The following is a 72089-nucleotide window of genomic DNA, read 5'->3' on the forward strand; positions in this document are numbered from 1 at the left end:
GTCTGTGAGCTTGGGATGAAAATATGTGCATTTTCTAAGCTGAGAAGAGATGGTTGTCCCAGAGGGATTGCGCAATTTATGGGAGGAACAAGTGACTGTCTCCCAGGATTGCACAATTTCTAGGCTGAGCAGCTATCCTGGGTCAGACCTCGCAATTTTCTCAACAAAGCCTGTCTGATTGTATTGCACAATTTCTTGGAGGAACAGGTGACTGTCTCCCAGGATTGCACAATTTCTACTAGCCATTGGACTAGCTATCTTAGAGGGATTGCACAATTTCTGGGAGAAGTAGGTGATTGCTACCCAAAATTGCACAATTTCTAGGCTAAGTAGTTGTCCTGGGATGAATTGCACAAATTTTTAGAGGAAGACTGTCAGGAATAATTATGCAATTCTAGAGGCCAGTTGGGTTTGCACAATTTCTAGAAGGAAGGTTGGTTCCCCTCCAGAATTGCGCAATTCCTAGAGGGAGTTGCTCAACCAACAACTGACATTAAGTTTGGAAAGCGGTTGTGAAGGGGGTGGAGCAAACTTGCATGCACAGGATGACAAGACTCTATGAAACAACTGAATCTGATGTGCTTGACAGTGCAAGACATGCTGTTGAGGATGGTCGGTAGGGAGGATCCAAAACGAAGGTAAGGAAAATTTTTGGAGGGTGGTTGTATCCGCTACAACACTTGGCGACACACTAGTAGAACTCCAACTCTCTGAATGGACCTTGTTCATGAAAAGCAAGTGTAACACCTCTAGAAGTATTTTTCAGTTTTCTGGTCTTCTTGGTTTCCACACTTGAATGATTGTAATATGTAGCATCTGCCAAGCCCTTGGTCGGTCAACACACATTCAAAGCCAAGCCAACACAGTTGTTTCAATTGGGGATGAGGGGTATATTAGTGCACAAGCAGTATAGTCGTCAGAGTTTTAGTTTCATCTCTCATGTTGCTCAGCTGCCAACAGGCCTGGACGGTACCTCGGCAGAGTTACGCAGGAACACAAGCATCACTCCACTTCCAACGAGCCTGGTCAGTACCTCAGTGAAGTTACTTTCATCACCTCTCTACGCAAGAAGCCTTTCTCTTCTTTCACCTTATTCATTTTCATTTTTTTCAAGATTTTTCACTTTTTCATTTTCATAACTATGTAGAGCACTCATTCATTTCAGAGGTGAAAGAGGGATCTCGACTTATAGAGAGTAAAAGAGGTTTTTCCTTCAGAGAAGTAGTTTATATATACATCTGACATTCTTTTTAAGGTTTTCCCCCTCACCTTACTCTACTTGACTGCGATGCTAAGGGTTAACCCAAAAACAACCGACTAGAGTATGTGACACTAGTTAGCACGCAAGCGTTGTGTTTTCACCAAGGTTCACTTCTAACAATACGTATTTTCCATTGATGTATCATGGACTGAAGACAACAAGTTCTTACATAAGAGAGTAGAAAATAGATAACCAAATGTTGATATATGTACAAGTCCTCTTGTACTTTACCCAGCTTGTTTCACGAATCAGACATAGTCCATGCGAAACTAACCTACGACATAAACAAGAAAACAAACCAAAAAGCAAGGCAAGAAGCAGAAGAAAATTTGAAAGCAAAGTGATTAAGCAAACAAACAGAAAAAGAAAGAAGCAAACATGTATGCAAGCAAACAACTAAAAAATAAAACACTACTCCTACTCCTAAGCTAACAATGCATGGGTTGTCTCACGTGAAGTGATACTTCCAATGCAGCCACCGATGCATTGATTGACCCATGTCAGTGAAGGCATGGTTCGCAAACAACATAGCTATGTGAACCAACAGATGTGAAAGATACAACAATGAAGACAAACACACTTCGAGCTTACAAGCTGTTGGATTGTTGGGGCCTGACCCAGGTTCGAAGGTGATTTAGCTAAACAAATCCCGGTACTACTGGCCCTTTCAGCAACAGTCTGCGGAGCGTGGACTAAGGTCTCACCCGAAGTAGTATGGGAGGGTGCTAGAACCAGGTTTCCACACCCTAGAGATGTCTAATGTTTTCAAGTGGTCCGTGGTTTGACTCTGCGCGCACGTCGCTACACGCACTTACCCATACCTCGCAGCCTAAGATGTTGCCTTTGCACAACCCTACTCGGGGGCCGAATAGTGTCATTACCCAAGTCCTTAATAGTAGCCCAATATTAGTTGATTAACTTAGCTTATTTGTACACTTTCAGTTACACTTAACAATATTCACAATTCATACAAGTGCGCGTAGTAAATAAACAATATAATTTCAAATGAGATCAAACATGTAATAACTCAGTACAGATGCACATAATTGGTAAAAAATCCTTTCTTTGTTAATCTTTTCTCTGGTTATAGACTCGAATCCGCCTTGTGCACTCAGCTGCAGAGCCTCTTCCTACTACTACGACCCAAGATACACTTAAACACTTGCTCTGTACTTCTATTTCATACTTCGCTCTTACTTCCTCCCTATCTTTTACACTTAGAGCTTCGTTCTATTTATATAATCCCATGGTCCGTGGACCATGGGTAGGCTGACATTACATTCAAACTTAGGGTGGATAGCCCTATGACTCTACAATACCTTTCGTGCCTGCAATTCACGAAGCTTTACAATAATATCACTCAAAACTTGGGCTTTGAGCACCCAACCCTGTTGTGGGGGGATTCCATGTCGAACAGGATCCCAAAACAAATATCATGACTCGCCCTTGAATCACTCTATCAGTGAGACAATCTTGGTGTGAAGTCCCTCCAATTGGTCTCGAACAGTCTTGATGTCCGCAGCGCACCGAGCTGCTGCCTGTTGGACCTACTACATCTATTCCTTTGAGACCTCTGTGTCCGTTGTGCTGCCCTACATTTGTGCATGCATCCCTTGAATGTGTGTGAGCTTCCCTTCAATATTTGTCGTGATTGTGAAGGCTTCATCAATCCATGGTGTGCTGCTTCCACCTACCCCTTTAATGCCTTGGCTTGCTGCATCCTCCCAAGCCGCTGAGTGAGGACTATTGTTTGCACAGTTCCTCTGATACTGTTGTACTATTGCTAGAGTTCTCGTGCCTCTATCTCCAAGCACCGGATGTTGGGATCCTCCTGCAAAGTCGTGAGGACCTCAAGTTCCTATTCCAACATGTCGGTACAGTCGCGCACTACACCTCCAATTTCTTCCAACCCTGCTGCAATAGTGTTGGCGCACTATTCTATGATTTTCGGGGGAGTGGAAGGCTACGCCTTCAACCACAGCTAGGCTATCTGCAGATTCAGCTCCAGCTGCACCTTTGTCATCTCTTCCCTGGCCTCACAGACTCTAGTCACCAAACTATGGATCTGCACTTCTACCAGTAGATATGCTGCGATGGCTAGCTCCGAGACACATCGACAAGCATCATCTACCATGTGCGCTAAATGTTGATTCTGCGACACTAACTCGTTGCGCTACAAGTTGAGCTATTCTATGTTTATTTTCTGCTCGCTAAGAACCTGGATCGTACAACTCTCCGTGGCCCCCAGCTCTACTGTTATCCCATCTTGTAACTGATATAGTGTTTCCCGGGGAAGGGCAGCCACGTTAAGGCCAATGTCCTTCATCATGCTAAGTGACAACCGATCTATCAAATTGCATGACACTAGAGCTCCCTCTGGTAACACTATTATGTTTGCCATCCTTGCGTGCAACATTTGCTCTGTTGCTAATGTTCCTACTATGACATGTGTTGATAGGGTACCTTCCTAAGGGGGTTGTACCTGTAACTCCTACAGTTGCACCCTGAGGGCCCCCAACACAGTCTGGTGCTCCTATATAAAATCTTGAAGCGCTTCACTGGTGACATCGCAGACCATTTCGCTGATGTCATGGAGATCACCTTCAGTTAAGGTGATCGGGTCAATGGCCAACGAGACCTTGACCTTCTTCCTTGGGCCCGATCTCTCTACGATGCAAGGTTGCTTTAACTGTGTAGATGTGGTCCCTGGGTCCGTGCTCCCTTCTACTATTTCTGTTTCCTCTGCCTCCTGCCCTGAGGACATTGCTGGCCATCATCTACCTGTGCTGTTGCTACCTTTGCTACCTATATTGTTGCTACTAATTCTGTGGCCTTCTTCTGCTCCATGACTTTCTGTGTCGCTTCTCGCACTGCCCTTACCTCAGCTGCTGCTTTTTCATTCTTCCTTTTCTCTTCTAATTGAGTGATGCACAACTTAGCAATGTCCTTTTTCTTTTGGGTTGCTGCCTTCTCTAGTTCTTCCAGGTCTGGAGTGCGCCATTCAGGAGGCCATGTCTCCAAGACAATAAAAATCGCGTAGTTAGTGGCTACAAATGGTAGCTTCGCCCACTGCTTTGTTGGATCCTTTTGTGGCCTAATATAGATGTTGTGCATATCATCTTTTAAGTCTGCAAAAATCTACAGACTATTGTGCACCGTAGGTGACAGGCACGGCCTCCTATTGATCCACATCCGGATGCTTTCCTCCATGAGCACCCAGAAAATTTTGATGTCACAAATCCATTTCACATCCTTGGTGGCCCAGAGCGAAGCGTACTTTGCGGCCTCTAGTAACTCTCTGTCAATGTTGGGGAATTGACTGTCCTCCGGCAGTTCTCCCGCTACTAGCAATATGGATAATAGCAACCACGCATAGTGGAAGGTCTTACCCTGCTCCTAGGCTTCGCGACAGTTTATCAAAAATTCCTCGCAGAGGAATTCGGCCCAATTGAACTGGACCCCCTCCGCGCACTACTCGGCCAGCACGACCACTAGCGTTGGTACCTCATTGGTGTGGCATTTTCTCATAATTTTACCGACCAGGAGTTGAGTTGCTATGCACACCCCCTTGTCCTTGATGTTGGAGATGACGTAGCCCCTATTCTTCTTCTCTAGCTTATATTTCGCCTTCATGGCTTCTGCAAGAGCCAAATTGCTACCTTTTTCGGCTATAGTCACAGGGTCCTTTCCTTTACAAGGGAGCCGAGAAATTCGGTGCATAAGGTTTTTCGTGATGGGAATAGGCTCCTCCAACCATAGATACCCATCATGAACCAGGAAGAGCAGCTTCCTGATGACGAAAATGGTGATGGGTGTGCCATGGAAGTGTGGAATCCATAACAAGTGCAGCAACCTGGCCTTTTCCACATTGCACAACCTTTTCCACAGCTCTAACATTATCACCACCCCCTCGGTGTTCTACTTCATTAAGTTCTCAGTCTCTAGGTGCAGGAACTTCTCACTGTCAGCGAGGTCCCAATCTTCAAATTTCATGGTTGGTACACAGCCTAGGTGCGTTCCTTCAAATACAATGCCGTCGGGGAGGAGTGGGGTCTGGAGTGAGCTTTTCATTTCGTCCAGGTTCTTCGGCACTTTGGTTTTCCCTTTCCGTGAAGGGACATACACTGGCAGTTTTGTTGCAGAGCACAACGGTTGGATATCCTCCTCCACTTATTCTTCTTCTTTCATTGTGGCGATCAGGGCCTATGAGTCCTCTTCTTCCTCATTTGTTTCTATTGTGACTGCTTTCCCCTTCTCTTCCATGGATAGTTTGTTGTGTCTTGGATTCCTCAGGGGCATGCGTACTGGACCCATTGCCTGTTTATCCTTCTTGGGCCTCGATGTTCGCGATGATTTGGGGATTTTTGTGGCAATCCTGACTCCTTCTGGAGCATCCTCTATCATTTGGGTCTGCACGGCCTCACTAGCGGTTACCTCTTCAATTCCCAACCCATCCTTAGTGGCAGTCATCATCTCTAGGCTGTATTCTATTGCTTGTGAACTTAGGGGCTCAATTATCACTCAACTCTCAATGCTCCGTGCTCTACTCAAGCGCTCAATTCTCAAATGACCAAGTGTTATTCGCTGGCCAGCCCTTTGAGTTTTATAGCACCTTTCGAATTTGAATTTGACTGTTCCCCCAAAGTTCGGGCCATTAATTCTATCTTGGCAACAGATTTTCCAAAATCTTGCCCATAACTCGCGTCTTAATTGCATGCCACCCGCTCCATTTGGCTTCAAATCAAACATCCCATCATGAATAGTGACACCAACGATCACTTCCCAGCCAAATCATGCAGCAGTGCAGCCCTCCGTGCGCAGTCACGAACCTTGTGACATTCTGATTCTGCACGCATCTCCCATATCGTGCGACTCCCAGGCAGAATATTTTATAGTCCCACGCTCCCTTGCAATTGGTTGGAGCACTGAGAATGTTATTCCTATGGCTAGCCAGGTGGTCACACCACCCTTGCGAGGCTCCATCCCATCCTCTATCATAGTTTTTGGAGAATCCCCATATTCCATTGTGGTGATTGGCATCACGCACTTTACTACTTGCAATGCACTATCTTGGTCACTTCGTTTGGTGATATGCGGTCCAAGCCATGGCAACAGACTAACCAGTTCACAGTGATAGTCCTCCAACTTGTTAGTACACTCAAATGCACCTTGCCTTACCATTCCTGGATTTTCAACGAGAAATGCTTCCTTTATTTCATCTTCCAGCTTCTTGACCTCTACGTCCATCAAAGTGCTTTTCTTCCTTAGCCATACCCAGTCTTTTTCAAGTTCGTGAATTCTAAAGTTTCCCCATCAGATTTCTTCCTCAAGTCTTATATGTTCTGTTTTGCATAGCTGTGTGATTTCTTCATTCTGATTTGTGTGGACCGTCGTATCTACGGGTGTTGTTGGCTTTGCATGCTCCACAGGGACTACATCCTCTGCTTCATACTTTAGCTTTGGAAATGCTTGCATGATCATAGTTTTGCTCATGGCCCTATAAGCCCATACAACCGTTGGTACGCGTAGGTCCCAGTCGGTGCATCTCACATGGTGGACCCTGTTCAAGACTTCACTCACCTAGTCAAAGGCTTCCCCGTGTATGGTTTTTGACATGCTAGTTTGTATCATCCTTCGTTGTTTGCGCACTTGTCCTACCTGCTTCTGCTTGTTGTCCCTGTTTCCTATCGTGAGAGCAGTGTGCGTTCATGCGAGCTGCGTACCATATGCCTGTACCCATCTGGAAAGGTGGGCACGTAGGCTGTTTTGTCCACCTTACTTGGCTTCCGTTCTCATCTAATGCTTCCCAAATCGTAAGCGCATAATCTTTCTGAATTCATGCCAATCTCCGAAACTCTACTAGTGTGTACCCCACAACTTTGTAGGCATAACGCGTAGTACCCATTTTAGAGCATCAAACCACTATTGTTCTGGAACTTCTCTTTCAAATTTTTTGAGGAATACATCCATGAATCCTTGTACTTCCCATAAAGCTTTTACCACGAACCAAAATTAGTCCAGATCTTCGTTCCTTACTCCTCTGAATACCGACAATTTTATTGCGCTCGCCATATTGAACTGTGGTGGTGGTGGAGGTGGTGTGGGCGAAGATGGAGGTGATGATGGTGAAACCAGTGGTGGTGTAGGTGGGGGTGGTAGGTGCGGAATTCGCTGCCTTATCAAACTGATTGCGCTCCTCAGAGAAACTTTTGCGAGCTCTTCCTCACTTTCCCGCCGAGGCGAAATCAAGGGGCTACTTTCTATCTTTGTGCTACCTTCGTTTCTATAGATCCTCCCACTTCGCATAGCCCCAAACATCAATTTATTTGCATAACCCACTTTTCGCACAACAGCATCTTAATCCAATTGTTCAAAGATTTAATTTACTTACCTCGTAGTCCTTTAAGGAAGCGTCATTCCGCCTCACTGTAGTTGACTGTTGTGTTTGTTAATGTCTAAATGCAGAGTGTTGTTGCAGTCAAATTTTGAAGGTCTTCCTCAACTCCAAATTGAGCTTATGATAGCTCATTGGAAAGATTTTTGTGTCTAGTTATAATTTCACTCATCAATCAAGTCATTTGGCCAACCAAGCTAGGAAAAATCTTGATTTTACCAAGGTCACTCCAAAGGTGCAGCAATTCTCCTGAGGCAACTAACATAGTGGCGACTCCACTGGGGAACGTAGTTTTATGTTCCTCAACAAAATGTAATCAAGTTCAGATCTGATTGTTGATGGTGAACAATCATCAGACACAGCAAGGCTGAAATCATTCACCTGGCGACTCCAAATCATTTTTGAGATCAAATCCAAGGACTCCACTTGAGGATGAATCCGACCAACAGAAACATGAAGGGACAATATGGAAAGATCAGGTATTCAAGTTGGAATTTCATCTAGGACATTATGTTCTTTATTATAAACTATTTCTTCTCTTTTCCCGAGAATGTCAAGAAGGCTTTACGAAGTATATTGTATTCGAGGAAAGATCCTAGATCTGCATTTGATTCTTTCCCTTTGAAGATAGTGGATACAAAATATGCGCATGCCTTTGATCTTGATCAAGACCCGTCTTCTGAATCTTGTGATGACCATCTTCAAACTAATGAGCCTAAAGAGACCAAGACTGATTCTACAGCTTCTGTACATACCCCACTACCTTGTAAAATTCCAGATCGATACAAGACTCTGATTTTACCTCCTATATCCCATGCTTTCCCTAAAAATCATTACCTGTATCTACCAAGATTTGATGGTGAATGTGACAACATCACTGCTGAGAGACATGTACTAAGTTTTGAGTCTTTTCTTGACCTTTTTGAAGTTGATGAAGAGGATGTCAATATTAGGCTTTTTTCTCTTTCTTTGCAAGGCAAAGTCAAGAGTTGGTTCAAAACCCTGCCCAATGCGAGCATTTCAGATTTCTAGCAGTTCGTCAAAGTTTTTCTCGATAGGTGGGTGGTTAGAAAGAACCCTTTCTTGATTCTAGAAGAATATAACCAGCTGAAAAGATTGCCAGGGGAGACAATACAATAGTTTTCTTCCAGGTTTAATCAAGTCTATTTTTCGATGTCGGTTAATATAAGACCTCCTCCTGGATCCACTCTCTTACACTACCTGGAAGCCTTTGATCCAGAAATGGAGTTTCAGCTAAGAGAAAGGAACCTTGAAACACTTGAGGAGATGCAAAACAGTGCAGTAGATGTACAAACTAATTTGTTGATCAGAAGGACAAAGTTGAAGGAAGAAGAGATGAAGAACATAGATCCAGAGGAATCGACATCTTTAGAGGTAAAGCTCGACATTTTGGTAAGTGCAGTGGAAGAGATGATGCAAAATATCACCACAAGGAATGAGTATGATGTTCAAGACCATGGCTCGCTGATTGAAGAGGAACAAGTTGCTGATCCAAAACATTTTCTTTATTATCTCAGTTGTCATAGACTTGATAATTGTTTTATAGATCATCTTGGAGAAGAGATATCTGTTGATATGACATGTATGCTTGATGATGTGTTTTATACTGATGATTTGCCTCAATTTGATCAGTATGATGATGATTATGTTCTCCAAACAGAAGCTAGTCTTGCAGACAAATCAGCAACTGGTTTGTGGAAGGAGGAAGTTCACTTTTAGCAGTTTGAGTATAGTGATCAGCCATTGCATATCAGCTATGGAAGTGAGGAGGAAAGTGCATCAAATTTTGAAGTAAGTGAAGGATCTTTTCCTTTTGGTTTTACTTCATTTCAATTCATCAGAGACAACTTTCATGCAATTAGAAATCAACCGTCAATAATTTTTGATCTGAACCATCTTGAGGGCAATGAAATCCTTGTTCAAGACTTCTCAGATCTAGATTTGTAGCCCCCAAATGCCATTGATTGTCAAGTCGTAGATGAAGACTTGGAAGCTGGAACATATGATCAAATAATGCAAGATGATTCCGTACCATTCTGTTTAGAATCATTTCAGTTTTTGAATGGAAATTTGCATAGTATATCTTCACTAAAGGATGAACAACTTATAGAAAATCATGCCATCTCATTGGAACCAATTGAAAATGGGCTGAACAGTCTTTTCAAGTTTTTCACGATCCAATAACTGATGTGTTGGATGATGTCTGCAGTCAAAGTCATTCTCCATTATCTAACTGTGAGATTGAAACAAGTATTGATACAAACTTGATCTAGCAACCGGTTTCTTTGTCATTATCAACAGGAGTCTCATCACAAAGCTCAGATGAAAGTTTGCATTCATGGTATGAGGAGAAGAAAAGTAATCCATTGGATGAGCTAAGCCCCAGTGCACATGAATTTCAAGATCCTTATGCAGTATTTTTGGAGTCAGATAGAGAATCCATATTATTCAATTTGGGAAAATTTGGATCTGTTTACAAGTTTTCATGGGAGTTGCATTTCAGTAGTTCTCTCTTGTTGTTCATAAGCAAGCACTTGTGGAGAATGCAAACAACAACTAGAATGCTTACTTGGTTGCATTGGTTGTTTCACTTCACTTGATCAGGTGATGACTGGAACAGTTAGAGTAGGTTTTATTGAATAAGCTCCATTATGAGCATATTTTCCAATTTGTCAGTTGTATTTTAGTATTGAGTCAGTTTCAAGTCAGTTTGTGTCATCAAGTTGTTAGTTTTTAGTCATCCATTTTAGTTTGCGTTTTTGACTCCTTGCCCAATGGATAAGGCTACTTGGTCTACGGTGTTCTTGGCACCTCAAAGGAGCTACCATCCCTATTGGAGCCAATGTTAGTGTCAGTCTTTGAAGCCTTCCACCAGTGATCAAACATGCTCTTACAAAGTGGTCTTAGGGTGTCAAGGTCAAATTTTGTCATTTCAGTGAGTCTTCAAGTAAAATTTGGTCATTAGGTATTAGGTTTAGGATTTGTTTTCACTTCTTTCAAAATTGTCCAAATGTCAGTCCATGTCACCATTCAGCTGAGTGTACCATCATGCAGAGAGTTTTCATCATCATTTCAGGTTCCAATGGGTCATTTTTACACCTTGTTCGTGCTTGAGTTGTACTTGGGTAAGGCCCATTTCCCTCTCCTAGGGTTTTGAAGGTAATTTTTCTTGGATGGCTAGATGATCAAAAAAACTTGTGTCCTAATGTTCATACACCTTCCCCTATCCTTAATATACCTTCTTAAACACTTCCCATCACTCATATCCCTCAAATTCATCATTTTCCCACAAACCCTAGCTTCTTGCTCCAATTTGACAATTTTCTAGGCTAACCCTGTGTTTTTCCCTTTCGGACCCCTTCCCCTCACTCAATCTTTGAAATTCCACTTTCCCCTATTTCCTAACATCTCTGCCTACTTCCCAAAATTTCCTCAATAATTTAGAAGCCCCTTATCCCCTTCATTTCCCTTCATTTCTACAATCCCCTATTCCAAACATCGGGGTAGGCTTTACTCAAATGATTTTTCTGAGAAATAGAAGATGAATTTGACAAAAGTGAGAGAGGTTTTTGTCCATAATAGGCCAAGGAATAAAAACCTCCTTCACTTTTTACACAGGTTTCATGGTTTTAGAGAAATGTCAAAACTATAGTTGCCTCAGGAGAATTGCTGCACCTCTAGAGTGACCTTGGAAAAATCAAGATTTCTCCTAGCTTGGTTGTCCAAATGACTTGGTTGATGAGTGAAATGATAACTAGACACAACAATATTTCCAATGAGCTATCATGAGCTCAATTTGGAGTTGAGGAAGACCTTCAAAAGGTGACTGCAACAACACTCTGCATTTAGGCAGCTTCATTTTGCACATTTTGACCAGTCTTGGGAGATTTCACTTTTGATAGAAAAATTGAACATCAAATTGCGAAATTCAAGATATTTTGGAAATTAGACTCAATAATATTTCCAACGAGCTATCCTACACCCAGTTTTGACACCGGGAAGGTCTCCAAAAGTGGTCTGCAAAAAGGCGTTGCGCATCAGAGCCAAACTTCCTTAAGAAAAATACACTGGCGCTGTGCATTGGGCTGTGAAGCTTCAAAACCCCTAAAAATGATCTTCAATCACTGTAATTGAATCATGTCACCTCCTATCAAGTAATTAGAGCCTCTTTTCAGTTGAAACTAGGGTTTACATGAATTTTTGGTGGTTTATACCTCTCTAAATTCTAAACCCTAATTTGTCTCTAAGTAACCATATACATTTCAAACCACAGTTATTTTCATTCTCCTAATTTCATCTTCCTCCTAATTCCATCATCCCTAAGTCCCCTTCCCCATTCTCCCAAAACCCTAATCTCTTACATACAAAACTATAGCCCTTTATAAACCCTAAAACTTCCACACATTGAACCCTAGCCTATATACAAATCCTACTCACTCCCCACCTCACACTCACATCATAGCCTTGTCACACCCTCACTGTTCTTTCTTTTATAAATCTCTTCATACTCATCTCAGTCATCACAAGGGAAACGGCTATAAAGTATGGAGAAGGCTAAGTGGGTCATCAATTACCTAGAGCAGGAGAATAAGCAGTTAGAGGGTAAACAAAGCCAAATGGAGTTAGAGATGCTAAAAACTCAAAGGCAAAGCAACAAAGAGCATCTGGTTCCCTTGACCCTAGTTGAACAAGAAGTGGTAAATGATAGAGAGATATGGCTTGAAAGGGTAAATATCCACCTTGAGGGCCTTCTGAAGAAATCAAACAGAGACAATAAGATGCTAAGGCATATGGCCCACCACTATTTGACCCGGAATAGAATATGCAACAAGAGGATCAAGCACCTTAAGGCAAGATTAAGGAGGGATTTAAAAGGAAAAAAGAAGAATGAAAAGCTCAAAATTTTTTCTGATGTGACTTTAGCCCAACAAAGTAACCCATGAAGTAGATTTGAGCCAAAATTGGGATATTTTGAAACAATTTTGTCAATTTCAAATTTTTGAATTAGGCAACACAGGAAATCCAGCTAAGGCGCTGCGCATTAAATGGGTCCATCCTCTTGAAAAATGGCTTATATATTTGGATTCAACATCAAAAAATAAGCAAACCCAGAAATTTTCATCAATTTTGGAGGAGATCTTGGCCACCAAAAGGGGAAAAAAACACCCAAAAAAATGCCCTCTCTGCCACTTTTTGGACAGACAGGAACTAGTCTTGGGAGAATCCACTTTTGAAAGGGAAAATGACCTCCAAATCAGAAAATTAAAAGTGTTCCAGAAACTAGACAGGCGGAGCTTTCCAAGGAGCTATCTTGGGCCTGATTTGGCGAAGTGGAAGGCCTCCAAATTTATCCTTGAAGTGGCGCTATGCATCAGGCTCAAGGCGCTGCGCATCAAGAAAAATTTTGCCAATTTTGCTCAAAAACTCAGAATTTCGCCTAGTTTTCTACCAGTTTAACTTTGTCTTCTCTCATGGTAAAATTCATGATGTAATATTATGTAAATTGATGTACTATGATGTAAAAATGATGCAAAATGACTTAAGGAGGTAGATACATTAGTTATGGGTGGTTTTGAGCTAAATGAATTAGTTTCCATAGTTTTAGAGGCAAGTTGTTCCACTACCTATTTTTCAATTCCTAGTTTAGATCTTGTTGAAATAGCTCCTTGACTCATGGATTCAACCCCTGATAGCTAGCATAGGTGGTTTGATGCTTATATCTTGTACTTTCTTAGTCATTTGTCAAGGTTGGACTCTTGTGGATGCATTGAGCTACTTTATAAATCACTTCTGCAGTTTGGAAAGGAAATGAACCAGGGTTTTGCAGCATTTTGTGGGATTCTTGTGGTAATGTGAATTAGCATTTTTTTCTCCTCTATTATTTAGTTTATCTTATGTATTTATGTGTCATCATCTATCTCTTTCTGCATAACTAAATGAATCAATATTAAAGGGTGGAATCCATTGATGTTCAGTACTCTGCCTTGGGGTTTTATTCAGTTTTAAATGTTTTCTGTTATTTGAAGAGGAATCATGAAATTTGCATGCCCTCTCCAACTCCTCACTAGTCTTTAGACTCACCATCACATTCATTTCAAAGTGCTAAAACACTTGCCTACCTCGCCCCATAGAAACCTTTGCAAATCTGAGTTGATTTCCTAGACCCAAAGCTGCCTTCCTCATCTGATCCAGCAACCAACCATTAAAATCAATCAAATTCCATTGAGAATATACCTAGCCTAAAATTAGTATTCATATCAATCATCTCAAGCCTTACTTGCCATATTTTCTTTGATATTAATAAGGAGAGAGTCCTCTCCTGACCTGGTAGGGCTAGCTACCAGGTTAAGCATAGTTTGATGTTACCCTAGACCTGCCTTTCTTAGCCTGAGGTAGATTTAGGCACTAATAGTGTCTACCATGAGCTTAGTGATAAATCTTAATATAATTCGATCGAGCCAATGGTCCACAACGTGCGCGATCTTATCTTTCGATGCTCCTAATCTGCGTACTAATTTTGGAGTCCACACAATTGGTTTATCGAGCCTACACCTTCCCTAACCATCTGCTGACTTCGAGATCCACTCATACAACTCAGAGGAGAAGGATGAAAAGAAAATTTCGTGGATTTCCGTATATAGGTAGCGCTCTAACCACTAGTCCTTTAGTACTCGTGGATTCTTGTTTTCCTATGCTACGAACTCGTGAATCTTTCTATCCAACCACCCTTAAATTTCTTTCTTCATCAGATTCCAGTGACACGACATCAGACATCCCTTATGCAGATCCCGATCCCAGCAACGGAACCATTTGTTGGCTTGTTAGGGCCTAACCCAGGTTCGGAGGTGATTTAGCCAAACAAATCCTGGTACTACTGGCCCTTTTGGCAACAGTCTGTGGAGTGCGGATTGAGGTCTCACTCGAAGTAGTATGGGAAGGTGCTAGAACCAGGTTTCCGCACCCTAGAGATGTCTGATGTTTTCAAGTGGTCCGCGGTTCAACCATGTGTGCACGTCGCTACGCGCACTTACCCGTACCTCGCAACCTGAGATGTTGCCTTCACGCAACCCTACTTGGGGGCTGAACAATGTTATTACCCAAGTCCTTACTAGTAGCCCAATATTAGTTGATTAACTTAGCTTATTTGTATGCTTTCAATTACACTTAACAATATTCACAATTCATACAAGTGTGCACAGTAAATAAACAATATAATTGCAAATGAGATCAAACATGTAATAACTCAGTACATATGCACAGAATTGGTAACAAAACCTTTCTTTATTAATCTTTTCTCCGGTTATAGACTCGACTCCGCCCTGCGCACTCTGCCGCAGAGCCTCTTCCTACTACTATGACCCAAGATACACTTAGAAACTTGCTCTGTACTTCTATTTCATGCTTCGCTCTTACTTCCTCCCTATCTTTTACACTTAGAGCTGCGCTCTATTGATACAATCCCATGGTCCGCAGACCATGGGTAGGCCAACATTACATTCAAACTTAAGGTAGACAGCCATATGACTATAACATGCCTTTCGCGCTCGCAATTCGCGGAGCTTTACAATAATATCACTCAAAACTTGGGCTTTGAGCCCCCAACCCTACTGTGGGGGGATTCCATGCCCAACACAAGCATCCATAGAACAAGAATGAGTGAAAGCACATGACATGCACTCTGTGGACTTTCCATGGTGTTGTGCTACATTGCATGTAGATGTTGATTGTATGCATTCCCTTGACCATGATATGCAAGAAAACGTGAGAAAGGTAGACCACTTATGTTGCACAAGTGTTCTTGTTGTGTAAGATTCCTCCAATGCATGAGTGATGGGATTGTGTAGTTCGAGTGGAGGAAGTAAAATCTGAGTGTTAGATTGATCTTCAATGCATACAGATGAGTGATGAGTAGGCTTGCATGTTTGAACAATTTCCTAATCATAAGTGAAGCCAACCTCAGGACAGCGAGGGCTTGACATAACCATCAGCTTGAGCTGAAGTGCCTCGACAGTCTGTGGGGTTTCGATTTCGTTGAAAGATGAATCATCGTAGACCAGTGGCTTAGATGCATTAACAACGAGTGAATCAACATCATGATTGGGTGATGAGGTAAAGAGATCATGAAAACCAATATCAGAAAACTCAGGATGTTGGTCGACATCCTCATGATTTGATGAATCACACAGAGGGGTAGATGAGAAGCAAGAATGTTCATCCTCTGCATTTCCGGAAAAGATAGATGAAAAATCAAGTGGATGTTCAAAGCATGATTGGTCCTCTCCGTTGTTAGATGATGGACTGACATCCAATGTGTCCTGCGAATGATCCACAATGGGTGCGTACATGGGTGGAGATACACATGAAAAATATGGGATGGCAGGATCACTAAGGAGGTCATGAAAAAACGGAGGAGGTACAGATAGACATGGATGGTCCTCTGCTGTTGGTGGATGTTTAAGCTCCTAGTCATGCTCTTCATGAATGACAACGCATGTTGGTTATGTGATATCAACTCCATCAATGGCTTCATCCTCATTCACAACAAGTGTAGAGTCGGGAATGGAAGAACACAAGACAGTGTCATCCAGAGGATCATCCCAGTTCGAAGACAGAGGTTGAGGTACAAAATACATGTGACAACATATGGGACTCACAACCTATTTTGTGCAAATATTGGAAGGAGCGATTTCAGGAGGACGTGAGGGTTCAACAAATGTGTGTGCATGTTGTCCCACATCACTCTCCGGTGGTGGAGTTGTTTGATGAGGGGACGACGCACAGTCACTTGTGACAGTGACCATGTTCGTTCGTGATTGCACAACTCCATCACCGAAGTATGCTGAGTGGGGCTTAAGCTTGAACTTCTTCTTGGGATTGACAGATTTGATAAGACAATATTCATATTTGTCAATGAGATACTGAAATTTCATCTGACTCTTTGGAGCTTGAAACTGCAAAACACGAAAGTGCTGCCAAAAATCATCAGGCGATTCTTGCGGAGCCTTCCATTTCTATAACATTTTTTTGTCAAGAGGTTCTAGATCAAAATGATGGAAAGTAGATTCAATGAGATTACATAACTACTCAAGTGAGTGCACGCTATCAGCTGGTAGGCTGCAACACCACCGTAGTGGGTATTTGCGAAGTGTGTATGCAAGCAGCAGACTGACCTCTTCTACATAGAACTTGTCTGAATTCTCAAGGAATGCATAGAAGTCTTCTACATACTTAGGCCAGGCCACTTCGCCTTAACCATCATATGTGAATTTGGACAAGAGATCAAAAAACTCCCTGGTGATGTTGAGAGGTTTGGCATGTGAAAAACATCGTGGAGAGGTGAGTGTGACATAATCCATGATAGATGTAAAAAGGTTAAAAACAGGATGAGAGGACACAATTTGTCATCTGGCCCTCCTTCTAGCGCCAGAAATGTTGATGGTGCTGGACCCGCCAACATGTCATGGGATCTCCCCAGTAAGAAGTCCCAACTAGACCTTAGACTGTTTGGTGTAGGATTCCCAACAGTGGGTCGTACGGTATCACCTTAACCGTGGTTTCGCATAGAGGCAAGTAAGATGTCCCTGTTGGTAGCAAGGGTGTGACATATGCAGTAAGTCAAGGAAGGTGCATGAGCGGTTCTAACACACGGAGGGTGAGGTGAGTGCGCCCCTTGGAAACCTGTGAAAGCACGTAGTTAAGAAGGGAACACACAAGAAAATATGCATCAGAACATGGAAGGAAAGTAAGCTAACAATCCAAATTGAAGGTTAAACCAACAACACATTTCAGTAAGATTCATACATACATATACCGAAAATAGTTATAAATGCATGCATAAGCAAACAGATACATATATCATTTAGAGTAAACAAGATATCTGAAATACAATATGACATATGCATGAAACGTGTTGGCTCCTTTATATTAAGAAGTGTAAGTTTCAGTCATACAATACAACCATGACCAACCACTACTTCCAATAGCGGAACGTTACAGTCACTGTCGCCTGCTCCTCCAAAGAGATATACTAGCTATGCACAGTGGATAAGCCAAGGCTCATTACAATACTATCCAAGCTCTCTCTAAGATACTCCTATCGGAAGCTTGGCTGGCCAAAGCCTTTACAATGAGTTATGAGGTTCTATTTATAGCAAAGGGTGGGGTGACCCTTGACATTCCCCTTTGTGACCGTTCATCTATCCTCATGACTCTTCAACTACTCTATGACTATTACATTCAACTATCGACACTTGAACTTCTACTTGACAAGACATTACATGCAATCTGCACATGTACCCATGTGAGACAAAATGGCTTGAGCAAACCATGCAAGACATCACTAACACTCAGACCATTGTGGTGAGACAAACTCTTTGACATCCTTGTGATGGTTGATGGTGGCGAACTGATGCCAAGCTTGGTCATTCGTGATGGTGTTTATGCACTCAATGGTGACATCCTACTGAAAGTGAACTCTTGCCTCCATTGCATCCGGGTACACTAATATGGCCCCTTTGTCCAATGCGTTTGATAGCATGTGCATCATCATCTTGAGTGTGGTTGGAAAAGCAACATACTAATGCATAGTGTCTGTGTTGATCTCCAAGTGTGCGTTGGTGACCATCTGCATCAACTTGTCAAAGTACACGTTCAGCTCCAGTCAGACTTTCTTCTTGTCTTCCCCTCGGTGAGTGTGCCAAATGGGTGGGATCGCATGCATGCACACAATGACATGTGTGTTGCTGAATTCCCTTGCATGTGATCAACAACACTGCTCACTTTGTCTGCTCCGTGCCAACTTTTAGGATGGATCTATAACTTGTGTGGGCATAGTTTCATTCGTCTATGAATGTTGTGCCCCCTGCTGTACCTGTTCCTACTGCAACTCATTCTCTCATCTGTGTAGCTCTTGTTCTTCCTTGAGTTGCCGCTTCAGCACATGAAACTCCTTCTCTATTTCTCTCTCTACCTTCACGCGATATTTGTGTCATGTCGTCACCTCATAGCCTTAGTCTTCTAAGTCGCTTTCATCACAAGTGAATCTACTTGAGCTTGCAAATTTGTTCCGCCTCTGTGTTGTCAACAACCTTCCTCTTGCATTCATTGCATGCAAGTGTGCTACCTTCTGCTGTTGTACATGGAGCTGCTTGTTGTGACGCTATTCCCATTTCATCTCTATATCCTTGTCCATGAACATCTTGATGTATTCATAGATAGGCAAGTTCATAGACACTTGATTGAATGCATCCCCAAGTGTGCTCTGAATGGTGCCTTTGACTTTGCTCTCCTAGAAATCCATTGTATCTGTGCTACTGAGAGGTAGATGAACACCTGTGATACCTAGAGACATAGAAACACTCATGACAAGCAATATGTTAGTAGAAAACCAAAAGAAACTAGAGGACTGACATGCAACATACCGGTGTGAATGTCTGTGAAGATTTCACAATTTTCACCGGGAAGCCGGGAGACTAACTTCCAAAACTGTGTAAGGCATAGTCCGGGTTGTCGGGAGGCTGAATGACTACTGGAACTGCACAATGCATAGTCCATCCTAGCTTGCTGAGGACTGAAGCTGCGCAATGCGCAATTTCATTCGACAGTGACATGTAACCAGCAAACTGCATTGTGTAGTTTCTGGGGCCGGCAGGACACTACCTCCAGGAATTGCGCAATGAAATCCTGGAGGTAAGTTCTGGGTCAGACTTGTGCAATTTTTGGGGGGAAGGCAAACCCTTCACTTTTGGAAATGCGTAGTGCTAATAGGGCAAGGCACGGTTCGGGCCAAGGCAGCCCAAACCGGCCGACGGGCGACTGAAAACATGAGAAGTCTGAATGCATGATGAGATGAGTTCAAACAAGGGTGAATGATCATACATGAAAACAAAAAGTGCAGGATTCAAAAAACGGGAAAGCATGCATGCATGTGAAGCGAGTCGCCGCAACGACGACCATTCGTGCCAAAACAATGTCATGCATGCGACATCAGTGAGATGCGAACAAAAATTAAAATGGTGCTTCTACAAGATAACATACATTAAAATGATAGCAAGCACTCACTAAAATCAAGCAGACAACACTCACACGAAGAGAAACACAAAAAGTGACAGAAACGCAGCGCGAGACATGAAATGTGGTCTTACCCCAAAAGAGCTAAGCTGAATGTGCTGATGACTCCTAGATGCAATGTGGGATGTCAATGTTGCAAGTTCGATGTGAGGAATGAGCTTTGCAACATTCGGTTGATGAGTTTTGATAAAATCGAGGTTGTGATGCGCATGCCACAAATCTAGGAAAAGTGACACTTGGCAGGAGGTTTCTGAAATGATCCTTGCATGTAACCCCAAACTACTAAATAGATCCCTGAATAAAGCGATGCCATTTCATGCTGACTTGGGAGAAGTAGTCCATGCATGCAAATCAGTTTGCTCGGTCCCGAAGGGAACTGGCCAACTTGAAGGAACATGCATCGGTTTGCAAGCTTAGGATGAAAATCTGCGCAGTTTTTGGGTTGAGCAGAGATGGTTGTCCCAGAGGGATTGTGCAATTTCTGGGAGGAATAGGTGACTGTCTCCTAGGATTGCACAATTTCTGGGCTGAGCAGCTGTCCTGGGTCAGACCTCACAATTTTCTCAAGGAAGCCTGTCTGACTGTATTGCGCAATTTCTAAGAGGAACAGGTGACTGTCTCCCAGGATTGCGTAATTTTTGCTAGCTGTTAGGCTGGCTATCCTAGAGGGATTACACAATTTCTGGGAGCAACAGGTCACTGATTCCTAGAATTGTGCAATTTTTGGGCTAAGTAGTTGTACTGGGATGAATTGCACAATTTTTTAGAGGAATACTGTTAGGAAGAATTGCACAATTCTGGAGCCCAGCTGGGTTTGTGTAATTTCTAGAGGGAAGTATGGTTCCCCTCCAGAATTGCGCAATTCCAAGAGGGAGCTGCTCAACCAACAACTGATATTAAGTCTGGAAAGCAGCTTGTGAAGGGGGTGGAACAAACTTGCATGCACAAGATGAAAATACTCTATGAAACAACTGAAGCTGATGTGCTAGACAATGAAAGACATGCTACTGAGGATGGTCAATAGGGAGGCTCCAAAACAAAGCCAAGGAAAAATTTTGGAGGGTGGTCGTAGCCTCTACAACATGACTGCACAATACGGAGGTGTAGGCATCAAGTTTGAGTGACTATGCTTGGAGGTTTCTCAATGCACAATTAAAGGAGGATGTCTTGTAGATGGGTACAATGCGTAGGTCTAGGACATGTTTTTCTCATTACTAAAGCTCGTGAATGTGAAATGCGCTCAACACTTGGCTAGAAGTTGAATGTGCTCATGAGATGTGCAAGGGGTGAGGACATGGAGGAACTCAAAAATTGACTAAGTGTGAGATCAATGACACAAGAGAGTAAAAAAATGTAACATGCATTGAACATGATTACCCACACATATACACCCATGCACATAGTAAAAATATAGACAATACCCAAAGCCTACATGCATACAATAAAATGACAGTAAAATGACACTTATCTCCAAGTGCGACACTTAATATGTATATCTTTATTACATGAGTTTCGATTATAACGGAAGGGTGCACTATGCTATGGAAGAGTTTCCAACACTTTCTCTTATGATAAATAACTTCAACTAATGAAAGAGAGTGCATTGGAGCTACCTCTAGAAGATGTGTCACAATGTTGTTAACAAGATAAAAGAAAGAAAGCGAAAGCAATGCATGTAAGAGAAAAAGAGACACTTGCAAAAATAGAAGAATGCACAAGTGACACATACAAGAATGAAAGCAGGAAAAAGAGAAACATAGAATAATTAAAGCAAGAAAAAGTGGCACTTGAAAAAAATGGGGTAAGTAAAAACAACACATGTAAGAGCAAGAGAAAGAAAAAGAAACACTTGCAAAAGCAAAATAGAAAATTGAGAAACTCACCTAGGACATGAAACATCTACAACTAAGGGTGAGAGAATGATCCTTGTGCTTCAAAAGTGCACAGAGATCAAAAGAGAAAGACAAATGAGAGATGAGCTATGGGCTAGAATCTTTATAAAGGGAGAGTATACATGCAATTAGGGTTAGATTTTGTGAATGCACATCACTCATGTCGGGAAACTAGGAGTCAAGAGTGAAATGAATGCCACTAAGAGGTGTCACGGTACTTACTTGGAGTAAACTGTCACTGTTAAAATGGGGTGCACAATCACCATATACAAGGGATTCCCTTACACTATCACTAGGAAATGCACAATCAACGGTTCACAAGGAGTGCACAGTGACTGACTCAGGGAACTATCCAATCACTGTCTTTAAGAATTGTGCAATCACTAACATTGAGGACTGAACAATCACTGTGACTAAAATCCATGTAGTCACTATCACCAAGAACTGTGTAGTCACTAGAACCAAGATCTACGTAATAGCTGCTAATATAGAGTGCACAAAATTATCATTGTGAAGTGTTCTTAGCCTATCATGGGATGTGTGCTTGGGAAGACATCAAGAGGTGGGCATGTGAAAGCAGGTAGATTGAAACTTAGAACTCTCGAAGGAAGATTCAAACAATTAGACAAAATGACCAAGCATGACCTTGATGGATTGAAATGAAGGATGGCATGATCATAAGGAGGCTCCAAAATTTGAATATAGGAAAAATTTGGAGGGTGTTGTAGCATCGACAACACTTGGTGACACACTGGAAGAATTCCAACTTCTCTATTTAGGTCTATCTTTCTACATAGGGCCTAGATTTTTGGAAGTATTGTCTCCTCCAATTGATCACCCTATCTTCCTTATCCCAGTTAAAGATATATTCCCTTCTATTCCTCTTGTCGGCTTAACAAACTTCATAAGACTAGTCAAACTTTAGTTGTTTCGATTAGGGAGTAGGAGTATATAAGTTCCACGAGTTTAGGTTGTTCAAAGTTTTAGTATCATCTCTAGTGTTGCTTTATTGCCAACATGCCTATTCAGTACCCCAACAGAGTCACTCCAAGGAATCAAAAGCATTGCTTTGCTACCAGTGAGCCTGTTCAGTACCCCAACAAGTTGCTTGCTTCACCTCTTTGCGCAGGAAGCCTTTCTCTTATTTAACCCTTTATTTATTTATATTTTTATACTTCGTGATCATTGGAATTTATTTCACCAAGGGTGGAAGAGGGATCCCAACTTATTTTACGAGCAAGAGAGGTTTTTCCTCATTTTATAGAGGCTCTTATATATATATATATATATATATATATATATATATATATATATATATATATATATATATATATATATATATATATATATATATATGTTTGCGTGCGCACGCGTGTGTGTGAAATTAGTATGCTTACTTAATTTTTTCCTCCTTTCCCTTCTCTACTCCACTGAGTCGACAGGTTAAAACCGATGAATATAAAATATGACTCAAGGAACGAAGATCCTACTATATATATGAGCAGTGTAGATCCACTTGAGCTTTTGTTTAAGAGGAAACATATTTTCGATACATGCATCATTGACCTTAAGAGATATTCAGGCCCAAACAAAGAAGTAGACCAAAGGTAAGCCAACCGTTTCTAGTTATCACAATTGATCTTTCAACTTTTGCTACATTACCATAGATCTAAAAAGAATGACTTTCATACATGGTATTATTCAAGAAAAGCACTAGAAAGACATGAAATAAAGGGACATAACGTAAAAGACAAAAAAAAAAGAGAAAGAAAAGTATAGACTAGTAAGGGCATATGAAGGAAAACACTCAAATGTAAAGGGGAATGCAAGAAACATGTTGTAATGCAATGCAAAAATAACTAAAATGCAAATAAGTAGAAGAAAAAAACTAAACATAAATCCTAATGTATCTAAATTAAAAGGTCAGGATCATGTGAAGTCAAATTTCCAATATATCCATTCAAGTTGTTCTCGAACTGCAAATGGAAAGATATAAATAATTAATAACAATATAAAACAATGTGCAAAAATTAAGACAACTTGAATACCTTGCACAAAAAATTGAAGGTATTTCCTTTTGGCAGAAAGGTATGATATAAAAACATGCTTTAACCAGTTCACAACTTTACCTTGTTGGTTAGAACAACAATCATACAAACCGTTAAGGTTGCTTGTGAATGTACATTCATCCACATTTTCATTCTTAGACAACATTAGATAATATTGGAGCTTATTATTAACAACAAATAAGATTCCTCCAGCCAATTAACCATTCGATCATGATATTCGAAACAACCCTTTTGAAAACGCTGAAGTTTTTGGGAGTATGGACTTTCAATCAATGTAATCGAATCATGGGGAGAAACTTGCAATAGAATTAGATGTATCAGTGGGAAAATGATTAATTGAGTGACAATTGTTAGAATTGATGTTATGAAATTAGTGGATTAGCATATAAGATTCTCGATTCTCCATTGGTTTCCTTTGTATCTGATTATATACCACACCAACAATATGAAATCTTGGGGAATTAAAAAAAAAATTGGCATCGTAAATCTGAGAAACCAATTAGGATATCGGGCTGTAAAAATATTATAAGCATGTGTCAAATCAAATCTAGTATTCTGTTGTAGAGGCTACAACCACCCTCCAAAATTTTTCATATGCTTCGTTTTGGAGCCTCCCTCCTAAAATCACAGCAGCTCAACTTATGCTGACCCAGGTACTTGTGCTTTCATTGAGATTTATCTTTTACATTTGACTTGTGTTTTATTACTTGACACACCATTTAACCCACAAGCCGATCTATTGACTTGGATGCAACCTGGTTCCAGGCTTTCCTTAGTGAATTGCACAATCCTTGAGGGAAACTAGCCTTGCTCTCAGGAATTGCACAATCCAAGCCAGAAGTGAGCCTTCACCTCCAAAACAATGCAGAGCTAGCTAACATCTTGCCTTCATCTAGGAAAATGCACAGAGCATGAGAGCCATCCTGAGCCACTCAACCCAGAAATTGCGCAGAATCTTTCCCTCAGCAGCTGCTCGATGTATGACCTAGTGAGTTGTCCAGTTCCCAAAGGAACTGTGCAATATCTTCTTGCATGCATGGTAGGTTTTTCCTGAAAAATGAAGAAAGGAAAAAGGGAAAAGAATCCCTAAAAAATAGGGATCTATTTTTATCAGTCAGAGTTACACTTGAGTTATTTTTGGAAACTGCCGCCAAGTGTCATTTTTCCTAGATTTTTGGCCTCATGTCATAAACCCTAAATCGACCAAATCTATTTAATAGACACCCCAGAGCTCATTTTCACATTCAATCTTGGAGCTCTGGCATTACCAAGGAGATTTAGGAACCTTCGGCACGGTCATCGCAACTTTTCCGGGTAAGTCTTGTTTTTCTAGTCTTTTGCTGCTTTCTTTGTCGCTTTCGTTTGCTTGGCTTGTGAGGGTGTTTTTTTACCCATTTTATTGAATGACTGCACACTTTTTTTTTATATTGTAGAAATTATGTTTTAATTTTTTCATTACCTTTCCCAAGTGTCGCATGCATAACCAAATTTTTGCACGAACGGTCGCCGTTGCAGAAACTCGCTACACATGCTTCATTGTTCTTCAGTTTGATTGATTCATTTACTTGTTTTGTTTTCATGCATCATCTTTCACTAAGATCTGCACCCACCTTCACTTCTACTTTCAAATCTGCTCATTTTCATGTTTCCATTGGGAAGATCTGGGCTTCCTTAGCCTGCATCTAACTCTTCCTAGGCATGCACTGTGCATTTCTAGATCTCAAGGCTTTACCTTGGCTCTAGGAGTTGTGCAGAGGCTGCCAAGACTTGGCTCCATCTACACACTACGTAGTTCCAGGAGCCATTCTTGAACCTTGGTCATTGGGATTGCACAATTCGTAGTCCTAGCTGACCTAAGCTTGATTGAACTGTGCATTGTGCAATTCCAGTCATCAATGCCTCCCCACTAGAAGTTGGGACTGCGCAATGCACAAAACCAATTGATAGTAAATCACCTTTGAGAGCCAATATTGCACAATTCTTCCCAGCAGTTGCCCAATTTTTTTTTTTGATATGTTCTTGAAGTGCTTTTGGTTTCACACCAATATTTGCATGCCATGAGTGCCCTCTCTGTCTCCAGGTACAATCGTTTTGAGAAACTCTCCAATGTTACAAATAACATGATTTCCAAGAGATTTGCATCGAAGGATATTGTTAAAAGTAGCATTGGGGATGCAGTTGAGTAGGTGTCAATGAGTTTACCAGTTTATTCATACACTCAATTGTTCATTTAGAAGGGTATGAAGATAACATGGTAGGAAATCAAGGACATATTTGCCGGGGACTTCAAGGAAGATCTAGAAGATCGATAGGTGTATGTCAATATCCATTGGTCAGGCTTACATAAGGTTGCATGCAGGTACCCATCCTTCCCTTGTGTAGACATCATCCATTGGATTACCTCCCACACAGATCCCAAGACTATGAAATTGAGCAGTGCCAATGGAACATAACTTGCTACCTTCAGGATGGAGAATTACCATCAGATGTACCACTTACCTTAGTCAGTGAACCACATGGATGAAATTTTCTATGCCACCCACAACTATGTAAATACCAGGGATATGATAAACTGTTAGGCGAAGGAGCCATCAAATTTTAGATCGACACCCAATCATGTTTATAAGATGAATACACTCAGAAAGGCCTACCCGTTCTTAATCATCTTTGCATGCTGATTATACGGTCAAGAGAGCATGTTGGGATAGGTTCCCCTAGGGTCAATTTTGGGGCAAAAGCACAAGTTTTGGGGCAAAAAGACCAAGTTTTATTGTAAAAAGTGTAAAGTATCCGCAAAATGTGGTCGTGGAGCGAGTATATGGTAAATTGTCATAAAGGGTTTTACCCTTTTGTTATGTAAGTTGTGTCGGCTTATATAGACCTACCCATGGTCCGTGGACCATGGGATTGTATAAGTAGGAGAGTCTTAGAGAGTCTAAGGCATGATGATAGAGATCAATGAATGTAGTGGGTCATTAGTAGTAAGATTGAAGAAGTATTAGAGTAGAAGAGAGGCTCTGCAACTGTGTGCGTAGAGGCCTACAGTAGAGTCCGCAACTGAGTGCGCGGACCCCTGCAGCTGAGTGCACTGGGAAGTCTTGAGTGTGTAAGAAGAACATAAGCATTAATAAAGAGATTATTCCAGCAATTCCTGTGTTTTGTCTATCTACTTATGTTATGAATGAATGTGCTATTATGTTATGATGAATGATGAGTTCATGAATTAACACTGTATTGATGCGTGATTTTACATGATTTACATTATCATATGAATGCAAGTAATAATAACCATTTACATGAAGAATGTCTTGTTGCATGTTAATGTTATCAAACACTTAACTGATCTGGGTAAATACAGGACTAAGGGTAATTACAAAGGCACGTAAGTGGTTGATTCACCTATTTAGGGTCCACGGAAGACAGTCATAGGCCTTCACGAAGGTCTAGAGTTTGGTTGAATGACGTTATATCATTAATCCTTAGAGGCTTATCGATCTGCGCGAAGGAAGGTTTAGGGCACAAAACAACATCACGCTCATCTCTAGGTGCAGAAACTTGGTTCCAGCATCCCCCCATATTGCTTCCGGCGAGACTTCAGTCTGCACTGCGTGGGTTGATGCTGAAAGGGCCAGTAGTGTAGGGATTTGTTTAAAAAACTTAACTCTGAACCTGGGTTAGGACCCACTAAGCCAACAAATGGTTACGTTGTCGGGACCTGGATCTGCATAAGGAGATGTGTGATGTCACATCACTGGAATCCAACAAAGAAAGAAATTGAGGAGTGGTTGGATAGAAAGATCCATGAATTCACAACACAAGAAAACAGGAATCCGCAAGTGACGAGAGAACAGTGGTTGGACAAGTATTTGTACACAAGGATACACGAAATTTTCTTCAGTTCCTTCCTGATCAAGCTATACGAGTGGATCGTTAAATTAGCAGACGACCAGGGAAGGTGGATTCTCGACGGTCTAATAGTGTGGACCCCGGAGTTAGTGCAAAGATTGGAAGCCTCTGAAGATAAGATCGCACGCATGGTGGATCAATCGCTTGATCGTGCCATCAGATGATTTGTGACAGAATTTAACGTCGATACTTCAGTTAGCTACAATGAAGTAGAGCAACGCTTCTTCAAGGGACCGCGAGGTAAGTATTTAAGATATTTGAATACTTGGATTAAAATGCTCTTGTGTGAAAAGTGGGTTATGCAATTACCTTGATGTTTGGAGCTACGTGAAGTGGAAATTTGTTCAGGGATAAAGTGAAAACAAACCCTGAATATAGCCCGTTGATTGAGCTTCCTCTGATTGACGATGAAGGAGCAGTGTAGGCTTCGTCGCAGAGCGTTGTCTAATTAATAAGGAAATGGTTACCGCGAATACCCCATCCACCCACACCACCTCCATCTTCACCTCCATAACATACACCTTCGCCCACCACACCACCACCTCTGCCACTGTTCAATATGGTGAATGCAGTGAAGTTGCCTATTTTCAAGGGCTTGGGAAATTAGGACCTAGACCAGTTTTGGTTCATTGCGAAGGTCATGTGGATATCCCAAAATATCACAGATGATCAGATGAAGAAAGAAATTTTGGTTATTTCTATACAGGATCACGCGCTAATGTGGTACATTAATTATTGCACTGATAACCCGACAGTTGCATTGGCAGACATTCAGACTACGCTAAATAAGGAATTCAGCTGGGCCAAGTTTGAAGCATAATCAATTGTTGGATTCAAGGAAATCATGGTGAAGCCTAGCGAGACACCCTGGGAATTGGATGAGAGATTGAAATGCAAGATACGCGAAGATAACATGAATCTTACGGATGGGCAGCACTGCGAATGGTTTGTAGCCTCGCTCTTGCCTCACCTAAGGGTTGTTTTATCACAACAAAAGATTGGGACCTAGGCAGAAGCCCTAGAGATTGTGATGAGATTGCATGAGACACTGATTCAAGATGCTACTTTGGGAGTTCAGCAGATTCACGTGGAGTTGCAGAATCTTTGCCTAGAATTCCAAAGTTTGAAGAAGGATAGAGCAGCTCGGCCAGAGGTGCGCAAAGAAGTTTGGTGTCTAAAATGTAAAAGTCAGGGGCATGATAAAGACCATTGCCGTGTCTTCGCAAATTATGTTACAGGAGGAGGGTCGATGCCTCTAAGGCTAGAATCTCAAGGCAAGCCAAGTACCGGGCCCGCGTTGTGGTGTGCTATCTGTCAGGTAGCTGGAAAACATGTGACAGACAATTGTCACTTGTTGCAGAAATTTGTACAGACACCGTGACAACTTTTCTGCAACTTCTATAAATTGGTGGATCACGATGAGCACAACTACCATAGCTATGAGTTAATTATGGAGAGTACCGGATGCAGACATAAACTCGACCTCTGGATCAAGTCGTCGAGGGAGTGGGAGGAGGATATTAGGGGTGAGGACGAGGCAGAGGAGGAGGTGGACCTACGAGAGGTTAGGGACAAGTTATTTGCTACAATGGTAGAGGGCCAGGACACTACGCATGGGAGTGTATAAACCCGATTCTCCTGTCATGTTGATATTGTACTCAGTTTTACCGTGCGACAAAAGACTGCCCAATATTAATAGCTAAGATGCAAGAAAAGGGTACGCAGCCGCAACAGCCTACCTAGACCCTGTAGATGATGAGGGCTAAACCCCTCGAAGAGTATCCTAATGTGAATATCATGTTGTGAAGTGGAATGATGACTGGTGAAGATAAGGGAAAGCAACCTGAATAAAGTGAATGGGTCCACAAAGCTCTAGAAAAGGAGGTTGGATTTGATTTAGAGTGCACGAAAGAAACCTTCATGGAAGCGAAGAAAAGCTTCGCTGAGGCTTCTACCTCAGGGAGTCATGATAAGCAGTCTGAAGAAATGGACCCATCCATGCTTACTACCTTTTCATAGACATGTATGAAGTTGTTGTGTGATAGAAAAGCTATCAAAGGATTACAAGAGTTGATAAATAAGTGTGCCGGTAAAGAAAATTCTCCTAAGGGACTGCGCGTTGTCAGAAAAATTGGTAAGCATAAGGTGAGAACGGGGCGTGAGATGAAGCTCACTGCGCAAATAAGGGAGTATGAAATGGATCAAGTTATTCTGGATTTGGGGTCGGATGTGAATGTATTGTATAAATAGACGTGGGAAAGAATGGGGAGACCTACGTTGCAGTGGTCTCCGATTAAATTGTGGATGGAAAATAAACAAAAGATTATCCCCATGGGAAGATTGTAGGGAGTAACAATAGATATTGAAGGTGCGATCACGTTGGCTAATTTCGAAGTGATAGATATTGTCGATGACAGCAATTTGTACCCCACGCTCCTTGGCATTGACTGGGCTATTGAAATGAATGGGGTAATCAATTTGAAGAAGAGGATGATGTCATTTGAGAGGAAATTTCTCCACGTAGTAGTACCTTTGGACCCTGCGGAAGGACCACACTATACTGAACCAGTCCACAATTATGAAAATGACGATGATTTGGACCAGATCTACAAAATAACAATGTGAGACTAGGATTGGGTGAATTCGTTAGCATATGGAGGCATTGCATGGGACCACGAAAGTTATTGCACTTCAGATTCCGATGAGGAGTTGGAGCACTGGCAGAATAGGTTGCATGAAGTATCTACGCTATGCTGTAACATGATGGCTAAATCATTGCGTTGTGTATCATTAGAGGTAAGGAGTTTTCCTTATTATGATGGTCTAACTGATGTAGATAAATTTTTGGATGCATTTGAAAGGGAAGTGCCTGAGAAGTATCACTTCCAAGCACTAGATTTGGTGATGTGCGCTACGCCTGCAAGATGGGGTACACATAAAAACAATTTTGATGGATGGTGCGAATACAAAAGAACAATGAGGGTGTAGTTTTGTCACCCAAAAGTGTGATTGATAGAGAAATACGATGGGAGGAGTGATCTATGCGATCACTTAGAAAATGGACTATTGCTTATGAAGCAAGAGTGGCAACGCACACCGTTGCTATATCACAACGACTGACCAAGTTGCATGAGGCAAAACAGTTGCTCGAAGGTGGAGGAAGAGAAAAGGAAAGAGGTGGTCCTCAAGGCCAGATTGGCGCCTTGGCTGGATGAGGTCTATGTTATCTCTGCTACCATTGAGGAGAAGTTGGCGAGCTTATAAAGAACATAACAAAAGATAAAGGAAGACAGTGCAGGACCAACAACGGAGCAGCTGGTGGAGCAGATCAAGCAGGCTACTACACGGAGCGTAGCTAAGGTAGCAGTGGCACAGGTCGAGCTGGGAGGTCTCCGCAGTAAGATCTTTGTGTCAGCAGAGTGACTTGGGGATGAGTCACAATATTTGTGTTGGGGGCCTGTTGGGACAGGGTCCCCTAGGGTCAATTTTGGGGCAAAAGCCCAATTTTTGGGGCAAAAAACCCAAGTTTTATTGTAAAAAGTGTAAAGTCTCCGCAAAATGTGGTCGCAGAGTGCGTAGATGGTAAAGTGTCATAAAGGGTTTTACCCTTCTGTTATGTAAGTTGTGTCAGCTTGTATAGACCTACCCATGGTCTGCGGACCATGGGATTGTATAAGTAGGAGAGTCTTAGAGAGTCTAAGGGATGATGATAGAGATCAATGAATGTAATGGGTCATTAGTAGTAAGAGTGAAGAAGTCTTAGAGAAGAAGAGAGGCTCTGCAACCATGTGCACAAAGGCCTAGAATAGAGTCTGCAGTTGAGTGCGCAGACCCCTGCAACTAAGTGTGTAGGGAAGTCTTGAGTTTGTAAGAAGAACATAAGCATTAATAAAGAGATTATTCCAGCAATTCCTGTGTTTTGTCTATCTATTTCTGTTATGAATGAATGCGCTATTATGTTATGATGAATGACGGGTTTATGAATTAATACTGTATTGATGCGCGATTTTACATGATTTACATTGTCATATGAACACAAGTAATAATAACGTTTATGTGAAGAATATCTTGTTGCATGTTAATGTTATCAAACACTTAAGCTGATCTGGGTAAATACAAAACTAAGGGTAATTACAGAGGCGCGTAAGTGGTTGATTCACCTGTTTAGGGTCTGCGAAAGACAGTCATAGACCTTCGTGAAGGTCTAGAGGTTGGTTAAAGGAATTTATATCGATAACCCTCAGAGGCTTATCGATCCACGTGAAGGTAGATTTAGGGCACAAAATGACATCACGATCATCTCTCGGTGCGAAACTTGGTTCTAGCATCCCTCCATACTACTTCGGGTGAGACTTCAGTCTGCGCTCCGCGGGATGATGTAGAAAAGGGCCAGTAGTGTGGGGATTTGTTTGGAAAACTTTAAACCTAGGCCAGGACCCACTAAGCCAAAAAAGCACAAAGCCCTTTCTACAGAATTAGCTGGTTGTGTTGGACCAGTCGGTGAATGATGGAAAACCATTCAACTAGTCAAATCTATTGGCTCATCAGATGAAAGTCCACATGACTAATGTGTTGGAAATAATACTGAGAGGGGGGGTGAATCAGTATTATCAAGCCAAATATTTCCTTTTTAAATTCTAGAAGATATACGCTACTTCAGTTAATAAAAACCGCGTATATACGCAACTACAGATAAAGAAACCCGCGTATATCAAGCAGACTTATAATTTGAATTATCTTTCAGATGTTAGTTATTAATCTGTGATTCAGATGCACATAAACAGTATCAGAAACATTGAAACAGAGCAGAAGACAGTCACACACAAGAACACAAGATATAAGGAGGAAACCCAATGTGGGTGAAAACCCCCTGCTGCAATTCGTCTCTATCTTCTTTTTAATTAGAAACTTCTCTTACAATGTCTTGTACTGGAGCAGACTTTACCAGTACGCAGGCTGCAACCTGCAGAGAGCTATAGCTCTCTCTCGTTTTCCAGCTTTCTTGGAAGGGAGCTCCAACCCCCTTAGTTCTTGTACTAGCTTGAGATACTAGTACGCAGGCTCCTACTTGCAGAAGGCTGCAACCTTCTCTTTGCTTTCAGGGACATCGTTTCATAAATTTTCAGACTGGATCCACAAGTAACATCAATCAAACATCAAGAATTTCTGCATAACCCAAACTCCTTTTTACCAATCAAAAGCTGAAACAAATAATCACTTCTCTGACCACTGAACCCAGAACACAGTCACTGTAATCAAACACCATTTATGAACCCAGAGCACTGCAGCAATAAAACAGAAGCAGCTAGAACATAAATCAAGATATATACGCTACTTCACTGTTCATCAACCTGTGAGTATACACTTCTGTATCACAACAAACCTGCGTATACACGTATTTCATTCACATAAAATGCGTGTATACGCACATTCAATTCACTGAACCCGCGTACAGATCTATAAAGGATAATTTATTCTTTTAAGTATTCAGACATTAGTTAGCCCAGATTTATAGATCAAGAGTGTGCCACATATAACAGATCAAAATCATACAGAGATACCAATTGTTCAAGCCTTGAGATTTAGATCCATCAATAGTCCTTATCCTTCTTGCACTCAGGTTCCTCCTTTATTCAGATCTAGATCTGCACCATAACCTGATCACCCCTATTCTAGATCTAGCACCATATCAGATATTCAATAAATCAGATGATACCTTGCCACATGATCTCCTTCCTCTTTTATAGTTATAGGCCTTTCACAATACCATGGGCCAAAACCATAATAAACAATACCAAGGGCCCAAAACCTGGGGTCAACTCTTCTGACGAGATACAATGGTCCACAACCATGGGTTCAAATTCCAAGGACTAACAACCACGGACCAAAAGTAAGTTTCCCACCATGTACGCGCTTTTATGTGCATAAAAGTGCATGTATACACATACGCGACTTCGGAACGTATAACCCGCGTGTATACGCGTCTTCTGCAAGGTGTAGCTGCATATACAAGATTTCCTTCATTCTGAGCACCTGAATTGAGATCTGTCACCAAAGAGAGTTGCCATCAAGGACAACACCTGTGCCATAGTGCCACACCTGTGCCAAAATGCCAATAATCTCCCCCTTTGGACTTGATGGCAACCCCAAGATCCTCTCCCCCTTTGTCATCAAGGGCAAAGGGCTGTGCTCCCCCTGAACATGCTCCCCATGACTGTAGGCAAGATCTGCAAAAAGATGTTCTTCAAGAAGAACCATGACTTATACATCATAAAAGACCTTCCTACCGAAAGACTCAATACATACAACCATCACCCAACCAAGTGGGGATACATCAGAAATTTACATATGACAACCTATCACATCAATCATCCCAGGCATAGTGGGGAAACCAAAATAGGCCGTTACATGACCTTGATAAGAAAAAGATATACATGACATAGAGATGAAATATCAGGACTATGCAAATCACCATTAACAATAATCAGCAGCGCTGACAATCACGGTAGATATCAGCAATCATGTTCTCCTTCTGATCTCCTTTCTGCAGCTGATCCACCTGAACCAAAACAGCTTGAGTACTAGAACCAAGAACTTCTAAGGTAATGCCAACAATGCATTATTAGAAGATTAACTGCTCCCCCTGAACCTGTGCCTGATGGTATCTGACAGACTCATCTCAGACTCTCTCCAAACAGAGTCTGCCCTTGCTGATTTTCTCCAGAACTCCATATACACGACTGCACCTGCATAAATCAGCGTATGTACGCGGATTCCCCTCAACCAACACGCGTACACAAACTTTTCTTTGAAATAGACAAGCTTCAACAGCAGGATTAAGCATCAACTACTCCCAGCTTCTGTCTGAGATATTCAAAAGTTTCCCTGGGCAGTGGTTTGGTGAGAATATCAGCAACTTGTTCCTTAGAAGGAACATACTCCAATTTGACCTTTTGTTCCAACACTTGTTCCCAGAGAAAGTGATACTTGATCGGTATGTGTTTGGTCTTTGAATGCATGACTGGGTTCTTTGAAATTCTTATTGCACTTGTATTATCACATAAGATAGAGACAGGTGGAGTACAAGTGATTTGAAAATACTGCAAGGTTTGCATCATCCAAAGGAGTTGTGTGCAACAAGATGCAGCAGCCACATATTCCGCTTCAGCTGTAGATAAAGCAATCGAAATCTGTTTCTTGTTGAACCAAGATACTAATCTGGAACCCATAAAGAATACACCGCCACTTGTGCTCTTCCTGTCATCCACGCTTCTGGACCAATCTGCATCTGTGTAAGCATGAAGAGTGAGATCTGTCTCTCTAGGATACCATAAGCCATAGTTTTGAGTTCCCTGAAGGTACTTGAAGATTCTCTTCACTGCCTGAAGATGAGTTTCTTTTCGATTTTCCTGAAACCTTCCAACTATTCCCACTGCATGCATAATATCTGGTCGGGTACTTGTCAAATAAAGCAAACTCCCAATCATGGATCTATAGGTTGGTTGATGCACTGCTGCTGATTCATCATTTGCACTAAGGCTGCATCCTGTAACCATGGGGGTACATACTGGTTTCGAATCTTCCATGCCATACTTCTTCAAGATCTGCTTGAGGTACTTGGTTTGAGACAAGAAAATACCACCTTCATTTTGTTGGATTTGCAATCCAAGAAAATATGTCAATTCTCCAAGTAATGACATTTCGAATTCTTTCTGCATCACTAAGGCAAAGCTTTGACTCATAGCTTCTTCATTTCTCCCAAAGATAATATCATCTACATACACAACAAGTATTAGCAATTTGTTATTTTCAATTTTTATATATAGATTGCTATCTGCTGATCCTTTTGAAAAACCTTGTTGATGAAGGTATTTGTCCAACCGATAGTACCAAGCCCTTGGAGCTTGTTTAAGCCCATAGAGAGCCTTTTTAAGTCTGCATACAAGATTTGGATCATTTCCAAGGATAAATCCATCTGGTTGCTCAATGTACACTTCTTCTTCTAAGTCTCCATTCAAAAAGGCTGACTTCACGTCCATTTGAAATACTTTGAATTTTTGAAAGCTAGAGAGGGCTAGGAACATTCTGATGGCCTCAAGTCTAGCAACAGGAGCAAAAGTTTCTTCAAAATCTATTCCTTCCTGTTGAGCATACCCTTTGCAAACAAGCCTGGCCTTGTTTCTAATAACTTCCCCATTTTCATTCAACTTGTTCTTGAAAATCCATTTTGTTCCTATGACATTCTTGTCTTTTGGTCTAGGAACCAACTCCCAAGTGTTGTTCTTTTCGATCTGCTCAATCTCTTCATCCGTTACCTTAACCCAACACTCATCTTTGCATGCTTCTTTTACATTTTGCGGCTCAGTGGAAGAGAGAAATGCCAAATAGCTTGAAGCTTCTGCTATTGTTCTTCTTGTTTGTATACCTGCCTCTTTCTGCCCCAAAATTTGAGATTCTGGATGATTCTTTTGAACATATCTGGATGGAGTCTTCTCTTCTATCCTTATATGTTCCTCTGGTGCCTCTTGGGGTTCTTTTTCATCATCGGCCTGATTTGGAGAGTAGTCTTCATCCTCATCGATATTTTCATGATTTACTTGCCTGGGGATGTATCCTTTTTCATCAACCACTACATCAATACTGTCAACAATTCTTCCAAGTCTTTTATTGTAACACTTATATGCTTTGCTGAAAGGAGAATAACCAAGAAGAATCCCTTCATCTGCTCTAGGTTCAAGTTTGCCAAGCTGCTCATCAGTATTCTTAATATAGCATTTATTCCCAAAAATTTTGAAATGCTTTACCGAAGGAGTCTCACCATACTAGAGCTCATGAGGAATTTGAGTGTTGTTCACTCGGACATTTGTTTTGTTAAGAATAACAACCGCAGCATATGCAGCTTCACCCCAGAAAGTTGTGGGAGTTCCAGACTCATCAAGCATAGCACGAGCCATTTGTTGGACTGTTCTGTTCATTCTTTCCACCACTCCATTTTGCTGAGGAGTCCTAGCTGTAGAGAATTCCCTTCTTATTCCATGTTCTTCACAGAAATCGAAAAATTCATTTGAGGTAAACTCCCCACCTCTGTCGGACCTGAGGCACTTAATTTTGTAACCTGATTCATTTTCAACCAAGGCTTTGAAGGATTTGAATTTTTTGAATGCTTCGTCTTTGTGCTTCATAAGTCCTAACCAAACAAACCTGGAGAAATCGTCAATGAATAATATCAAGTATTCTTCTCCTCGAGGTGTCCTTTTCCTAAATGGACCACATACATCTGTATGGACTAGCTCAAGAGGCATGCTAGCTGATCCTTCCTTCTCTGGGAAGTTAGTTCTGGTTTGCTTTCCAAACTGACATGATTTGCATATGGTGTTGTCTGGAATTTTGATATCTGGAAGACCACGAACTGCCTGATATTTGCATGCTTTCCTTATTTGTGAAAATCTTAGATGCCCCAACCTCTGGTGCCATAACCAGTGTTCATCATCCTTGCTCAAATAGCATTGTTGTTGTCCTTCTTCAAATATGTATAGATTATTTGGAGTTCTTCTACCTTTGATTACTGTTTCACCTGTATTAAGATCACGAACACGACATCCATTTGATCTAAATATTACCTCGGTTCCTTGATCACACATCTGGCTGACACTCAGAAGATTGTGCTTCAATCCATCAACATACAAAACATTTCCAGCTTTGACCTTTTCCTTTAACTGAGCAGTGCCTTTTCCTTTTATAGCTGCAGGAGTATCATTTCCAAAGGAAACTTTCTTTCCCTTTTCTAAAGCAGAATATGATTCAAGTTTTTCTTTATCACCTGTCATATGCTTAGAACATCCACTGTCGATGTACCATAGATTTTCCTATCCCTCTGCATAAAATGCTATCCCACATCTTTCTGTTTGTGGTTCCTTTATTCTCCATGTTCTGGTGCTTGAGGCTTGTTCCTTTGTCTGCTGAAACCTGCTCCTGCATTCAGAATCTTCATGACCAAAGTTTTTGCAAATAGAACATTCAACTTCATTTTCAAGAGCCGAAAAGTTGTTATAGGTCCTTTTTGTAATCTAGGTCATACTTCTTTGTTTTTGAGCTTCTCTAGTCATGATTGTTTTATATGCAACACATTGAGCTGCTTTGTGACCAAAGTTATGGCAAGAGAAACATTTTCCATTGAAGAAACTTCTGCGATTATTAAATCTACCGACCAAATGATTGTAATTTCTATTGTCATCCATTCTTGAAGCAAATTGAGAAGATTTTACCTGTGGCTGGTTGTAGCTTTTGTTCCTTAAGACGGAAGATAGGCAGTAACTCTTACCTTCCAATAATTGAAGTTTGTCCCATCAAAAATTGGTGGCCTGATTGATGCTTCCCTCTCATAGTTGCTCATGATGAATGATCTTCCTTCAAGCGATCAAGTTGTTTCAGAAGGACCTGCTCTGATACCAATTGTTGGAAATAATACTGAGAGGGGGGGTGAATCAGTATTATCAAGCCAAATATTTCCTTTTTAAATTCCAGAAGATATACGCTACTTCAGTTAATAAAAACCGCGTATATACGCAACTACAGATAAAGAAACCCGCGTATATCAAGCAGACTTATAATTTGAATTATCTTTCAGATGTCAGTTATTAATCTGTGATTCAGATGCACATAAACAGTATCAGAAACAGTGAAACAGAGCAGAAGACAGTCACACACAAGAACACAAGATATAAGGAGGAAACCCAATGTGGGTGAAAACCCCCTGCTGCAATTCGTCTCTATCTTCTTTTTAATTAGAAACTTCTCTTACAATGTCTTGTACTGGAGCAGACTTTACCAGTACGCAGGCTGCAACCTGCAGAGAGCTATAGCTCTCTCTCGTTTTCCAGCTTTCCTGGAAGGGAGCTCCAACCCCCTTAGTTCTTGTACTAGCTTGAGATACTAGTACGCAGGCTCCTACCTGCAGAAGGCTGCAACCTTCTCTTTGCTTTCAGGGACCTCGTTTCATAAATTTTCAGACTGGATCCACAAGTAACATCAATCAAACATCAAGAATTTCTGCATAACCCAAACTCCTTTTTACCAATCAAAAGCTGTAACAAATAAGAACTTCTCTGACCACTGAACCCAGAACATAGTAACTGTAATCAAACACCAATTCTGAACCCAGAGCACTGCAGCAATAAAACAGAAGTAGCTAGAACATAAATCAATATATATACACTACCTCACTGTTCATCAACCTGCGAGTATACACTTATGTATCACAACAAACCTGCGTATACGCATATTTCATTCACAGAAAACGCGTGTATACGCACCTTCAATTCACTAAACCTGCATACAGATCTATAAGGGATAATTTATTCTTTTAAGTATTCAGACATTAGTTAGCCCAGATTTATAGATCAAGAGTGCGCCACATATAACAGATCAAAATCATACATAGATACCAATTGTTCAAGCCTTGAGATTTAGATCCATCAATAGTCCTTATCCTTCTTGCGCTCAGGTTCCTCCTTTATTCAGATCTAGATCTGCACCATAACCTAATCACCCCTATTCCAGATCTAGCACCATATCAGATATTCAATAAATCAGATGATACCTTGCCACATGATCTCCTTCCTCTTTTATAGTTATAGGCCTTGCACAATACCACGGGCCAAAACCATAATAAACAATACCAAGGGCCCAAAACCTGGGGTCAACTCTTTTGACGAGATACAATGGTCCACAAACATGGGTTCAAATTCCAAGGACTAACAACCACGGACCAAAAGTAAGTTTCCCACCATGTACGTGCTTTTATGTGCATAAAAGTGCGTGTATATGCATACGCGACTTCGGAACGTATAACCTGCGTGTATACGCGTCTTCTGCAAGGTGTAGCTGCGTATACAAGATTTCCTTCATTCTAAGCACCTGAACTGAGATTTGTCACCAAAGAGAGTTGCCATCAAGGACAACACCTGTGCCATAGCGCCACACCTGTGCCAAAATGCCAACATAATGCTCGGAATCTGGCCAAGGATAAGAAAGCGAGATTCTACATGTATGCATATTTACTTGATGCAATCTGTGCCCACCATCATTTTCTTGGCATGGGTTGGATATGGACATCACAAGAGCATGCCATCAATATTTATTGCAAGTTTCTTTCCGAGTGCAACTACCAAGGAGTTGTCGTGAGGCTAGCTGACCATTTCATCACCCTGGTGTACAAGTTGATATTTGAGCAGGATCCACCTTACATGTCCCAAGAAGCAATGGAGGCATTATTTAGAATTGCATATTAGTATGCCTCACCCGATGGAACCTTCATCAGGATGCTTGGTGGAGAGAAGCCTTCACATGTTCTACCATGGTTTGCCATGGAAATTTTGGTCATGCAAGAGGTTGCATATCGCATCTGCACAGGGTTATCAACATGATTGCATAGGAAGAAGAAGGAATCATGGTCTGCTCTTCCTTTGCATATCGAATTTTACGAGATTAAGAGCTTGAAAGATGAAAATGCCAAGGAGATAGAGAAGTATGAGTCCAGCACCAGATATTACAATCCGTATGATCCCCACGAGATTTGCAAGAACCACTGTGCAGGGTTGTCTTATCCATGGATCCACGGGGCTTGTCATTGGGTAGAGGAGGACCCTTGGAGGTATTGTTACAACCACTCCAAGCTCAATGAACCAGTCAATATATCCATAGAATGGAAAGATGCTTTGCAAGCAACAGCACCACATGAAGCAACAACAACATCAACAATAAGCAGCAAATCGACACAAGACAAGGGTAAGAGGAAGATTGTTGAGAACCCAGAGGTTGAGAAAAGCTATAAGCTTAGAGAATATCATCTCATTGAGAAAGAAACTTTGGCACAGGAGGAAAAGAGGCAACATCACATAAAGAGAGCAAAACAGAGGAAGAGAGAAGAAAATCTTGGAGGAAGAATAAAGGAAGTTGCAGGAAACATAGAATAAGTTTAAAGAAGAACAAGAGCTTAAGAAGGAGAGAGAGGGAATAAAAGTGGAAATGGGAATAGGAGGAAGGGAAGGCACGATCATAGAGAAAACTATGCCCATACAGGTTGAGGAGTCAGAAAAACCAACAAATGAAGAAGAGGGTGAGCAGATGCAAGATCAGGAGATTGGTCAATAGATTGAGCAAATGGTTGAAGCAACCGACATGGAGTTTGTATAGGAGCCATAAGACCAAGATCCCGACCTCATGTCAAGAGAATCCGAGGCCTCCCATTAGTCTCCACCACCTCTAGTATCAGAAATAGTCCTGAGCGAGAAAGAAGAGGCTTTTCTCCTTGATGATGATTCGGTGATGGATGTGTACAATCTGTTATTGATGAGTTGCTTCAGAGGATTGTATAGGCATGGAGAAAAAATTTCCGAGATGATCACATGTCACCTACATTTATGAAGGAAAGGGTGATATTACCAAATGTCAGAAAGTATCTAGTCGCCATGGCCGATGCCACTATGGCTTATGCAAGACCCACAAGCTCAAATGTTAAGTTCTTTCTAGCAAAGAATTAACAGATGGCTAAGAACTTTCAAGTGGCCATGCAGAAAGCAAAACAATCTGCAGGATCTGTAATGGAATAAATGAGGAAGGTGATTTGTTGAAGTATCAACTCTTGAAGCCACCATGCAGAAACTCTAATAGGGATTTGTCACCATGCATAAGGTGGTTTTCCATCTATTTAGTTTCCAACGGCAAAGCAGAAATATTGTCCAAACTCTCAGAGACATACAAACTGCTATTTACCATGTGTAAGAATGGACAATGAGATACAAAGGAGCCCTGCTTCACTTGCCCAAGATGATGAATCCATAGGCAGAGCTAGACAAAGCAAAGATCTAGATGCAAATCCATAACTATGAGGAGATCACCCTGTTCGTCACTAACATACAGGATTCATATGCACGGTTGTTCAAGAATTTGGATGTGATGGTGAGAACACATAGGATCCCGTCAATTGGTTCCCTCATCGTAGCCAAGGAGAAGAACTAATTCCAAAAAGAGATCAACATGTACATTGAGTAACTAAGGTGAGAGGCCACCAATGATGACTTGGAGATGAGCGCAGAAAACATGCATAATTACATTGGTGGTCCCGCCACATTTAAGACCATGTTGCACATGCTTTAGGATGAGTTGGACAATGGTTACCAGACCATATACCCACAAGCTATGGAGGCAAGGGTTTGTTACCAAAAAGACACTATCAAGAAGTATGGGGACACCATAGCACAATACCAAGCTTGGTATCAGTACGTCACCAAGAGTCATCAAGTGGATGGTGTCGAGTTGGTCTTCCCCTAGACTTCTGAGTCAATATTTTGTCTTGTTAGGTTGTATCCCTATTTTGTCTCACATGGGTACATGTGGAAAATGTATATTATTTGTAAATATGTTGTAAGTGAAATTCCAAGTGTCATTTGTGGAATGTGAACAGTCACTAAGTAATGTAATGAGTTATTTGTAAAGAAGTTGAACAGTCATGAGGATAGTCAAAGAGTCAAAGGGGAATTTAAAGGGTCACCCCACCCTTTGTTATAAGTAGAACCTCATAACTCATAGAACATGCTTTTGGGGATCCAAGATTTTGGATATGCTTAGGCGTAGAGAAGGCTTGGGAGTATTGTGATGAGCCTTGGCTTCTCTACAACATAGAATGAGTATACTTATTTGGAGGAGAAAATTTTCATGACTGTAATGTTCCACTATTAGGGCTAGTGGTTGTCAATGGTGTATGTATGGATGTAGCTTTTACTTATAATAATATAACCTAGCCAACACTTTTTCATGCATATGTTGTTATTTTAGTTTGACTATTCTGGTTGCTTTGTCAATGTATGTTCTTTAACTTACACATTTGCTTATGAACTATTTTGTATGCAATTATATGAATCTTGTTGAAGGTGTGTTTTTGGATTAACCTGTCACTTTTTTTGTGGGCTATTTTGCATTGCAACTTGTGATGTCATTATGCTCGTGTGTTCCTTTTAGGCTGTGTACTATTATAGGATTTTAATGGACACACTTCCTTTTCCCCTCCGTGTGTTAGAACCCCATGCATCTCACTTGACTCATTGCAAGGTCAGACACTTGCTTCTGACCAAAGTCATCATACTTATATCTACATGCTACCGTGGTCAAGGCACTACATTACCATCCACTACTAGGACTCCTACTCCAAACGGTCTGAGGTCTAGTTGGGACTTCTTACTGGGGAGATCTTTATGAATGTTGGCAGGTTCAACATCATTAAATTTATGGCACTAGAAGTAGGGTGAGATAACAAGCTGAGTCCTCAAAGTATATTTTGAATCTCTGCACATCATTCATGACTTACATTACAATATAAACCTCGACATGTTTTTCTCATGCTCATGATTTCGAAGTGTCGGAGGATGTTATTGATGAATTTTCATAACTTAAATATGATGGTGAAGGCAGAACAATCCTGTTAATTCAAGAAGTTTCCTTTTTTGGTTTCTGAGATAGGAATTAAGTCCCTTTGGATGAAATTGCCTGTGGGTTGTTCGCTTACACGTTTTAAAGGCGTGTTAAGAAATGGTGTCTCACATTCCCCCCAACATCTATTCACTCTTTCAATCATATGATCAGAGAGTTAGGCTGTGATTTCTTTCGTTATGACCGTAAAGCACTCAATCGAAAAATTCTAAATTTTCAAAAAGCACCTGACGAATCTGTTGCACACTTTTATCAACACTTCTATCATCTTTGTTTTGAATTTCTGGAAGATGAAGTTGATTGAAAATTTCTGACTGAAAGATTTTAGTATCTTCACATCTTGAAAAATCCACATGAGTTAGAATATTTCAAGCCCATCCTAGCATACCTCGGTGTTATAGCTTCTAAATCTGAGACATACAAGGTTGTTGTCACAAGTGACCCTTCGTCCTCTTATCATCAAAAAACTCTAACTCCGTAGGAAGAGGTGGGAGAAGTTGCGAATCCACCTGTTGAACTGTCACCTCCTCCCACCCCAAATGCTCTAGAATTTTTTGCAGATTTGGACTGCAAGCCTAATGGTTGTCTTGTGATCTCATCCCCTCGACCTCCATCCACTGGCTCCATTGATTCTTTAGATTTTTGTTTCTTGTGTTCATCTGTTCCAGATTCCACATGTGATGTTCACGAGGATCAAGTTATGGATAGAGTTGGTGTTGAGAAACAAACCTGCACTATCATTTTTTATGAGTATGTGTGGGAATATGAAGAAGAAGTTGTGGCGAAGGATGAACTCCTTATTCCTGCACCTCGTCCGCTTTATCCTGACATCTTCTGCAATTCTTCCATTTCTGATTTTTCTTGTGAAAATTTGTTCCCGAATGTCTCCACTTCTGATCATTCACAGAACGCACAAGATATCAGTCTGCCATTTGATTGTGGAGAGGAAAAACATTTCTTCTCGAATACACTTGACCTCTCATCTTTCATTTCTGGAAATTTAGAGCGTGAAATATTTTGTTTTTCATCAAAGTCTCTATATGATTCGTCAGATCATGAGGACGCCGATGTCCATCTCGAATTTTTTGATCATGGATGTCGTGATCTTTTCACTCATTCATTTGATCACGATTCTTATTCATCTACCATTGATCTTTCTAAGCCATTGGTATTTGATGATCTATCTTCTGATGAAGTGGAAATGGTTATGTCACGATCTCGTAGCCTTGAGGTCAGTTCCACTTCTGATCAGAAATCTGTTGAATATCTTGAGGCTCCTCATCACTCTCTTGGTCACATTAAAAATTAATCTGATCTACAATTTTCACATCCTCCACCAGAATCACACAATCCTATTGCTCATGCATTGGAGGAGCCATACATAATGAGCACTGTTGCTAAACAATATTTTTCTTATTTCTTCATGATTGCTCATTTATCACATTTGAAAGAGCTTACATCCCTATCATCCACACGCAATGTGACACAACACCAGATACATCTGTAAGGTGCCTTTCATGTGATTTTAATTTCTTCTTTTCTGTAGACACATTCATAATTCGAACGTTTTGGTTTTTATTGTCTTATCTTTCTTTCTTGTTGGTATGCTTGAATATGATTTTTGTTAACCATGCCATCACTTACATGGGTCAAACAATGCGCCAGTGGCTGCATTGGAAATATCACTTCACGTGGGTTGTCCCATGTTCTGTTTAGCTCAGGATTAGGAGTAGTGTTTTCTTTCCTGTTTGCTTTTGCTTACTTGATTTCACTCTCATCTTACTTCTTTCATTTTGGATGAAAAGGTGAAAACTTCTAATACTGGGATAACTACAATATTTCAAGTTATCAATGTTTCCCCTAGAGGTGACAAACATCCAAAACTCTTTGATAATCGATATTATAGGTATCTACATGACATAATTGAGTGTGATTTTGAATCCTTCAAAATAGTTTTGTTTGATGTCAAATGGTTTAGGCTACAAATCCATGAACACGACCTTGATATAAATGTTATTGAGCATGCTAACTGCTTTACCATGGTTGATACAAGGAATATTGAGCTAGGATCAGAGAGGTATGTTCTTCCAAGCCAATGTGAATTGTAGATGTTCTAGGGAAAGCGGGTTGATCATATGTTGTTAGATATGATCCTAGAGGAAGGCCCATAAAGTATAATGTAGCGGAAGAAGATGAAATTTAAGAAGAAGATGATGTAGAGGAGAAGGGGGTTCATGCAGTGTCAAATGAAGATGTAAAAGAAGTTCAAGGAACATATGTTAATTGAGAGAATTCTAATTTGTATGAACTATATGATATTGACATTGTGTCAGACGAATAACTTGAAGAAGTTGAACCAAATGCAGAAGAGCATGTTCCAGATGATGATATAGATGATGATGATGTTGATGCTAATATGGTGAATCCTTTGTAAATGAATTCTGAATTGGATGGTACAAATGATGAGATGGACGAGGAAGAAGATTAATGATATCAAAAGGTTGAAAAGTAAGAGGTATATATTTATACGTTTTCAGTTGGTTTGTTCTCTTTCGTTCACCTTAAAGTTTTATTTTCCTAGTTTTTATATTTGAATGTTATTGTGTTTCTTTCAAATATATTATATTAGATAAATTAGGTATGGGGAATTGAGAGTAATGTGAGGAGGGGGAGGGGCCATATGAGCTTCCACCTTCACATGGTTGGCCTTGTTAAGTAGAGAATATATTATTCTTGAAACGAAGAGAAGCATTTATACCATAATTTCCAGTTTTCACTTTAATGGTTCGTTAAGCAAATGTATTGGACGATTTGGGGGATGGGTGAACCAGGCGACACAACAGTTGGGAAAACATGTGAAGTAAGGTTGACCCGTGATTTCCCATGAATTGAGTTCCCACTAGTGTGTATCATAATGATTTTTAGAAAACTGATTAAATTAATGTTTAGGTGTTAAAATTTGGTTTATAATTGATTCACTATGCAACATGGACGTATTAACAAATGATAATATTTTGTTTTCATTTATGAGTTAATGCTTTGTTCTAGCTTATTTTCATAGAAGGGAACACTCATGCCCTAGATGCACCCACATGAAGGTGGAGCACTTGGGTGCCCATGGGGGCGTCGTGAGTTGGGCATGCAAGGATTTCCACTCGGTAGGGGTGCTCGTTGTTGTACCAGTTTAGTCACTGTTTAATTGACTGAACCGAAACCATTTAATTGTCAACCAAGGTAGATCTGTTTATTTCAAAGGTGTTTGCACTATCTGTGTCAATACATAACAACCAAGGATAGAAATAAAGAACAAAAATGAATGTCGCTGAACCAATTGCAGAAATTAAACACTCATGCAGAAATCAAAATAATTCTTCAGGAATGAAATCACACTTCATGTTTTACCAAGAAAAGGTTGCGCCACACACAATATCAATGACTAAATCAGCTGATCAAATATTACAACTTAGATCAATACTATGTAACAACATATCATAAATATGAAAAACAAATGTAAATCTTCTTTGTGAATTATACAACGAAAACAATAACTTCCAACTTACGAGAAAGAAATAATTAATTTGCTGGTACAACTACTGCAATCCCTACTAAAGAGGAGGGTCCTTCCTCCCTAGCAGGGCACAGGGATGAAATGTGAACTAGTTAATGATTCAACCCAGAATTTGTAAAAGCATCACCAACGATGTTCTTGTATTAAAATACTTGTGAATTACAGAATCAAAATGAAAATACTATCTTGTGTTTCCTTCCGATTCCCTTCCATGGAACTACATTCTTTTATAAAGTTTACATTCCCAAAATAAGGAACATATTAGTCATGAGAATCTCACGATTCTCATGCTGATCAATATTAAAAGAAAATAGAAATTGTTACAACTAGTTTCTAAATACAAGGCCTATTCAAGTTACATCATTTTCTAAAATCATAACTGCCTATATTCCTTAACCGCCCACAGATAATTCATGCTTCACGATAGCTGTCTCATGGAATAGTATCCATGGTCTTTGACAGTTGCAGTGTAACAACATCTCACAATGTAACAAAAACTTGAGGTGTAACAACAACTTGAGGTATAACAACAACTTGTGGTGTAACAACAATGGTATGTAACAAAAATCCTCAAATCATATTTGTGAATTAACAACACAACTTTCCATCCTTTGGCCTTGAATTCATGGGAAACACCTAAAAGAAAAAGAGCTAGATAACTTCTTCCACACTTACCCTAGTTAGCAATAAAAAAGATATCACTTCATTCATATTTAACAAAAATGGAAAAATAATGTCACAACAAGAGTTGCTTCTTATAACCAGGAAAACGATAATTAGGATGTCAAGCTCGTAGGTTCAAAGGTAAAATGTTCCAAAACAGGGGAAAGAGGTATCTAAAGTATGCACAAAAGTTGTACCCAACATCTCGCCCCAATTGAAGCAATTGCATGTCCTCATGCAAAATTCTCAGATACTACTGTTGTACTTCCAATGTAGATCTGTCAATTTGTAAGCACCGGTAGTATCCTCATCAATGGACCTATAGCCCTGAGTGGCCATCAAATGATGCGAACAAGATTCCTTCTCATAGTCACTCAGTTGATAATGGGGTTGGTACTCTTCCACTGGCAACCAAATCAAATGATATAAAAATTTGAGCCCTATCTAGAAGGCTCCCAATGATTTCACAATCTGGGCATACTTGGAACCTGTGCAACAATAACCACAAAATTTTGAAACCGAAAAGGGTCACCCGCTTGTAGACCTGCGCTATTGGTCTCTGTGCGTTTAAGGGACCCCATTAGTTCTTGACTCTTCAGATACAGAAAAATTTTGAGGCAGAACCCCACGATTCTCGTTCTGTAGATAGCTGATTTCTCTTTGACATCCGTAGTACTCAGAAATCTCTTAAAATCACGCCTCAACCATGTAGCCATACTTGGTTTCTCCCTTATCCATAATGCTACCTTCTCTTCGTTGGTGTCTGTTGACTTCATGGCCAGGTGCCATTCTATCTAATTTCTCATGAAAGAGATAAAATCATGCAACTGTAAGTCCCCCATATAGGAGAAAATTCTCACAACCATATGCAAACTAGCATGCTCACAAATTATATTATGAAGAAACAACTCACATGTAAGCTTTAATCATTAAAATCGCAAGCATAGAGAACTTCCAAAAAAGTTCAGGTGGAATTACCCAAATACGGTCTATTTTCATAGACCGCCATCAACTGAAACAAATAAAATATTTCCAACAGAAAGACTGGGTAGGATGGAGAGGGCCTTCTACACCCTAACAAATTTAGGGCGATTTTGTGCAAATTGAGTTTATCATTTCTTAAATCCTGAACTTGCTACTGTAACAGTTGCAATTGCTCCTCTTTTTCCTTCATGGCTTCCTTCTTTTCCCATCTTTCCCATCCTTCTGCCAATTGCTGTGATGAGTCTCCTTCTTTAGACCATCTAGGTGACTGTCCTGTGGGTGAAGATTTGTGAGATGATAACTCAGGTTGCTCCAGGACTGGCTATTTCACCGCGTTGCCTGAATATGGATATTGATAAGAAAATGAATTCTTTTTTTATTCTAGCCCTTGGTGTTCCCCACTAATTTCCCCTTGTCCCTGAAACCTAAAGTCCTGACCACTAGTTCCCCACTATTGTTCTTGAACTGAGCCTACGGTTTTGGGAGTGGGTACACTAGTTTGTGGATGATGAGGTCCGAAGACAGAGGAACCAGATGCTCCTGGCCTTACTATGGGGGTAACAACTTTTTGTGGCCCTATTTTCCTTGAATCCCTCTGTGATTTTGACTGTTCTTTCTCCACTTTTGAGATTAGTTCTTGAATAAATGTTTTTCTCCCCAAATCTGCGCTCTTTTTGTTCCTTTTATGACCCGTTTTTCCTCTGATTTATTAGAGTGGTTGTGTTTTGGTATCTCTGCTACTCCTACACCTTACACATGGACCCTATGTGTATTTATTTCTGACCCTAAGTGTCTCAACTTCTACAATGGTGAGCCCACTCAGATATATTAGAGCGACACACAGGTTCTTACCTCTCGTCTTATCGCCCAATGCCTATAACGTTGAAAACATGTCTAAAGAAAATCCAAATATTTCACACACCCTAAGTGTCCTAATGATCACACTGGTGAGCCTGCCCAGGTATGTTAGAGCGATGTGCAAGTTCTTACCTCTCGTCTTACCACCCAACACTTGTGCACTAGAAACACTATATTAAAGAAACACACTTGGCTGACTGTATCGTTAACTGCCTTCCCTGACAAAGACGCCAAAATTTTGGCTGACTGTATCTCTTAAAACATGCAAATATATCTACTAAATTGGATTTTAGAACATAATCCGTAATGCACAAACATGATGATAGCAAAAATTTTATCATCTTCTACATAGCTCAATATTCCCACCTAGTCATAAAAAATGTTGCTCCAAGTATTCAAGGATGTAAATGATACATCTCATCATTCTTTGACTTGGGATGAGGGACAAATAACCCATACTTTACAGAAATCCTCAAAAGATATGAATGAAAAATTATCATCAGAGATATGTTAGTGTTGCTACAAAAAATCAAGAGAAAAGTGGAGTGTAATAAATAAAGATGCATGGAATTGAGAAAGTGATAATGATCAACTTCAAGGATGCTTATTCATTGTTTGTTGTGAATCAACATATTCATAATGTTGACATGTTGGGATATGCAATAATGCTCAATTTTGTTTATCTTTGAGGAAATTGAAAGCAATGACCTTTTGTTGAAATGCATTCCTTCCTCATGTCTTTGCATCATTCTTCTAAAATTTGAGATCTCTTTGTGAGATTCTATGTTATGCACCTTGATTGTCTAAAACAGATGGGGGGGTGGCTAGGTTGCGGGAGTTCATGTAGCACAATTGACAAGGAAAGAATCTCTCTTGAACCTTGGTTGCTAAATATAGCCTAGAAACAAAGTTTGTACCAAAGAAATAATATGTTCATAGTCCTTCAAATAACGAACACAAACAAACAAACAAACATTGCCAACAAATAGCCTAAGAAGAAAATTTCAACTTACTAGAGAATAGAATACCACTAGAGTGAGGTCATAAGAGTGCACAGTGCCCAATTTGATTATCTGTTCTCACTGTAATTCCATAATAAAAGCACATTTTTACTTTGAGCTCATCAATACATAGGGATGAGTAAATGCTCACATGTTGTTAGTACTGTAATAAGTCCTACAAATTTCCATATATAAATAAGAAGAATGTTTTGATTATTTATTTAATAATGGATTTGAGACTTCTGCGATTTGCATTATGTGTGGTTATATCTTTCGGATCCATCGCATTTTGTTGTTTTTTGCATCGACGTTTCGAACCATCCTCCGTGGTTCATCATCAGGATATTAGATTTGTGAAGAAGTCAGAGAAAGCTGAGGATAAATAAATACAGGTTATGGTAGGTAGTGTAAAGAGCCGACATGTTTTGATGAAGGTGAAGACTTTAATTAATTTATAATTAATTTAATTTAGTTTAAATTTAAATTTAAATTTAATTATGATTTTCGTTTTAATTAATATGTTTTCATTTAATTTAATTTTGATTTAATATGATTTAATAATTTAATTTAATTCAATTTAATTTAATATTAATTTGATTTAAATATTTTTTTTATTATGATTTAATTTAGATTAATTTTATTCTGTTTTAATTTAATTAAATTTAATATAATTCCATGTAATTTAATTTAATTTAATTCAATTTAATTTAAGTAATTTTTTTTAATTAATTAATTAATTCATTTATTTATTTTTAAATCTGATTAATTTAATTTAATTTTAATTTCATTTTCATTTTTAATTTTTATTTATTTTTAATTTTTATTTTTATACTATAGTTAGGTTTTTTTTTTTTTTTTTTTTTGTGTAAATAAGCTTTTGTATTAACAAGTAAAACATATATTACAAAACTAAATGGAAATTTATTTTTATTTTTAATTCTAATTTTAATTTAACTTAATTTAATTGGTTTTAATGTAATTTAATTAAATTATATTTTCAATATAATTTATTTTAAATTAAATTATATTTTCAATATAATTTATTTTAAATTAAATTAAATCAAAGATTCTTTATTTTAAATTTATTTTATTTTAAATTTATTTTATTTTAATTTTAATTTTGTTTAATTTAACCCTGATTTATTTTAATTAATTTAGTTATAATTATAATTTTAATTTTAATTTTAATTTTAATTTAATTTAATTTAATTATGGTTTTAATTTAATTTAATTTAGTTTAATTTGATTAAAATTTGATAGTGAATGAGTTTAATCTTACTATAGTTTTTAAGGAGTGAAACAGGAGGATCAAGAAGCAGGTCGGGATTTGTCTAGGATGTGGTGGAATCTCCTGTTAGCGTGGGAATCCAATTATCACTTATTTTCCAACCGTCATCACGATTTAGGTTATTGGGGTGTTTTCTTATTTCGATAGCTTCTCTAAATTTCCTATGGTGGTAATGCTCTATTTTGGCCATAACACAAGAGTTTTCGATGCAAATGTGATGATTGGTTTTACTAGAGTGCTCGGCTAAAGCTGAGGTTTTTGAGCGGTTATGGTTGATGTCAGTAGCATGTTCTTGAATCCTAGTTAATATAGACCGGTCGGTTTCACCAATGTATGTCTTGCCACATGAACAAGGGACCAAATAGACCCCTTTGTGGTGTTTAGGGTCAATGGGATCTTTTACTGATTTAAGACATCTGTTAATTGTTTTCATAGGTTTGAAAGTGGTTTTTATGTTGTTCTTTCTTAAGATGTGTGAAATCTTATCAGTGGTGCCTAGAATGTAGGGAAGGTGAACTTTACCAGCATAATCATCCTTGTGTTGTTTGTTTATGGGATTCTCAACTTTCTTGAAAGCATTGATTCCTTGGTGTCTCTTGTATCCATTCTTTTTGAAAACATCCAAGAGGTGGTTCTTTTCCTGCTCAAAATTATCATGATCTGAAATACGTATCGCCCTTGTGGCTAGAGTGTTTAGCACCCCAAGTTTCTGAGCCGGATGATGGTGAGAGTTAGCATGTAGGTAATGTTCAGTGTGTGTTTTCTTACGATAGACCTGGTGAGATATTGTGCCATCCTGGTTTCTTTTGATAAGGATATCAAGAAAGGGAAGACAACCATTTTCTTCCACTTCCATCGTAAACTTGATGGAATTTGATTGGTTGTTAAGGTGTTCTAGGAATTTGTTTAAATTTTCTTTTCCATGAGGCCAAATGACATAAGTGTCATCAACAAATCTTTTCCACAGTTTAGGTTTTAAGGGGGAAGACTCAATGGCCTTGGTTTCAAAATGTTCCATGAACAAATTAGCAATGATGGGAGACAGGGGTGATCCCATGGCCACACCACAAGTTTGTTCATATATCTCATCCTTGAAGCTAAAAATGTGGATTTTAGACAGATTTCCACCAATTTCGTTGTGTTGGGGTCAGTGATTTTGTGAACAACGTCCATGGCTTCATCTATAGGAATGTTGGTGTAGAGAGATTTTACATCAAAACTCACTAAAATGTCATCTTGGTCTAGTTTTATATGTTTGATCTCATTAATGTTAATGAAAATCAATATTAATCCAAAATAATATATTAGAAAATAAAAAATATGTTACTACACCCATTTTTCATAAAAGCTCCAAACTCTAGTTCCATAACTATTCTATCCCATTAATCTACGATTGAATTGAGACAATTTTTGACATGGTAAAAAGAGATCCAAACAACAAAAAACTTGACTTTTTTTAACCCTAATAATAATAATTACCAACTTATTCTTTATTAAAAATGCATTTCCTAACTATCTTTCAATATAGCATCAACTTTGCCATAAAAATGGCTCACCTTAACCTTTTTCTAATACCTAAAATCATGCATATAATGATACAGTGTTTTCTACTCATTTATTTATACCTATAATGCAAGATGGATCAAGATTATAAAAAAATAAATGAAAATTAACATAATCTGATAATTTCATGTTATCATCATCATTGACCAGTGTGTTTTATATATATCTTTTTAATATTTGTAACAGATTGTGGAAAAATATATTTTGACAAATGTTTTTTGATTTACACTAGTCCTTCTAGGATTCCATTTTGATCATTGAAAGTTCAAAAAGTACAATGTTAATGACAATTATTTGGTGATGTTATTATTTTTTAGCAGCAACAGTAGCTGATACCGTCAATTTTTTTTTTTTTTTTCCGAAGGTGGTAAAACCTATCAACTCAGGTGTCAAACCAACAGTGAGGACAGCCATCTCTGGCTGCTATCCGCGAATGCTGGGTTTGACTCATCACTGTTAAATAGGAAAACCACGCCACCTGGCATAACCCTGTTGGTGGTCCGTAATCGGGAGCAGGCTCTCACTCCTGCCAGATGCCTCTGGGTCTTGGGCCGTTAACCTGTTTCCTTACGTCCGAGGAAGACGAGCTCTTAGCCAAGCAGAAGCAGTTTTACGGCATACTCCAGGCCGAAGCTGATACCGTCAATTACTATCACACGTTATTTCGGGTGTTTTATTTTTCATTATTTTCTCAACCTAGAAAATGACGTTCAAGTTGCAGGGTCAATATTAACGGCGTTCGTATTAGAGTTTAAGGCATCGACCGGTCGTTGTCGGCAAGCTGGCAGTGGCCACTAACGGCGTTTGTATTGGCCGTTAGGGTCCTAAGCACTAACTAGCTGTTGTCAGATGTTTTATTAACATTGACTGCATTGATCAGTTATCCTTCACATCTTTTGTACATTTGCACCACACCGAACTATCTAGGCTTTAACTCTCTTTAATTCCGGGTTACGATGGCCACTGCAGCCACCTCTGGTGTTATTTTACTTTCTTTTTTCTTTTTGGTTTTTTTACTTTATTTTTTTATATATAGAAAAATTATCATTACTCAGAGGTCTTAGGCCATTAATTTATTTTTTAACATCAAAAAAAATTAACTCTTAATCAAACAATTTTTTTTTAAAACATACACCTAACTCATCCTAGTGCCATTTTATGTCTCATTTATTTTATTTTATTTTAATTCTTATCTCTTTGCTTTATCATATCTTATTTATTTTACTTTATTATGGAGTTGTTTGGTTTAAAGCTTTAGGTTTGGTTTGATTGAATATATAGGTTCCCTTTCATTAACATATGCCTATAATTCTATTGACATATTAATAGCTTTTGATTCTTTGGAATATCAAAATTCTCAACAAGGCTAACAAAGCTTAAATTTAGCGAAGGTTTAAGCTTTGTACATGGGCATATTAATAGCTTTCAGATAGTAATAGTGGACAATAGTAGGAGTAGGATTGGCTTTTTGAATAAGAAAAAGATTTTTTTTATTTAATGATTCTCGAAGTGTTTAAAAAATGATTTTTTTTCTTGAGGATGAACCACATTAGTTGGTTGGAAACATTGACCAAATATCTATCATGTGATTAATCCGAAAGACAAACTTATTATCAATATGGATCACAAAATTTTAAGATCTAACATTTTGATTTTGTTTTTTTTTTTGTTTTTTCAGTATACTCTTTAATTGCTTTTGTTTGGTTAAGAGTTCTTCTTCCTTGGACATAAGGAAATAGGTTAATGGTTAAGAGTTATCTCGCAAAAGTGAAAGTTTGCACCATTATGGACCACCCATTTGACATGGTTTTCCTTGAATAAGATAAGTCAGCTTGTATTGGCAGATAGTAGCCAATAATGACTATTCTCACCACTGATTTGGCAACTAAGTTCTGATAGATTTCACAACTGTGTAAAAAAAATGTTCAATACAATGACTCCATGCCCTTATTGTCGGGTCCTTTTGATATATCTACATAGACTATTTAGATTTAGATTTTTTTTTCTAAGTCACTACAAAAAGATTTCTATTAATATAAAAAGTTTTACATTGATAGTATAGGATGGTCATATGATAGAACCAACCTAAAGATGACCATAGATAGAACAGACCCAAGGATGGCCATGAAACAAAGTAAACATAAACATTGGAATCACGCAGCTTGGGGCTGATCACTAGCGGTCTTTTCTTTCCTTTCTTCTTTGCTAATTTGATCCAACCTTCTGGAGGTGTGGCTACCAAAGCTACCTTAAGATTGCTCTGACAATCTAAGGAGGCATCCTTGCCAGAGTTTGAGGACGCTGATTCATGGGCATGCTTCATGGCATCAGTCGAACATTGTTATTGAGTTATTCTCTTCTGGGTCAAAAACTTAGATCTCTTGGCCTCCTTCATGATGCTTTTGGACATCTGACCATTAGACTCATCATCTTTTTGATCTGAGGAAGATGAATCCTCCTCTTCTTGAAGAGGCGGGCTATGTGGCTTCCATATTTTGGATTTGGGCTTCCATTAAAAATTCTGCAGATGACTTATTTGATGGCAAAATCGACACCAAAAAGCAATGTTCTAATAAGTCTCCAACTTCATAATTGAAACCTAGAATGTATCGATTTGACAAAAGATTAATTGATCTCTTTTATACTCAAGCTTTAACATGAAATATATGGCATAATTTTGTGGTTTAGCTACTTCAAATTTTATTATGATCGTTTAGTCTAACAAGTTCTTCCGTGACGTAAGATAGGCTTGTGCACTCAGCGATGGTGGTGGACGATTCCAGGCAATAACGAGGTAATGTCTTTGCAGACAAAACGGCAGAAGGCAAAAATGTGAGTATGTCTGTGCAGAGAAAACCAAAAAACAGCCAAATAATTTTGAATTAAAATCCAGTCAGAATTTTAATGGATAATATATGATCGTAATTCTTTTCATCTTCAAAGTGGAAATAATCAATTGCAAACCAAAATCTTTAAATCCCTAGAGTAGTTTAAAAAACTTATAAATTAGTTTGTAGGGTTTAGGGTTTAGAGTTCAGCGTTTGCGGTTTACGGTTAAGGGATCTTTAGTAAATGATTTTAATAAACACTTAACAGAAAGTTACAAAATGCTTGTTAAAATGTTGTAAAATTGTTAGGGTATAACAATTTTAGTAAGATTATGATAAAATTTGGTTGAAATTTTTGAAAATCTAAGTTACAATTTTCAAACTTCAGGGTTTTGGGTGTTGAAGGGGTTTTGATGGTGCTAAATACATTCTCACCATAAAAAAATTCAAGCCCTCCAACATCCAATCCTTATTATACAAGACCTATTAATAAAAAAATCTATTTTTTCATTAAAACTAAGTTAATATAATATATTTTCCTTTACTTTATATTAACTTATAAAAAACATAACAAATAAAAAATAAAAAAATAAAAAATCTAATTTCTCGTCAAAATTAAGATAATTAGGGTTAACACAACCAGTTGAGGATGGGCCTAGTCAGCAAGATCGCCCACAATATCAAACCTCACAGGGGGTGGTTGTGCCCTGTGCTAGGGGGAGGAGACATGCTAAAAAATCCAGTTAGCTAAGGACTTGTTATGAAACCAGCTCACAAAAAGATAGAAAAGAAAGATCAACGCCTTAGAATTCAGCCTCTTCGAGGGGGCAACTTCCTTTACATTACACAAATGAACAATTCTTGGATGATACAAATGACAAGACCCCCTTTCTATATATAGGAGTCTAAGGGGTCATAATATAATCAGAGCTAACATAACAATAATAATGTAAGGGCATAATAGTAACAATAGTGGACTTCTATGGGGTACAATAATAACAATATGGGGACTACATGGGCACAATAATATAATAAAGGGGTTGTATTAATAACAATAAGGAGTTACACTAGTAGTATAAGGACCTAACATGCCCCTCTCCTTCAAAAAGTGTTGTCTTCAATGCTTGAGTAGTTCTTGATGCTTCTGTATAAAATTATTGTCCTCCCATATGGAATCTTCAGCGGGTAAGTTCTTCCACTTGATGAGATACTCTGAAATTCATCAATTTCGTAGCTATTGGGTTCTTGTTTTTGTGACTGCTCCACGTTCCAATATGATTTTTCCTTCCTCGTCAAGTTCTGGCAATATTGTTTGAACTGAGATCTTCTGCAACTTTTGAATGAGTGGCCACACTTCTTTGTCCTTCTTCCATTCATCCTTTGCTTTGTCTATCCAATATGGTTGGATAATAGAAATAACACAAAACAATGCTTCCCTATCCTCATCCTTTCTTGAGAGTGCATTTGCAACAACATTTTGTTTCCTTTTTTTGTAGATGATTTCAAAGTCATAACCGAACATATTTGTGACCCATTTTTTCTGTTCTTCTAAAGATAATCTTTGTTCTATAAAGTATTTAAGACTATCATGATCCATTTTTACTTTGAAGTGTCTTCTCATTAGGTAAGGTCGTCATTTCTTAAGTGCATGTAGTATTGCCAACATTTTCTTCTCATAAATAGCTTGCTTGAGATGTAGCCGTAAAAATAATCAATCACCTACATCAAAAATTCTTTCACTGAGATGTTGATCTGCCTGTTGTTTCATTCGACTCTACACCAAAGCGGCATTATCTTTTAAAAGTTGGAGAACTTGTTGTTGATACTCGATGTGATCTTTCACTGCTTGAATCTTTTTCTTCTTGCAATGTCCTTCTATCTTGAGAGTTTGAGGAGTGGTAATTTCTTCCAATGCATTACACGATATGGTCGGATTCATTTCTTGATGCTTGATGTGATCGTTCACTTTTTGAACATTTTTCTTCTTGATATGTCCTTCTATCTTGATAGTTTGAGGAGTGGTAATTCCGGCCAATGCATTACAATATATGGTCGGATTCATTTCTTCTTTCTCAATGTGATCTTTCACTTCTTGATATGTCATTCTATCTTGAGAACTTGAGGAGTGGTAATTCTTGCCAATGCTTTACAAGATATGGTTGGATTCATTTCTTCTTCTCTAGGGTTGGTTCCTGGTGTCTATCCTCTTTTTTTGATGTTTCTTGATCATTTTCTTCCTCCTCTTCATAATCTATGTAAAATAACTTCTTTTCAGCACACTTATGACCTTTAGTGCATTTGTTATCACAATTGTAACAAAGCCCTTTTGCTCTTTTTTCTTCCAATTTTTGTGGTGTCAACCTTGTAGGTTGTGGGAGGCTAGGAGAAACAACACTTCCATCTTTACAGTTGTGAGGGGTAGACATCCTTGTTGCCATAATTTTTCTTTCCACTTTTCTTTCCAACCTAAATGTCTTCTCCAATGAATCAGGTTCCCAAAGACGAACCTCATGTTGAATGTTAACTTTTAAAGTCCCTATGGAGACATCAATTCTCTGCTTCTCTGGAATATCATTTTCCCTTATATTCAATTTTTGAAGTCCTCAATATGCTTTGCCATTGACCACTTTTGTTTGAGATTTATCAATTGACTAAAGAAGGTGTTGCTCTTTGTATCCTCATAATGTGTTATCATTTCCTCCGTGAAAATTGACCACATAACAAGTGGTTCACAAGAACAAAGCCCTTTATACTATAAAAATTGATCTGATTCTAAATATGAAGATGCAATACGTACCTTTTGTAACACTTGCACCTCATGTAGATCAAAATATTGCTTCATCTATAGTATCCAATTTACCAGATACTTACCATCAAACTTCCTCATATCGCATTTTCTTGATTTTAGAAGCTCGATCTTGAAATGAATGTAACTCTGTAATTTCAGATCTCAACATTCTGAAATTGTGCCCTGCAATAGCCCTCTAAGTCCCCTTTCTAACCCCGCAAGTCTGATCAAGATTGGATTCCGCAAGGAAGAGTTATGTCAAATCTCCCACAATGACCCTATTATAGACTAGTTTAGTAGAGTGAACTTGTACGATGTGCTGCAGGTCACTGTTTCAACCTTAGGTTCTGAAAATGATACCCAAAAAAGTACAGTTCTTCCTCTTTCTGTAACTTCTTACGAAACTTCAATCTAATGCTCAGAGTGAAAGTTATGATGATTTTCCTAAGGTCACCTATTTGGGATGTAATTCGGGGGCTTGCAGAAACCCTAAATGTCTTGGACCGTATCTCCGAAAATATAGTGAAGAAAAATTTGAAATTCAGGCCTAAGCTTCAACAAGATTGCGGCTCAAATGGGTTTTAATTTCAAACTCTGAACCTTTGTAGAAAAAAAATATTGTGAAAATTCCACAATGACCTGTTTGGAGCAGCGAAACCCTAGAATCCAAAGCTCTGATACCAAATGTTATGAAACCAGCTCACAAAAAGATAGAAAAGAAAGATCAATGCCTTAGAATTCATCCTCTTCAAGGGGGAAACCTCCTTTACATTACACAAATGGACAATTCTTGGATGATACAAATGACAAGACCTCCTTTCTATATATAGGAGTCTAAGGGGTCATAATATAATTAGAGCCGACATAACAATAATAATGTAAGGGCACAAAAGTAACAATAATGGGCTTCTATGGGGCACAATAATAACAATATGGGGACTACATGGGTATAATAATATAATAAGGGGGTTGTACTAATAACAATAAGGGGTTACACTAATAGTATAGGGACCTAACAGGGCTCGTGTGACCCAGGTCGGGTGGGATCCCCGGGTGAATTAGATGACTTAGATGCCCCTGGGTAGCGACTCCTCAAGCCACAGGTCAAGCCCGGAGAATCACGGAGGATCACCGACAAAAAAGGATAATTAGATATATTTTTCTTTACTTTATTGCTTAAACTTTGTGATGGAGGAAGGATTTCACCTTAATTTCAACTATAACTTTAACTTTAGTATAACTTTATTTTAAATATAATGTTATATTTTTAATTTAATTTTATATTTTTATTTTACTATAATACATTTAAAATTTAACATTTTTATGTTATTATTTATAATTTTAGTGTAAATTTTATTAAGGTTTAACAAGGGTGACCTAAGTTTTCTAGGTTAACCTAGGTTTATTAGGTTTGTTAAGCTTACTAGGTTTAGTAGGTTGACCTAAGTTTACTAGGTTGAATTAGGTTTACTAGGATATTTGTTTGACCTAGGTTTAGTGGGTTTGTCAGGCCAGGGCAACTCCAGAATAAGCAGAAGAAAAACTGATATATTATTTCAATAGAGAACTATTGTTTATATACAAAAAGGAGACGGAACAGTTCATCTTCTTGATGACTGTTCACGTCCCAGTTCACCCATCCGTTGAGGATTAGGTGTCAACATTCCCCCCCTTAATCTGAAGGGATGTTGGTGAGTCCAAGCATCGTTCTGAATCTTTCAAGCTTTTCTCTTCCAAGCGCTTTGGTGAAGATGTCTGCAATTTGCTCGTTTGTGGAACAATGACGGAGATGGATTGTTTTGGCCTCAACATGATGTCGGATCAGATGATATTTAGTATTGATGTGCTTAGTACGATCATGGAACTTTGGGTTCTTGGCCAACTTTATTGCAGAGGTGTTATCAATCATGAGTGGAGTTGATTGTATTTGTTTTACCTGCAAATATTCAAGAATTTTCCTGAGCCACACAATTTCTTTCGTTGCTTCAGCTGCTGCCACGTATTTTGCATCTGTTGTGGAATCTGCTGGTACTGATTGTTTGCGTGATCTCCAGGAGACAACTCCTGATCCAAGACTCATAGCATATCCTGAAGTAGATACCCCAGTTTCTTTGTCTCCATCGAAGTCTGAATCAGAGTATCCAATCAAGTTGAAGTCGTCCACCTGTGTATACTTGATTTCAAGGTCTTGAGTTCCCTTCAAGTACCTTAGAACTCTTTTTGCAGCAGACCAATGTCCCTCACAAGGCTTTTGCATAAACCTGGAGAGGATTCCAACAGCAAATGAAATGTCTGGTCTGGTAGTAGTGAGGTAGATGAGACTTCCTACAAGCTGTCTATACTTTGTTGCATCCTCAAATTCCTTTCCTTCAATAGATGTGAGCTTCAAGTTTTGTTCCATTGGAGTAGAAAGAGGATTGCACTCTGTCATGCCAAATCTGTTTAACAAATCTCCAATGTATTTCTTTTGAGAAAGAAATATGGATTTTGGATGTTGGGTTACTTCAATGCCAAGGTAGTAATGAACATAACCCAAATCAGTCATTTCAAAACTTTTTCCTAATTCTTTCTTTATGGATGCAATATAGCTTTCATTGTTCCCTGTCATTAAAAGATCATCTACATATACCACAAGATATACAACTGTTTTTCCAACTTTCTTGACAAATAAAGTTGCATCATCAAGATCAAAATGTTTGAAGTTGAGTTTCAGAAGATGCTCAGTTAGTTTTTCATACCAGGCTCGTGGTGCTTGTTTGAGGCCATACAAGGACTTCACAAGTTTGCATACTTTATGTTCATGTCCTTTCACAACAAATCCTTCAGGCTGGGACATAAAAACATTCTCTTTTAGATCTCCATTCAAGAAGGCAGTTTTTACATCCATTTGATGGACTTTCCAACCGTTCTGAGCAGCTAGTGCAAAGAGTGTCCGGATGGTGGCCCATTTTGCTATGGGGGCAAAAGTTTCCTCATAATCGACCCCTTCCTTCTGTGCAAAACCTTTTGCCACAAGCCTAGCTTTGTGCTTGTCAAGTGAGCCATCAGCTTTGTACTTGTTCTTGTAGACCCACTTGCAGCCAATTGGTTTGGTTCCAAATGGAGGATCAACCAGCTTCCAAGTGCCATTCTTTATGAGGGCATCATACTCCTTCTGCATCGCTTCTTTCCATTCATCATGAGAAGAAGCTTCTTTGAAGGAAGTTGGTTCAAAATCTGTAGACAAGTTCAATTCACAATCATAAGTAACATCCATATCAACAGGTGAATTAGAGTTATCTACATCACCTCCATCTTGTCGGTTTGTATTTCTGGTTCCTGTTTTTCCAATTTCATCAGGATGAACACTTTCAAGTGTCTTTGTCAGCCACTTTGGGGGACCTTTCTGAGATGGTCCAGGCTGCTCTGTTGATTGAGTTGGGACTGAATCAAGATTGAGTCTCCCAATTCTATCAATTACATCACTTAAAGGATCATCCAGTGTTGGAGTTTCATGCAAGGGAGATTGTTCTTCAGAAGAAGATTCCATATGTTGATCTAGTATAGGAATCCCCCCTTCAAGATGTGGAATCTAATTCTCAAACTCTTGAAATGATTTCGTTTTTGTGAATCTATCCAAGCGATCAAGTTGTCGCTCAACAACACTGTCAGATTTGGATGATTCAAGAAAAATGACATCTCTAGATACAACAAACTTTTTATTTACTTCATCATAGAGACGGTATGTTTTAGAGGTGTTTGAATACCCCTGGAAGATACACTTACGACTTCTAGCACCAAGTTTGTTTCTATGTACCTTTGGTATTAAAGCATAACAGGTGGAACCAAAAATCCTGAGATGTTTTACCGAAGGAACATGTCCATACCACAATTCATAAGGAGTCTTGTTTCTTATAGCACTAGATGGACATCTATTCTTTATATATGCAGCACATAGAACAGCATCAGCCCAAAACATTATCTTTACATTTTTGAAGAAAAGCATGGATCGTACCATATTCAAGATTGTTCTATTCATTCTTTCTGCTACACCATTTGTTGGGGATTATAAGGTACAATTGTTTGATGTTTGATCCCATGTTGGCGAAGATAGTTTTCAAATTCATTTGATGTATATTCTTTTCCATTATCAATGCGAATAGACCCAATATGAGATTGTGCATCATTTTCAATCCACTTATGAAAATTCTTGAATGTTTGAAAAACATCAGACTTGTTATTCAATAAATAAACCCAACACATTCTGGTGTAATCATCAATAAATGTCATGATATATTTATTTCCATTTGCAGAAGGAACAGGCATTGGACCACATAAATCTAAATGAATGAGTTCAAGCTTCCTATGTGCTCTTGAATGTGAATCATGAAAAGACTGTTTGCTATGCTTTCCTAGAATGCAAGCATCACATTGCTTATGTTTTCTAGGAATGGTAGGCAAACCAGCAACACCATTTTTCTTCAAAAAGCGGAAACTATCATAGTTTAAATGTCCAAATCTAGCATGCCATAATAAACTTGATGGAAGTGTACCTTCTTCATGATGAGAAATATATGAGAAATGTTGTGCATGAGCAGAAGTTCCTTGCAGTTTAAGAAGTCTTTCTTCTTCTATACCCCTCATGACAAGTGAGTGGTCAGATGCCTTTCTTACCTCAAGCTTGCCATCAAACATATGAATGGAGTGACCTTGCTGGCGGATGTGGACCAGGGACAACAAGTTTCTCTTGAGCTATGGGAGATATAGAACATGATCCAGAAGAAAGTCTGGAAGACCAGGCAGTTTAAGCCTGATTGTGCCAAGCCCTGATGGCTTAATTTTTTACTGATCTGCAAAGTATACTGCTCCATCAATATTGTCAGTGAAATCTTCAAAGAAATCTTTCCTATGAGTCATATGACAGGTTGCTCCTGAATCAAGCAGCCAATCATTTTTCGAAGAAGCAAGTGAAGCATTAAACAAATGTTCATTTACTCCAATGTTACATTGTGCCTCAATATAGTGAGCGGATTCAGGTGCTTTACCTTTGTCTGTGTCATCAGTTTTACCTTTCTGCTGGTTTCTTCTCTGCTCAATTTTGTCCCATGGTAGCTTGCATGTAGAAGCATCATGTGATCCATTTCGTTTGCAGCGAATGCAATGCAAATCTACCTTTTCTCCTTGAGAATGTATGCCCCCCCTGCCTCTGAAGTATCTTCCTCTTCCTCTTCGTCCACCTCTTCCTCTTGTAGAATCTTGAGCAGGATGCTTTTCTTTATGAGCAAGGCAAACAGTCTCTTTAGAAGATTCAGGGACTGTTTTCTTTCCAAAGGCTTTCTCTCTTTCGGCAAACTTTTTCACAAGAGACTCAAAGGTTATGTCTTTAAGATTTCCATTTGCTTGTAAAGACTCAAGATAATTGGAGTAGGTAGGATAGAGTTCTTTGAGAAATGCAATAAGAGAGATATCCAGCTCAACCTTAGTGGATTTAATATCATGCATTATAGACTTTATTTCAGATGCAAGAGCAAGGGGATCATTATTTTTCAGTTCAAGAGTGAAGAGTTTAATCATGAGCTGAACAACTTCAAGTGCAGAATGTGAATCATAGAGTTCTTTTAGCTTTTGTAAAGCTTCAAAGGCAGTGGAATAGGATGAAATATGACGACTTACTTCTTCATTTACAGATGTTGCGATCAATGCATAGGCTTTGCTGTTCTTGTTTTCCCAAATGACAAGTTCTTTATCTGATGTAGGTTGCATAGGGTCTTTGTCTTCTTCTCCAACACACACTCCTTTCCACAACTCATTGTAGATGAGGGAGTGTTTTACCATCCGAGACCATTCAGAATAGTTCTCCTTGCCAGTGAGAACTATTCCGACCATAGAGATGATTGAATGCATTCTGTAAAAAATATGTCTCTGCTGATAAAAAAAACTTTCCTTACGTTACAGCCTTCGAATTCCTCTAATGTTTGCTAAAAGCATCAGCATTGAAATGATAACTTTTCAATGCAGCATTATCATTCAAAAGAAAATTGTGTAATAAATTGCGTAATATCAAACACTTTGATTGATATATATAAATACTTTGAAGAACAATGCAATACTCAGAATGATAAATAAACCCTTTGAAAACTGCACAATACTTTGACTGCTTTGAAAGACAGCTTACATAAACTGCGCAATACTTGACTCACAGCATTACCATTCGGACATTCACACTCATATCCTTGCGGTCGTGAGTGATGACAAACAGAATCCGAACTGCTCTCAAATAATAAATGATGACAAAACTGCTCTCAAATAAATTACAGTGCTCTCATGTCGCCATATTTTTAAATTGGCTATCTAATAAGACATTTACTACTGAGCCTTTCGAAAACCATCTACGAATGCCACTTCTATTCATTTCACAAGTCTTGCAATACGAATCTGGTGCAAAAGTTTCCGAGTATATGAAACATTATTTATAACAAGATGCAACGTGGACATGGAAAGCATTTATAAGTTTCATAACATTTTTATACCAGCGTGACTCCAAAATGTCTGCAATCGTTGTACTCAACTTCCCATTCACGCCTTGCCCAAGCCCTCCAATGGAAGCAGGTTGTCCGGGTTCGGACAGATCGATTAGGGTTTTGTGTTCTTTCGAAACCAGAGAAATATAAAGGTTCAAAACACGGCCCCCGGGATCGATCCTCTAACCAGGATAAACGGGTATATCCGTGGTCTATTCTTCTTTCATCGCAGACTTCTCCGGCGAATGGAAAAGAAAGGAACCAGTGGAGGCTATTTCCTCAAATCCTACAATGTCCTCCGAGTAAGGAAGGTGTTAGGAATTATGGCCCATGTAGCATGAAGTGCTATTCATTCATTGCCCTCCCCTATGGAGCGCTACCACTCTGCGGAAGATTGTATGCTGCCTTCATCTCTAAAGGAAGGAGAACACGTTTCAGCTTGAGCTTTAGTGAATAACATATGGGTTTGCCTGCCACAGGTGAAGGGTAGGCGTTGTCACGCAGAGGAACGCTGGAACTATTTTGGACAGAGCAGGTGTGGCAGATTCAGGTCAGAGACAAGCGTTGTCACGCAGAGGAACGCTGGAACGATTTTGGACAGAGCAGGTGTGGCAGATTGACATAGCCATTTGAGGACAGAGCGCTGGCATAGGCAGAGGCGTTAACCAACGAATGCAATTACACTAGAGGAGAGAGCGCTGGCAGAGGCAGAGGAGTTACAAGGCATGCCAGAAAAAGGGACCTGGGACCTGTGCTCTGATACCATGTCAGGCCAGGGTAACTCCAGAATGAGCAGAAGAAAAACTGATATATTATTTCATTAGAGAACTATTGTTTATATACAAAAAGGAGACGGAACATTTCATCTTCTTGATGACTGTTCACGTTCCAGTTCACCCATCCGTTGAGGATTAGGTGTCAACAGGGTTCACTAGTTTATCCTAGCTTTAATAGGTTTACTAGATTTGCTAGGTTTACTAGGTTGGCCTACATTTACTAGCTTGATTAGGTTGACCTTTGTTTACTAGGTTGATCTAGGTATATTAGGTTTATGAGGTTGACCTACATTTACTAGGTTTACTTGGTTTACTAGGTTGACCTAGCTTCACTAGCTTGACCATGGTTTATTAGGTTCACTTACATACATTGACATAAGTTTACCTCGATTTATTAGGTTGACCTACATTTACTAGTTTTACTAGATTTACTAGCTTGACCTAGGTTAGATGCATGACCATGCATCATTTTATGACACAAGATATTAATATGTGGAAAAAACAACAATCATGGATATTAATAATACAATAATCTACATATTAACATATTGATAAGAAATTAATAATACATAAATTTAAACATTAACATATTGATACCATATTAACTATATATAATCTATACATTGACACATACGTAATGTCCCCTTCCTAACAAGTGGAGTTGGTGTCCCTCTAACCTATTAGTTGGTTCTCGCAGACTATTGGGTTAAGGTTAGGGAACCTTGGAGACAAGTAATCTAGTAGTTTGGAAATGTTTGTTGGTCAATTGAGATCTCATCGAGATTATGAGTAGGATGCCTTTTTCTAGAATGATTTCGAGATAGTTTTCCAATACTTACTATTTTTAGTAAGTCAGTTTCGAGTGCCGACCAGATCAATTGGTAGGGTTACTATTTTTAGTATTGTTGGCGGGTTCGAGTGGGATCCCCGGGTGAATTGGATGACTTAGATGCCCCTGGGTAGCAACTCCTCAAGCCACAGTTCAAGCCCGAAGGATCACAGAGGATCACAGACAAGAAAAAGATAATTAGATATATTTTTCTTTACTTTATAGCTTAAAATTTGTGATGGAGGAAGGATTTCACCTTAATATCAATTTTAATATAATTTCAATTATAACTTTAACTTTAGTATAACTTTATTTTAAATATAATGTTATATTTTTAATTTACTATAATACATTTAAAATTTAACATTTTTATGTTATTATTTATAATTTTAGTGTAATTTTTATTAAGGTTTAACAAGGGTGACCTATGTTTTCTACGTTAACCTAGGTTTATTAGGTTTGTTAGGCTTACTAGATTTAGTAGGCTGACCTAAGTTTACTAGGTTGACTTAGGTTGACTTAGGTTGACCTAGGTTGACCTAGGTTTAGTGGGTTGACTAGGTTGACTAGTTTATCCTAGGTTTAATAGGTTTACTAGATTTACCAAGTTTACTAGGTTGGCCTACATTTACTAGCTTGATTAGGTTAACCTTTGTTTACTAGGTTGATCTAGATTTATCAGGTTTATGAGGTTGACCTAGGTTGATCAAGTTGACCTAGGTTGACCTAGATTGATCAGGTTGACCTACATTTACTAGGTTTACTTGGTTACTAGGTTGACCTAGCTTTATTATCTTGACCATGGTTTACTAGGTTCACTTACGTACATTGACATAAGTTTACCTAGGTTTATTAGGTTGGCCTAAATTTACTAGGTTTACTAGATTTACTAGCTTGACCTAGGTTAGCTGCATGAACATGCATCATTTTATGAAACAAGATCTTAATATGTGGAAAAAACAATAGTCATGGATATTAATAATACAATAATCTACACATTAACATATTGATAAGAAATTAATAATACGTAAATTTAAACATTAACATATTGATACCATATTAACTATATATCATCTATACATTGACACATACGTAATGTCCCCTTCTCAATGAGTGGAGTTGGTGTCTCTATAACCTATTAGCTGGTTCCCACAGACTATTTGGTTAAGGTTAGGTAACCTTGGAGACAAGTAATCTAGTAGTTTGGAAATGCTTTTTGGTCAGTTGAGATCTCATTGAGATTATAAGTAGGATGCCTTGTTCTAGAATGATTTCGAGATCGTTTTCCAATATTTATATTTTTAGTAAGTCAGTTTCTAGTGCCGACCAGATCCACTGGTAGGGTTACTATTTTTAGTATTGTTGGTGGGTTCAATTTTGATGACTATCTCAACATTTTATATTGTTTGGTGGTTTTAAATAAATAAATAAATAAATAAATATATATATATATATATATATATATATATATATATCGAGCCTCTTATCGATGATTTAGTGGAGTTATAAAATGATGTCACTATGTATGATATCTCTAGACCAGTGGTTGCACAAAGGGAATTCAAATTCCATGAAATGGTTGTATGGAAAATTCATGATGCCCCAAGGCTAACACATTTATGTGGTATGTTATAACGTTACCCTGCACTTTAATAATGCTTAATTTTATGTAGTTCATTTCAAGTATGCTTTTAAAATAGTTCGACCTTCATTGTACATACTTAAAATAATTGATATAAACATTATTTTGTATGTTGCAGGGCTTCAAACAAAGAGAAAATTTTCTTGTCTAGTTTGTGGTCTTAAGATTAAATCTTATTGTTCAAGAAGCTTAGGAAAGAAGGTGGTTGATGAGTATAGGCACTTCCTTTCTAAAAATCATAGGTACCGAAGTACTGAAAATCATATTTTCAATGGGAAAGAAGAGGCTGGAGTAAGACCACAGAGAATGACACGTCGTGCATGAAAGTTGCAATATAATAGAGCCTCTCAAGGTATGGATCAAATTGTCCATGTATCAATATACATTATATGTTTGGATTATTTTATCTTTTTATGGGATTTTCTTCATTGTACTAATTGACATATTATATTTTTGTTATAATATCTTTATCTATGATTCACATTGTAGGTCATGAAGGCATTAATAATTGGGCACTTCCATGAGGAATGAAAAGTTATCCTGAGCAATTCTATAGACTCCCCTACTATGAACACCTATAAATTGTTCATTTGTTTGATACAATGCAAATCGAAAAGAATGTAATCGAGACCTTATGGTGAATATCAGATGGAAGGAGAGATAAAGAAAAAATTGTCAAGATTTGTAATGAAATTTAGGAGGCTGAGCATGCACTGCAAAGTGAGATTCATTCAAATATCGATGGAGACAACCAAAATATAAGCACCCTTCCATGGTTATTGATAGAGCAGCAAAGCAAGCATGTTAAAGAGGTTATTGAAAAAAATAAATTTCCTATTAGATTTTCTTCAAACATAAAGAATATACTAACAAGGAAAGGTGAATTAGGTGGGGTAAAAACTCATGATTGGCATAACTTCATTAAGGTAATTATTTTGGTGTATATATATTTTATACATTGGTGAAACATATTGTTAATTAGTGTTTTTGTTTTTCTACTAATTTGGGAAAAAATAATGATCGATCATTATTTTTGTTACAATATGTTCTACCTTTATCTCTCCCATAAATCTTTGACAAAAATGTCAAACATGTTATTTATGATCTTGGAAAATACGTGAGGTAAGTAGAGATTTATGTGCAAAGTGTAATTTGTTCAATAAGTTGTTGTGTTGCATATTTTCACTATATGTGTTTTTATTGTCATCATGTACAATATTTTTTTTTTTGTTGAAACCTTTTTTTTTTCTTGCTTCATTTGTAGATGGTTGTCATATAAAGAAATTGATAAAGAAGGTATAAATTATTGGAGAAAACAAATTCCTCGTCTAATGTGTGAAATGCCAAAGTATCTACCTCCTACATTTTTCAATGCACAAGAACGCTACCTCATACACCAAGTTGAGGAGATTTAAAGGTGTGGACTTGTACACACAAGATCAATGTGGATGGTTGAAAGGAACTTGAAATCACTAAAGGCTTTGGTCATACAAAGAGTACATCTTGAGGGTTCTATGGTATAGGGATATATGGTATATCAAACCATGGCTTATATTCATCAATATAGTGATGAAATAGGAAAAAGTAGTAATTTATTGGATCGCATTTGGGATGTCAAATTCATGGATGATTTTGAAGAGGAACACCTATTGGAGAAAGGTAGAATGAGAAAAGTGAGATGTAAGTAGATAGTGGAGATTTATAGCACATTTGACTTATTTGTTTTTATTTATATTGTACTTATTTGATTTTTAGTGTTCCTTCATAATCCATTATTATGAAGGTATATCATGGTAACTAAATATATATATGTGAATTGTTTTATTTTAATACAATCGATCTAGAGTGGGATGCAATACATTTATACATTGCGAACAATAAAGATTGGATGAAGGTATGGATGGAACGATGCAAACAAGATAATAATGGTAGGTTAACATGGTATGATGTGTCTTCATTGGTCAAAGAAGCTCAATGTAATGGAGATTTAGCATATTGTTACTGGGAATAGTGTCTATGCAGAACTGCTAATCCCACTAATGTTGGTAGCTACCTTAGAAACAAACAAACTAAAACTACTTTCGTTTTCCTTTATGAGAGATAGATGAGAGAAGAATAAAGGAGACCAACCTCTGTCTTACACTTGGTTCCTTGTTCAATTCCTCTCCCTTTTGATAGATCTTTTGCTACTCGCTTCCTTGTCCACCCAGCTTCACAGGGTACCTGTAGAATCAAAGCAGCATAATACTATCCAAGAACATAGATCTATTATCATAAACAATATAGGATCAGATGTACATTGACCACACAAATTCATAAAACATTAATGATACAAGCATGTGGAGGAAAACTTGAATAGCTTTATTGATAATCAAGAAATAGCCAAGAGAATTACAACCAATTGTTCTAACCCAGCATCATCGTCTCAGCAAGAAGCCCTTCTTCACCTCATGAAAAGCTTATATCACCCAACACTATGATATTGCACCAAGAAACCAGCAGCACTTCCTTACAAGATGAAAAATTCCAGCCTCTAGATCTCTGGGATGAGGGATCCATATATAGATGTCTGCAAGGGAAGTGAGTCAGCTTGAGATTTGATTAGTGTCTTCCCTCTGATAGTTCTTGATTCCACTTGGAGATTGATGATCTCTTACTCATCCCTAGTCGAATTCAGAGAGGCAAGTGTCACAGGAGAAGTTTCTGGAAGATTCCATGCTTCTCCACCTTGCGGATTGACCCTGCCATTTGTCCCTTCTCGCCCATCGCACCCCATAGAAGGGATTTTTGACATGCAATGCACCTACTGTGTGTATTTAGGTGGGATGCAATGCACTTTGCCTATGGAGCAGGTGAAATGGTCCAGTTTTGACCAGTTCTGAGTAGTTTTTCATGGAGAACTTATGGGAGATGCTGTAATTAGTTGACCTTGTTCTTCTAGGGGTTGGAACAACACCTTTAGGGACTTAGGAGCCCTTGGTTTATGGACATTTATGCTTGGGGTTGCAGTGCCAAAAAATGTCTATAATAGTTGCCCCCTAAAGCATGAGGTCGTTAATCTTTTGATGTCGGGTGAAATGATTTATCATGAGGATCCGAAGTTTTTTCGAGCTGGGAGGCGACCTATAATAAGATACAATACAATACATTATCTTCATTTTATTTTCATGATCTAGCTGAGGCGGGCATTCCCATGCTCAGCTTTATAAATTCATTTTCATGTACATAGAACAGACAATCATCTGAGTGTAGACTGATGATTCTGGTAGAGCCATCATCCCTTAGATTGGATGATTATCTATGCAGCAATGATGTACATTTGATGTCTTTATTTTCTTGAATATATATCGCAGCCCAGATGGATGAAACTAGATCCGGGGTCTTCAATATCGTTCGATCTTCACTCAAAGTACAAGTCGATCCATGTGAGAGATGTTTTGGAGTTGAACATGGAAAGACATCGCCTGATTACCAACCAACGATGTAAGTTGTTAACAGGCGCAAGAGGAATCACCGATAATGATAATGATCCTCAAGGTACTGTAGTACAGTTCACGTGGTGTGAATAAGGGACTTGGCGTCGAACACCACGTAAAATATTTCGGTCGAAGGCCATTGATGTAAACCTGTGGCCGAAAGTGAGAAAATTTCCATTGAGGCATGCAAGCTTCAAAGTACTGAACGGGTTGTTCCTAGATCGACT

The 72089-nt window shown here is 38.9% G+C and overlaps 1 protein-coding gene across 1 annotated transcript; it reads right to left on the reverse strand.

The window, feature by feature from the left end:
• Positions 1-4066: 4066 nt before the first annotated feature.
• Positions 4067-52517, reverse strand: LOC149138128 (uncharacterized). Its single transcript, XM_089450259.1, has 2 exons — positions 51983-52517; positions 4067-4389 (listed from the first exon to the last, which is right to left on the reverse strand). Exons 1-2 carry the CDS (start codon positions 52515-52517, stop codon positions 4067-4069), a joined length of 858 nt encoding a protein of 285 aa, XP_089306385.1.
• Positions 52518-72089: the final 19572 nt, after the last annotated feature.

Source organism: Pinus tabuliformis, chromosome X (genome assembly GCF_031772625.1).
Source record: "Pinus tabuliformis cultivar Carrire ecotype Pingquan chromosome X, CPIR1, whole genome shotgun sequence".
NCBI lineage: Eukaryota > Viridiplantae > Streptophyta > Pinopsida > Pinales > Pinaceae > Pinus > Pinus tabuliformis.

Bases quoted from the DNA above. Each gene is read 5' to 3' on its own strand.
- LOC149138128 (XM_089450259.1), bottom strand. From the start codon at position 52,517: ATGGGATCACCCCTGTCTCCCATCATTGCTAATTTGTTCATGGAACAT. The intron at 4,390-51,982 runs GTAAAGTTCACC...AGATTTTTGCAG, and splicing joins ACACAAGGATGATTATGCTG to ACTTAAAAGATGATATGCAC.